At 32.2% G+C, this 66,401-nt stretch overlaps 4 protein-coding genes, 1 long non-coding RNA gene and 3 pseudogenes across 6 annotated transcripts; 4 read left to right on the plus strand and 4 right to left on the minus strand.

Moving 5' to 3' along the window:
• The first annotated feature begins 11,651 nt into the window (after window positions 1-11,651).
• On the plus strand, window positions 11,652-13,901 carry LOC115979847 (universal stress protein A-like protein). The gene is made up of 4 exons (XM_031101917.1): window positions 11,652-12,077; window positions 12,161-12,270; window positions 12,851-12,969; window positions 13,446-13,901. Exons 1-4 carry the CDS (start codon window positions 11,900-11,902, stop codon window positions 13,540-13,542), a joined length of 504 nt encoding a protein of 167 aa, XP_030957777.1. The 5' UTR covers window positions 11,652-11,899; the 3' UTR covers window positions 13,543-13,901.
• Window positions 13,902-16,712: 2,811 nt separating this feature from the next.
• Window positions 16,713-20,605, minus strand: LOC115979850. Its single transcript, XR_004089205.1, has 3 exons — window positions 20,454-20,605; window positions 18,783-18,914; window positions 16,713-17,189 (listed from the first exon to the last, which is right to left on the minus strand). It is a non-coding gene; the product is annotated as an uncharacterized LOC115979850 (long non-coding RNA).
• On the minus strand, window positions 17,636-17,755 carry LOC115983033 (annotated as a pseudogene).
• On the minus strand, window positions 18,110-18,229 carry LOC115983031 (annotated as a pseudogene).
• A 3,497-nt stretch (window positions 20,606-24,102) lies between the features above and the next one.
• Window positions 24,103-26,693, plus strand: LOC115979849 (annotated as a pseudogene).
• A 6,912-nt stretch (window positions 26,694-33,605) lies between these two features.
• LOC115979848 (universal stress protein PHOS32-like) lies at window positions 33,606-35,534 on the plus strand. Its single transcript, XM_031101918.1, has 4 exons — window positions 33,606-34,038; window positions 34,128-34,234; window positions 34,722-34,840; window positions 35,328-35,534. Exons 1-4 carry the CDS (start codon window positions 33,861-33,863, stop codon window positions 35,422-35,424), a joined length of 501 nt encoding a protein of 166 aa, XP_030957778.1. The 5' UTR covers window positions 33,606-33,860; the 3' UTR covers window positions 35,425-35,534.
• Window positions 35,535-48,124: 12,590 nt separating this feature from the next.
• LOC115980479 lies at window positions 48,125-49,345 on the minus strand. Its single transcript, XM_031102720.1, has 2 exons — window positions 48,845-49,345; window positions 48,125-48,541 (listed from the first exon to the last, which is right to left on the minus strand). Exons 1-2 carry the CDS (start codon window positions 49,343-49,345, stop codon window positions 48,125-48,127), a joined length of 918 nt encoding a protein of 305 aa, XP_030958580.1.
• Window positions 49,346-58,556: 9,211 nt separating this feature from the next.
• On the plus strand, window positions 58,557-65,484 carry LOC115980061 (histidine kinase CKI1-like). Of its 2 annotated transcripts, none has more exons than XM_031102265.1 (8): window positions 58,557-58,865; window positions 59,654-59,751; window positions 59,904-60,125; window positions 60,348-61,007; window positions 61,972-62,347; window positions 62,848-63,422; window positions 63,714-64,820; window positions 65,133-65,484. In XM_031102265.1, the coding sequence occupies exons 2-8, from the start codon at window positions 59,677-59,679 to the stop codon at window positions 65,343-65,345; spliced, it is 3,228 nt and encodes a 1,075-aa protein (XP_030958125.1). In that variant the 5' UTR covers window positions 58,557-58,865; window positions 59,654-59,676; the 3' UTR covers window positions 65,346-65,484. The 2 variants fall into 2 exon arrangements, with proteins under 2 accessions (XP_030958125.1, XP_030958126.1); XM_031102266.1 differs by having other exon boundaries at window positions 58,557-58,732.
• The last annotated feature ends 917 nt before the right edge of the window (window positions 65,485-66,401 follow it).

The following is a 66,401-nucleotide window of genomic DNA, read 5'->3' on the forward strand; positions in this document are numbered from 1 at the left end:
AAAAGTAAAGGGAATGAAACAAAAATGGGTGAAGGTAAATAATTAGAAGTGTTTTCAAGATTTGTCGGAATGTCAACTCTTTTTGGAATTTCCATTCAACAATTTTTTTTTCAACTCTTCTTCTTCAAAGTAGTATTCCTTCCTTCCATTTCACTTCTCAAAATTTGATAAGAACCTTTTTTATTTTCTTCTTTTTGACACTTTTCCTTTTTTTTTTTTTTGAATTCTTTTTTTTTCAATTTTTTTTTCCAATTTTTTTTTTCTTTCTTTTTTGAATTCTCGCACAAATCACCACATTGAAACAAACTGATCAAATTCCATCTTGAAACACTATGGATAAGGGCTTTAAGAAAGAAAGGCTAATTAAAAGGCTCAACGGGGTGACTAGCGATAATGTATCAAAAAAGAAAAAGACATATATGGCTCAAAGTAGACAAAAATGGCCTAATCTCATCTCTCAAAGACTAGTATAGTTCATTCAACATCAATGACTTCAAAAGATTCAAGTGTGGCATAAAATCATATTTTTTTTTCTTGGCCAAAAGAAAAAACAATGAGACTATAACAAGAGAAATATGTTACGCACTTCCAAATGAATTTTAAGATTAGAAACAATAAATAACCCTCCAAAAATAATGATTGGCTCAAAACTCACAAGGGTTACAGTCTCCACATTGTTATCATCAAGATTTTCTAATCATTTTTATCCTTCAACAATAAGTTGTGTCTAAGTGGCTACGTGCATGTGTAATGAATTGGGCATGAAAGCAATGAAATTATTTAAGCAAGAGTAGTATAATGAACTCAAAACTTAAACCTCAAGCTAGGCAAAAGAATTTTTTTTTTTAACACCACTAAACAAACATTGTCCTCAATGTTAAAAATGATACTCTCAAATATATGTCTTGAATGAAAAGAGAGCAAAATATGAATATGCAACATGAGAAAATCAAGTAGAAACAAGTAAGGTAAGGAGAAGGAAGAGACGTACCTTGATCAAGCTGATTGTTATAAATTTTAATTTCTGTCAAATATCAACTAGAACAAAAGAAAATAAAATGAAAAAAGAAACTAAACACAAAGATTAATTTAAAATCAGAAAATAAACTAGAATTTTTTTTTTTTTTCAAAAAGATTTAACACAACTGGAGATCAATCTTGATAAACAAGACCATCCAAACCTCAACAACACCATGGAGATAAATAATGCATATTATGAATGGACTAGTCCAATGAGATTGTAACTTACCTGGGTTAAAAAAATGTTGGGAGGCTTTAGCAATCTCTTCCAAGTGAATTCTATGCATAACCACAAAGGGACTAATATCCTTAATATCAGCAATTTTCCAACCTATAGCTTCCTTATGCTCTTGAAGTATACTTATCAATTGGTGTTTCCAAAAGTCATCCAACTTTAGTGGTTCTACAATAGATGGGAATGGGGATGAAGAAAGTGGGAAACGGACCACTTTTGGCTGCTAGCTATCAATACTTAAGAGAGGAACAGAATTCAACAATGCATTGACCTCCTCAATTGATTTTTCAGTATCCAAATTGCAATCAAAACGGGTTAAGCAAGCCTTTGGGGGATCCTTACAACTTGATTGTAGGAAAGTATCATGGACTAGGCTCCCAATCATGTTAACCTCACATATATCCTCATTGTCTAGTACTTGCTTACTTATGTCAAAAATATTAAGCTCAACAGTCATATTCCCAAAAGAAATCTTCATCACACCACTCCGATAATTGATCAAAGCATGGATGTGGCTAAGAAAAGGCGACCCAAAATGACATTAATTTGTGTACTAGCAATTAGGGCAGGCTTAGTGTCTAACACAACAAAATCAACAGGAAAATAGAATGCATCCACCTTAATTAGCACATCCTCAACAATACCTCTAGGGATTTTCACAGACCTATCAACTAATTGAAGTGTCATGGTTGTGGGTTTCAACTCCCCCAAACCTAGCTATAAGTATACTGAATATGGCATTAGGTTCACACTTGCCCCTAAATCTAGCAAAGCTCGTTCAATGAGACGATCCCAAATCCTGCATGAAATTGTAGGAGATCCAGGGTTCTTACATTTCACTGGATATTTATTCTGAATGATTGAACTAACTTGCTCTATCAAAAATGTCTTTTTAGGGACATTTGTCTTTCTCTTCATTGTCACAAGATCTTTCAAAAACTTGGCATAAGCAGGAACTTGCTGAATTGCATCAAGAAATGGAATGTTTATTTGCACTTGCTTAAAAACCTCTAAAATATCTCCAAATTGTGCACTTTTTTGAGGATTGATTAAACTTTGAGGAAATGGAGCTTTAGGAACAAACTTCTTATCAAGAGGGGAAGAGCTAAGATCCTGAATTGGACTTGAGGTTAAGTTGCCCTTCTTTTCTTTATGATCATCCTGTGAACTGTGAACTCCTTTTTCCTCTAACACAATGTTTTCATTATCCTCCACTTCTGGCATTTTCACTTGATTATCAACTTGCTTACCAGACCTAAGGGTAGTAATAGATTGAACAGATTCATGTGCATGAGTAGAACTAGAAGAACCATTAATTGCATACTGCCCTTTTGGGTTAGGTATAGGTTGACTAGGAAACTTTCCTTTTTCTCTCTCTCCAACTTGGGTTGCTAACTGGCCAACTTGATTTTCCAACTTTGAAATAGCTTGAGTATTCAGATGGGTGGAACTTTTTATCTCTTGAATGGCTTGGCTAGTTGATTGCATGAAAGTTTTGAGAGACTCCTCCAAAGATGATTGTTGTCTTGGTGGTGCTACAAACTAAGGTGTTGATTGAGGAATGGGAGGATATGCTTGAGTAGGTGGACGAAATTGACTTTGTTGTTGCACTTGTTGTCCACCTACATTTATGGGGGAATGGTTCTGCCTCCAAGAGAAATTAGGATGATTTTGCCAATTTGGGTTGTATGTCTCTGAAAATGGACTAGCAAGTGGTTTTCCATAATTATTTAGTGCATTTGCTTGCTCAGTATAAAAATCAGGGTAACCAAGAATCAAGCATATAAAGCTGAGGCAATGTCAATTGAACCTAATTAAGTACTAGGTCTCAGAATCTAAAAATGAGCTAATTTATTCACTAGATCATATCAAATATGATATATTTTTTTGAAATCCACATCAAGTTCAACTAATTTTTAAAATTCCGAAAATGACATGTTAGTACTTAGTTTATAAAATGGTAAATTTCAAACTTTTAGTAGAGGGATTAAGAATTTAAACTTTTGTGTAATTGTCAAAAGCATAATATCAAATTTTGTGCTTGTCTTAATAACTTTCACAAAGCATAAACAATATTTTAATATATAAGAGCAATTGCATCAGTCCGGCCAAATTTTTCTGTCTATTTTACAACAATAACTAGGGGTGTCCACGGGTTGGTCTAGGTCGGGTTTGTGCCTAACTCAGAACCGACCCGATTCTATCGGGTGGCAAATTGGTGGACTCGCCGTCGACCAATTCTACCTACGAGTCGGATAGAGTCAGATTTTCCCTAGGTCAAGTTGTTTCGCTCAAAACCGAGAGAACAGTGGTAAATGATTGACCACCATCGAATTTGGATGGAGATCATGAGATCACCACCAGATTTGGACATAGAACTCGATATCTCCACCTGATCTCGGTAGAAATCGTGAGATCTACATCGGATCTGGGTGAAGAACTTAAGATCTCCACTCGATTTGGACAAAGATCTCGAGATCTCCATCGGATCTAGGTGAAGAACTCGAGATCTCCACTAGATCTGGGCAAATAAAGGGAGATCTCCACTAAAACTGGGCTGATCTGAGAGAGAAAAAGAGAAAGGGAGGAAAATCAAACAAATCTACCTATTCTTCGATCAGGTCGGCTCCGACGGGTTGAGAGAAGTGAAATTGAAACTCAAGTTGACGAGGGTCGGGTTTTGTTGGACAAAACTGTCACTGACCACGGTGGTGCTTGGGTCGGTCAGCCTTCGGTTTTGGTGGCCACGAGTCAAGTGATTTTGGTGGGTCGAACGGGTCCTGGACACCCCTACCAACAACTGACTTTTTTATTATTTTACAAGACCACTTTTATAAAACATTCACGTCAAAATATTTATTATACACTCTAATTTATTTAAATAATATTTTTTATTATTATTTTTTTAATACATATCTCTTTCATTAATCTATATATATATATAACCGAAACTTTTAAAACTCTCACAATTTTTCACGTCATCATTACTAAAAAGAAAAAAAAAAGAAAAAAATTGCAAACGAAAATAGAGGATAAAAAACTATTAAAAAAAAAAAAAAACTAAAACCCTTAACTATTTCTCCCTAAAACAAACCCGATTAAAGTTACTGTCTCCAACTCCTAAACAAAACGCCATACAAAAACCTATTTCTCAGTCTCTGACTCTTTGTCTCTCCTTCAAACACTGCAAGACCTATACACAAGAACCCAAAAACGGAAAACCTAGACGCAGAGCTTTCTCTCTTCCCTGGCGACGGTAAGCTTCAATTGAAGAAAGTGAAAGTAAACCTAACATCAGACTGCTGGAATGACAACAGGTAAAATCTTTTATCTTAACTTACGGTTTAGTTCAGTTTTGTTTCAAAACACCTTTTAAGTTTTAACTATAAATAACACAAAAAGCTCTCAAACCGATTTTTTTTTTTTTTTTTAATAAGCTCTCAAACAGATTCTATTCTACAAAAAACCACAGAACCGCCGCATAAAAAAAAGAAACACAGAACCGCGAAATGCCAAGACAGAGATAGCAATTTGATTTTGAGGGTCCGTCACCATTCTCTTTGATTTTCAGGTTGTGGCCTACTTCCTCTCAAAAGGTAATCTCCTCCGCCCATAAACACCACCGTTGATGGGTTCCTACTCTTTCTCTGATAAAAAAACCTTCCTCCACCCATAAACAACACCTCCGATGGGTTCCCATTCTTTCTCTGATTTTTTTGAAAAAAAAAAAAAATCTAAAAGGTAAATTAGATTTGTTATACGTTTTCAAATTTTACAATTTCAGTTAGCTTTGGTTCTAGATTTAAATTCAGAAATTAGGGCTTAGAAAATAGGATTCTGATGTGACTTATTAAATGTTTTCGTTTATATATATATATAAATATATATATATATATATTTAATTCGTCTCTTTGGATTTAAATCATTTAGTTTCTTTGTAGAGATGAAGTGGAATTTTTCACAATGTAGAGACTCTTATTTCACCAAAGCAAAGGTATTAATTTCTTTTTTTAATATTCTCTTCAATTATGGTTTGTTGTCAATTTAGGAATTTTAGTTCATACCCCTTTTCCTCTCTATTTATTGATATGAGGGAAAACCCCTAGAAGATGAAATCCTATCTAAGTATTAATGGTTAGTGATCTTTTAAACTTAATCATGTCACTTTAATTTTCAAGTTTTGTTTTCCCACTTATCTATTCTGTTATTCGTAAAGGGGAGTGGAATTGGGGAATTCTGTTGGTTTGATCTACTTTTGGTTTTTTGGATTGCTATGGTTGAATGGTCGGCCTTTGGTTCAACGCCTTTAAAAGGGGGTTTTTAGCAAATTTTTAATTGTGTAGTTTCGGTATTTGATGTCCTCCACCATAAGAATTCTTAGTTTATGCTCTATTTGTATTAATATGAGACCTTTATTATTATTATTTTTTTTAATTAAAGTTTCTAGGTTATCTCAAGCTTTGGTTTCATGTTTAGTCTCTATTTATTTTGTATTTTAGTTTGATCCGAATCTTCTTTAAGAGTAGCATCTAGATTTTTGAGGGGTTTTGTTTGATTCTTTGTTTGGTTGCAGACCCCAGCTTCTTTTCCAATGTCCTCCTTCAGTAACCCACGGGATTAGTTTATGCTTTCTGTTATGCACAACGAAAGACCAAATCTATATAGTTTAGAAGCTGTCTGCAAATTCCAGCAATAGCAAAGTGAAAAGGTAGAGCTGTGTTTTTCCTTCTTCTATATCTATTTTTGAAGCATATTTCCTAAGACTTTATTGTCATCCAAGATGATATATTGATTGTTGAATCTAATGGGCAAATTGTGGGTTATGTTTCATTGCTATGTTGCCATAACATAGAACAACGGGGTCTTTTGGGATTAAGTGAAGCGCTTATTATTTAGCTTTTTGTTTTATTCTATTTCCGGGCTTGAGAATACTAGATACTTTGAAGAAGCTTTCTTGTCAGGGTTTTCAGATTTTAGTTCTGCTGACTTCAATTTTGTTTTCATGGTAAGAGGAGTTCATCTTGGTGATTAATTTTCCTTGCTATTTAGTCGGATTCTTCTTGGGGTGGGGGAAGGACATTATGGGTAGTTGGTTTTGATGCCTTGCTATTTTGCATGGCCTTACTTATAGTAAGGCCAGATTGTAGATTGTCCCAAAATGCTATTTTACAAAATATTTTGATGTCAAATATATTTTCACCATTAACAATTAAAAAAAAAGTGAAGCACTTATTATTTTAGACTCTAACGTGTCTTTTAAACTTCTCAAGTTGCATAGTTCTTCTTCTTCCCCCAACCCCCCCAGCCCCCCAAGAAAAAAAAAAAACCATTTATTTCTTCTCCCTCTCTTTCTATTTGTTCTCCTCCCTCTCACTACCTCTCTGTACTTTATTTCCAAAGGTTAGATCTCTTCTCTCATTTTATAATTTATTAATCAAATTATACCCATCTTTGACACAATCCAAAAGGTACAATGAACGGCCAAAATTGATTTAAACTTCTTAACCTCTTGCAATTGCCGCAACAATTGTTTTTATTCTTCTTACACACATATAAGGATATCGGAGAGTAAGCGGTGGATGAGCAAGAGTCAGAGTTGTTGTTCTTTCCGTCTCCTTAATACTCAGTCTCCACTCCCATTTGAGCCAACTCCTCCAAGGTCACTCTCTCTCTCTCCAACTAAATCCATTTTAGTACGAATAGCATTAGATATTCTTGAATCGTTTTAACTTTTATTTAGTTTTACTAATTGGTTTATATTTGAATTGCTTTTAGTTTGAGTATTGTTGGTTTCAAAAGTCGATTTGGATTATAATAGTCTAATCACACCTTAGAATTTGTTCAATTAATTGGGTTTGTTCGTTTGTTTCCATCTCATTAATTTTTTAATATAATTTCTTATTATGATTTTGTAGCCAATAAAGGTAATTGTAAATGTGCACACAGAGATGGATGGAGAGAGATTAAGAGAGGAATTCTAGGACTGTCAAACTACTACCATGTGAAATCATCACCCACCTTTAACCCTGCCTCTTGACACCTTCATATACTGCAAGAACCACTACCGGTACAGGTATTTTTAACAACAAAAATTTGTGTTAAATATTATTTAGGTTTTGTTATTTGTTAGTTTTTCTTTTAGATTTAATTTTGTGAAAAATAATTATTAATATAACTCATATTTGTAGTCGAATTATTGTGTTGATGGTTTAATTGGGCCGACAACTGTTCACAGCTGCTTATGCTTCACTGTCATCATTCTTTTGAACCCTTGGAAGGGTGAGCTTCAGTAATTTGAAATAAAATGATTTAGAAAGAAGATAAAGTTTTTCACTTACCAAAAAAAAGGAAAGAAGATAAGGTTTTAGTCAATAGGCTTTCTATGTTGCTCCTATGGTCATAAGGCTAATTTTCATTTTCCAATATTCAAACTAACATTATTGCTGTTGTGTGCTACGATACTAAGGCCTGGTGCTGCTGTTTGTGAAATTTTTTTGTTGTTGTTGTACATTATAATATGCATTATGCTTCTATTGTACTTAGTGTTAGCTGTATTGTGATAATTGGAAATTGTTGGCATTGTACTAGGAATTGATGCAAAGTCCAGGATGTTTTGGTAGTTATTGGCAGATTCTTAAAAAAGCATTTAGTGAGAAATATTAACATAGGTTGTGTTTGTTTGCTTCATGTTAATAGAAGGTTGCAAGGAAATTCAAATGTTAATAAAAAGTTGGCCTCTTAAGAGTGTGCCACCTCAACTTTGGAGTCTTCACAATTTTACACCTCAACAATATTTTTAATTTTTATTTTTAGCATGGTATTTTAGTTAAATATTTTACTTAGTTTGAACTTAGAACTACTTTGAACCCGATAATGCACTCCCCCCCTCTCTATCTCTGTAACCTCAATAGGCTATGGCTGCTATCGTGATTTTAAATATCTCTAATAGCAACCTCTGAGGACAACCATCCAAAGGCAAGATGGAATGTGGGGTACTGCTACAAGTGTTGCCTTGAAAAGAAAAGACTATAGTTGATTCAAATGCTCCAGCTACTACTTGTAGTGCACACAAGACTGAGACAGGGCTGATGAATAACTTTATATGTAATAACATTATAACCTTATTTCACAAAGTTCAAGGTCCTTAATGTTTTTCTTTTAATATGTTTTTTTATTTATTTAAATGGATGTAGTTTATTTAAAGATATGTAAAGCATTCTTGTGTTTGCATGTTGTGCTCCCTTTCTACTGTTTATTAATTGCACCATATATGACTTTTCAAATGATACTCCTAAATGTGATTTTTAAAGCACATTGATGATGACAAGAACAAAGAATAAACAACTAGGATTACCAAGATTTTGCAAACAGACTGAATAATAGAAGGATTATGTTAAAAAAAATGATAGAGACCTTAAATTTCATGAAAGAAAGGATGCAATTGATAATAGATGTAGGATGCCTACCAGTAGTTTGAGGTTGTTAACTAAAGGTACAAATAAGTAATTCAAAGTTACATGTTGTTTTTAACTTATTTGTACTTTAGGTAGTATGCAATGGTAACAAGCTTTCTAGATACTAATTTAAAACGAATAATTAGTTTTGAATTGAGGAAATGTTTTATGGTAAACTTTTATATTTATTATAATATATATATATATATATATATATATATATACAAATATTACAACATACATACATACATATATATATTTATAAATATAAAAAATAGCGGTAAACCCGAAATGGTACACCGGTATTGACCGGTATCCGAAATATATCGTACCAGTGGCCAAACCGGTACGGCCTCCGGTACGGTATTGACATCCTTGGTACAAATAAGTAATTCAAAGTTACATGTTGTTTTTAACTTTGTACTTAGGTAGAACACAGCAATCGAATTTCTCATATTGGTGTAGTGTTTTAAGAGATTTGAACTTCGATAAATACTCATGTATTATTTAACAATCTTAAAAATAAATAAATAACACTATTTTGGAACTTAATTAATAATTTTCCTATGCATCGCACGGGTTAGCGACTAGTATATATTTATTTCCCATCCCAACCGTCTCTCTCTTAATTCTTCTCTGCCTCTATTTCTCTCTAAATTCTTTTCCTCACTCATATCTCAAACCTAGAATTTACACATGCAGAAGATTTGGCGGCGGCAACAAGGCAAATCCGGCAGCAGCAGCAAGGCAAAGCGGCGGTAGAGTAGCAAATCCGTGAGACTTTTTGTTGGGCTCCCTTTTTGTGAATTGTTCCGGATGCGGTTTGGTTATGGAGAACTAACATGGACGAATTTAACTTAATTTAAGCCACCATCAATTATTAAATCATGAATATGGATAAGATGTGATCTTAGAGTTCACTTACACTAAGTATACCATCAGTGGAAACTTTGCTTTCCGGTTTCACGTTTTCATTGGGATATATATATATATTATATAAACCCATGAACGAAGTCATATTAGATTAAATTGCTAGTAGCCAGTACACGATTTCACCAGGTTGCCTACAGTTAGTTTTTTTAGGGTGCCTACAGCTTGTATCCTAGAACAAGTCATGGATTACAAATATTAATATTTGTAATCCATGAATATGGCTTTCAAGTTTTTTTGGGGTTTTATATTAAATCCTAGGTCAATGATATTTTGACTAGTGCCTTTCCTCATGGCAATTTGAGTTTCAATTAATGCAAGGGAATATTTTTTGTTAGAATATCATTGGTTAGAGAAACTTAAATTTAGTGTTAAAAATGTTATTAATTCAGCAAAGTATAATTTTAGTGAGTTAGTTTGTGTAATTCAATAAGATTTATATTTTGTGGAGGATATTAAATAATTTTCATGGTTGATTATAGATCCTATTTAAGAGTGTTTTAAGACTATTTGGAGGGTGTATTAACTGGGCTTTCAGAGAAATTCAAATGATGTAAGTAATTATGCATAATATGCACAATTTTGTTCATTAGGTTCCTAGAAATTAAAGGTTTTCAAAAGTTATGTTTTTAAGCATACATTTTCTAAAGTTTATCAAAAGATTTTTATATCATTGATAGAGAAACTTCAAATTGTAAATAACGTTTTGAATGTCCAAATCTTATTTAAAAGATAATTTCTAAACTAAATTATTTTCCAAAAATAATTGAGTTTCAAAATAAGTTTTCTAAAAAGGTTCTTGATTTTTAAATTTGTCTAAAACCAAGTGATTTCAAATTCATATTCCTATTTTCCAAATGGTATTTAAAATTTTTCTTTTGACAAATTGAGTTTTTAGACTTATTCAAAAATTGTAAAATACTTACATAAACTCCTTAGTTCCTATTTATTCCTTAAGAGAGTCAAGCATCCTTTGATTTATGTATCAATTCAATATTGTGATATTCAATATGTCTTTATATTTGGAATAATTGTTAATATTAAGAAAATTATTTTGTTTTGTATAAACTTTGCTTTTGTGATATGTGACTCAAAATAAGTGTTTTTAGAATTGATCAGATATATGTGTAAGCTCGCTCATTGGTTTGTATGTGAGAATAAATGTTGATCCCTTATCAGTAAAGATTAGATGTTGGTATTCGTTCATAAGATTATATGTGAAAATATGTAATATGTGTATATATGACACTGTACTCTAATCAATTGTAAAAAATTTATTAAAAGCGTTGTTTATTTGAAATTTATTTAATTATGTTTAAATTAATTATATTATTGAGTTACGTAAGATGAGCAAATTAATCATGCATCAAAATTTATGTCCTATTAATTTGAGTAGTGACACTTTTTCTATTCTAGGGTCACGGGTGCGGATGCTCTAACACTTGCTAATGGGCCCCATCTTTTAAAAACAAAGATTATCTATTTGCAGTGGCATACTATTTTCACCATGCCTGAGCAGTAGGTATTGATATTTTTTTTTTTTTAATGAACAGTAGGTATTGATATTTGATACTCTGGTTTTCCCAAAAAAGAAGAAGATATTTATACTCTATCCAAACCTTGTTTTATGTATTTATTTATAATCTATATCCTAATGCCAAAACCAGATAATCTTAAAAACAAATAAAACCAAGGAGTCCACTGTGTTTGAAAACCACTCAAATGACGATAACCCACTAAAACCCGCCAACAGATTTGAACCCAACACATCATTTCCTCTCTGCCTATATAAATCTTTTAAAAACAAAGATTATCTATTTGCAGTGGCATACTATTTTCACCATGCCTGAGCAGTAGGTATTGATATTTTTTTTTTAATGAACAGTAGGTATTGATATTTGATACTCTGGTTTTCCCAAAAAAGAAGAAGATATTTATACTCTATCCAAACCTTGTTTTATGTATTTATTTATAATCATATCCTAATGCCAAAACCAGATAATCTTAAAAACAAATAAAACCAAGGAGTCCACTGTGTTTGAAAACCACAAATGACGTAACCCATAAAACCCGCCAACAGATTTGAACCCAACACATCATTTCCTCTCTGCCTATATAAATACTCAAAACTCTCAATCTCAAACATTCATCACCACCACTACCAAATTTTCATTCACAAAAAGAAAAAGGAAACAGTGTTTATTTTTATTTTTCATTTTTTTGTCATCAACAATTTTCAACCGTCCGATCAAAGAGCTGAATGGCTGACATGGCAGCAAAGGAACGGAAGATCCTCGTGGCCGTCGATGAAGGCGAGGAGAGCATGCACGCGCTCTCGTGGTGTCTCAAAAACGTGATTTCTAAAAATTCCAAAGATACCCTTGCCCTCCTCTACGTTAAGCCCCCTCGTGCAGTTTACACTGCCATTGACGGCACAGGTAATTTGTCTGTAATCTTCATGGGCATTTTAGGAATACGAAAGATTGAATGGTGCTGATTGTAATTTTGGTGTGTGATTCAGGAGGGTATTTGTTTTCTTCTGATATATTGGCGACAATGGATAAGTACAGTAATGACGTGGCTGAGTGCGTGGTTGATAAAGCTAAAAAGATGTGCAAAGATCTTCATGATGTGAGTTGTAATTTTTTGGTTTGTTAAAGGGTATAATTGTCATTTGATAATTTTCATTTTTTTTTTTGAATTTTTGAGAAAAATTGATTTTTTTTAAACCCTTTCATGATGATTATCTTCACCTATTATTAATCATGTAACTTATTATTTATAACAATTACAGTACTTTAAAAAAAAAAAATTGTTATTTGATAGTACTTTGTTTGATCATTTTATAATTTTTGGATTTTTTAAGAAAAGAAAATTTTTAACCCTTTTAATGATTTTTTTTAATCACGTAACACATTAATAATTAAAAAGGTATTTTTTTCATCTCCTCAAAAAAAAAAAAATAGGGTTTTTTTTTTTCATATATATATATAATTGGTTTGAAAAATAATTGTTAATCCCAAATATATAAAAAGAAATTAAAACAAAAAGTTTAATTTCTCATATATATAATATTTAGAAAGATTTTGACGGGCTAAAATTTTTAATTTCTTATATTATCTTTTTATTAGAAATAAATAAGGTTTTCAATTTGAAAAACCATATAATTTCTTAATTAGTTTTTGTCTTGACAAATTTGTCCCTCGTGAAGGTCAAGGTGGAGACAAGAATAGATCATGGTGATCCAAGGGATGTAATTTGCGAGATGACACAGAATTTGGGTGCTGATATGTTGGTCATGGGGAGCCATGGTTATGGCCCAATCAAAAGGTGGGTCTTACTTAAAAAAGGAAATTATAGGCCTAATTATGTTATTATTGTAATTTTATTTTGATGCATGATAAGTAAATAGGGTACTTCAAACACGTTGAAAACATGAGAAAATGCCACTTTTTTATTAATTCCATCTGGGGTGTATACATGTGAGTGATTTTTATTTTTATTTTTTTTTTTGAGCTAATGAATGATTTGAGTTAGTGTAACTTAGTTTTATATAATGTTGATTTTTTACCCTATTATTTGAAATCTGGTAAGCATAATAATACCATGTGAAAAAGCTTTTGGTTTTTTCTTTGTTGAAAAATGAATTTGTTACCATGAAATAAGATGGACAATTACCTTCATTTTCTAAAATCATATGAATAAAATAAATTCATGTTAATTGGGGTACACCCTTATATATTGTTTTTATGTTGTAATTATATTGTTTAATTTATTTACGAACACATTATTCTTGGGGCTAGCAGAGCTTTCCTTGGGAGTGTGAGCAATCATTGTGTACAGAACGTCCAGTGCCCAGTCTTGATTGTGAAGAAGCCAAAATCTACCGCAACAAACAATTAATTTTTTGTTTTTTTGGGTGGGGGTTTGTCTCTCTAGCTCTTCTTGTAGCTGTTATATAAAGTTTCTTGTATGCTCTTATAAATAAGTGTTTTTCTTTTTTTTCTTTTTTCTTTTTCTTGGTGATTCTGTCATTGTATTTTTATTAATCTTGTAAGTAATGCTTTTTCGGGAATTTGTTTAATATTATTATCATTGAGTGGAGAATTTCCGAAGTGGGAGCGAAAGCTTGGGAGGAATAAGGAAGCATGGTATCTTGGGGGAACAAGCAATGATTATTGTGTAATTAACACATAGGGAATAAGCTATCTCAATATAATAACAAAACTTATATTTTAAGAATAGAGAGTAGGAGATAGAGAATGGTCTTCATTTTCTTATACCATTGAAGTAATTGAGTTGATCGAATGTCTAAAACGAATTGGTCACAAAAATGCAAATGCACAATTTTTTATTCTTCTTTCTTACGCTGCATAGCTAAAATTATATGATTGCAGAAAATGTGCTTTGCTAAACAGGTTCGATATTCATCATAATTCGACCATCATTATCTATTTTCACACAACCAATCTTGCTTCAAGCTCTTCTTTTTGGGTGCACCACTTGGGGCTTGGCACCTATTTTACAGTGACAAGCTTCAAGGTTTATTTCCAAAAACTAATGGGTTTGTTTGGATAGAACATATTTTACTGAAATTGAAAATAATGTAGTAAAATAATTTTTAAATGTGTGAATAGTATTATAAATCTATTTTTAATGAAAAAATTGTTAAAAAATGAGATTTATGAATCTGTAAATGAAAAGTTGTTGAAAAGTTATGTAAAAGGTACTGAAAAATTAATTAAAATAATTTTTAAATGCTGAAAAGTTAATTAAAATAATTTTTAAATACTGAAAAGTTGATTAAAGTGCTGACAAGTTGTTGAAGTGTGCAATAAATTTGATACCAAAGTCAACAATCACGGCACAGTTGAGAAAGAAAAAAAAAAAAAAAGGCTGAAACGCGCGAAGTGTAAATGCAAACGTAAATAATCTGTATCCAAACCAACACAAAGTGAAGTGCCTTAGTGCGGCCGGAATGTTTCTTGATGCATAAATATTACCTCTTCATGCTATTAGAGTTCAAGCAATATTAGTGTGAAAAATTGTTCATGAACCAAGTTTTTAAAACTCACAATTTACATTGATGGTCTACCTTCACGAATTACTTAGCATCTTCTCCTTATGAGTTCCATGTTGATATCTTCTCCTTGTGGGCACCATGTTGATTTTATACTTCGTTACCTACTACTCAACATCTTTTGCATATTCCTTGGTTTTAGACTTCACAGGCTCATCTATGTCTTAACCACTCTGGAATGTGTCAAGCGTCAATTATATCTTGTGCGGGTAACTCCAATTTAGAATCCTTTTTTTTTTTTTTAATTATTATTATTATTATTATTTTTTTTTTTTTTTTATGTATTTGAGGTTGTAAGTTTTAGTGTCTTGAGTGTACTTGAGAAACTACATTGAAGACACAATAGAACACCTCAAGAATATGCTCAATAAAGTGAAGTTTTTCAGCTTCGATAGTTGCTTGAAGAATCAAGGTTATGTGAACCTCGACTGCAGGCTTGACCCTAGTCAACCAGTAGAGCTTCAAAACTCAAACTTTCCAACTTGTAGCCCATGATGACCAAATGGCCTAGGACCTTTTCTAATTATAAACTAGTATATCTGCATAACCCACCATTTGATTGAATGCCTTCCTTATAACAATCATGCTTACCAAATATCAAGGTAATTGGATATTAAAAACTCACTTATCTATGAAGAGCACACATTTTTAGTCTTAAATGAAGTTGGTTAAGTTCATGTATGGGCACTAGTAAATGAGCAATTTCAGCCATATCTTTAAGATGTTTCTAATATATTCTCCATAAGAAACATGGTTTTTCCCAAACAGGCCAGCTGAACCACATAAGCAATTGATGCAATTGCCTACGGCCCCCACTTGTAAAAAAAAATATATATATATATATCTATATTTATCTATATATTTTAATTACAAAAAAAATATATATATATATTTTAGGTACTTTTATTGGTCAATAAAATGTATTAAAAAAACCACATTGTATCTTAAAATGCAGAATGGTACACAATAACAGTGCACACAACTTGATAGAATAAGAGTGCACAATGCACATAGCATTGTGCAGTCTTGTCCACAAGCCCCAAAACATTACAAGGCCTAAGCTAAGCTGGCCCTCACACAACCCCACACTAATTAATAAGTTATCACTTTTTTTTTTTTTTTAATTCAAACTCTTACTTTATCAATTATTATACATTATCACACCAATTAATTATTTGATGTATATTATATCAACTCATTTGTATTATAGTGATACTAATTTATTGAACCATGTAATAAATTAATTTTTATTTGTACAAATTTAGACTTTAAAGTTAAAAAAAGAATCCACTTAAAATTTTCGCTTAAGCCCCAAAATTGTTGAGCCGCCCTGTTCACAAATGGTTGACCATATTGATGTGATGTTCACTACTCCTCTATGCCTTCTTAACCAGTTCTAAGTTGACTGATCTATTTGACTCTTATAAAGAGCTGGAGTGTATATATAATATAAATTTGCTTCCACGGTTCCTTCTTTGTTTTCTAATTTTCTATTCCGAATAATAATCCCTAAGTACTAGTAAGAACAAATAGCAGGCAAGGAAACATTTCATATATTTTGCCCAAGAGGGTGTGGAGTGTTAGTCAGGGGACCAACATCCCAGCTAGGATGCCCTGGTTCAACCATCCACAAAAGATTTATTACTTATCCGAAACATGCTGCTTTTGGGCAAATGAAAGTGTTTAGGGTTTACTCTCCAGGAGTGAATCAAAGGAAACTGCCTTTAAAAAAAAAAAAAATCCGAGTTGATACACAGAAATGTAATGATAAAACTTAATGGACTAATCTTGGAGACACCAACAGAAAGTTTTCTAGAATAATGTAACCATCATAAGGAATATGACAGAAATAGCTAAGCCATGGTGCTGAAAATTCCTTTAATTTTTTTTAATTTTTTATTTTTTTATATTGCAAAATATTAAGAAGAGGCAACTATGGAGTAGTTTCAAATTCCTAAAAAAAAACCTTTCTATTTTCTCGGAAAAAAAATCCTAAAAATAATAAGGCACATTTCAATTTCAATGAAGCAAAATTATTTATCAAAAAAGAAAAAAAAATCAACAAAGAAAAATCAGATTTCCAACCAGAAATTTGTTTTCCTTACAAAGTTGAGTTTTCTCTTCTAATTTGTGGATCTCTTTACTTGTCTTTGCAGCTTTAGCTGACACATTTGTAATTCAATCAGTTGCACCAACATTGTGTCGACCTCTTTCTGCAGATTCATACCTCCCTCTTTTAGTTTAGAAACTCTGATAATTACCTGAGTCTTCATTCTTTGGTGATTTGATCCAAAAGCTGTCATTGACCTTGTCATGTGCCTTTGCTCTAAGAAGATGAATCATGCTGTTACTTTAAAGGGCAAGTGACTTTGCTCTAACAAGATGAATCATGTGACTTTGCTCTATGGTATTACAGGTTTCTACATACGCTTAATTTTTCTTCTTCATTCAAGCTAGGGTGTGCCTACACCTTCAGAAAGATAGAAATGTATTTAGCAAAAAACATTAATTAACAAGGAAGATATAGGCATAATTTGAGCCTTTAAAAAAAAATCCTGCAGAATTGTGAACCAGCATGCAATGATGATCATAATTTGAAATATATTTCTCTTTGCTAGGCAATCAAGCAACATCTTGCCAAATTTCCAATACAGAATTTAAAGTTTGATTTAAAGATCACTATTTCTTTACATTTCCCAAATGGAAGCATTTTGACCCTCAACAATTAAAAGCATTCTGCTGGTTTTTAAAACTGACAAGAAAGGAGGTCTGATCAAGAAATAAAAATTAACATGCAAAGAAGTCACTGACTCACCAATGCAGTCGTGGAATTATGAAATGCCATATTTTAATGCAAGAGATCTACAATGTATATTTTGACGTAGACAGATTTGGTACAATGGCAAAGAGTATGAATTATGTATAGTGAGATACTATTAGCAGACATTCTAAACATTGAAGGTGCTATCAGTGAACTCCCACAATCAATGTCTGCCTCCTATGAGTCAGATAAACATGGAAATGTTTGTCTGGGATCATGAAGGCAGAACTATCATAACATTTAGGATTCTGCATGCAATAACATATTAACATAAGCAAAAACGTTTCTCAAAAAAAAAACATAAGCAAAAACAATTGCACAGAATGCTGATACCCAATCAGAAGAGCAAAGCTCAGGAATTTGTAAGAAGTATCTATTTCTCTCAGGTTTAAGAAAAGTTGACGAGAAACAAGGTCAGATCAAGAAAGAAAAAATTAGCATGTAAGAAGTCTCTAATCTACTAGTAAAAAAAAAAAAAAATGTGAAATTCCATATTTTAATGGAAGAGGTCCAAAATGTACATCATGATTCATGACCTAGATAGATTCGGTAAAATAATGCAGAGTGAATCATGTATGGTGAGATACTATTAGCAGACCTTCTAAAATCAAAAGTTGCTATCAGCGAATTCCCACAATCAATATTTGCCTCCCATGAATCAGATAAATACTGAAAGGTTTGCCTGGGATTATGAAGGTAGAACTATCCTAAGATCATTCTGCAGGCGATAACATAAGCAAAAACAATTGCAGAGGACGCTGGTATTCTATTAGGATAGCAAAACTCAGGAACATGGGACATGGATTGTCATCTAGCTAGTTGAAAAGGGGGGGGGGGGGGAGTTAATTCATATAAAGTACCAAAGTTTCTTATTTTCTTAGTATTTTGGTTAGACTTCAGCCAAATCAATTTAATTTGTTACAAGGGCTAATTATTCCATATCAAAATATTCGTTATTTCCAAATTTATGGCACATATGGTTACAACCCTAAGTTTATCACAATTCAAATCGGGGAAAATTCTGAATCTAGCTACCAAAAACTAGTCACAATCATTTAAACCACATTCCCTATTGTTCAACCTTGAATCACACAATTGACACACTATAAAAAAACAAGTATAAAAATTGCAAATACTCTCAAGAGTAACAAAAATATATATTATAATGACCATATCATCACATTCCATGAATCATTAACTAAACATTCTCATCAAAGATAATTGATAGATTGATCTATCTACCTTGGCGTAGTAGTCTTTCCACACTCTACAAGCTATTTGATGTCCTCCCAAATCAAAAGCCTTAAACTTGATTTTCCCAATACTCATCTCCTCTGATGCAGGGTACTGTGTTGGCTGGTGTTGAACTAATCTCTACAATATTCCATGACCAATACCCAGGAAAAAAAAAGGAATATCAAGCCAATGGCAATCAAACTAAAAAAAAAAACCCACCAATTGTTTGCTTAGAATCACAATTGAAAAAAAAATGCTGTTTCAATCTTAATTTTTGTGTTGTTATGGCTATTTTATTTTTTTCTTTTTTGATGACATGGAACCTTGCCAAGGCAAGGCCATTTGGATCCACCCCTAGGAAGAAAACTGTGGATACATGAGTAGAGCATATAGCTCTTCTCTTAGACTCAAGGAGACAGGCATTTGCTTCTGCCAGCTCTACCCCAAGGCCCTTTGTTGACATTGGTCAGGCCGAGGAGGGAACACAAGTCCTCCTCTGGCCAAGAAGAAGATCCAGCAAATGTTATGCAAAAGTTAAGGAATGGAACATTTGCAAAGGCCTCATCAAAGAGTAGAGCATACAACTCTTCTCTTAGCCCCAAAAATTGCTCGGTGATTAGATGAACAAAGATTGAAATGTATTTAGCAAAAATGCATTACTTAATAAGGAAGATAGCATGGTGGAGCAAAACACAATGACAAGCATAACTCAAAAATGGTCAGTCCACTTTGTTAGGCAATCAGGCAGGAATTTGCCAAACTCCCAATCCAGAATCTCAAGATATATTTAAGAATCACCCATTTTTTTCACTTTTCCCAAATGGTTTTTTATTTTTATTTTATTATTCGATAGTTATAACTAGGGAGAAGTGATTGAACCCTCAATGTATTCCATGGAAATACTAGGAGGTGCCAACAAATTGAGCTTTAAGGCTCTTGGCTTCTCAAATGGTATTTAAAACAACTAACAAGAAACAAGGGCTAAACAAGAAAGAATTATAAACATGTAAGAATGTTATAGTTAGCTATCTCAAGATCCTCTGCATTTAGATTCCATCCTAAATGTGAAGCTCTAAAACTCACTCCCCTCTGTTTTGCAGATGACTTGATGCTGTTTTCAAGTGCTAACATCCATTCTCTTACTATATTTCAAGATACTCAAAAGAATTTCAGGCCTTAGTGCAAATCCTACAAAGAGTGAAAATTTTCTTTTGGCTGTTCCTGCACATTTAAAGGACCAGATCCTAGAGTTCCTTCAGTTTAAAGAAGGGAAGCTGCCAGTTATCTATCTTGGAGTCCCTCTTTTGTCTAGTGTGTTGCAAGAGGGTAATTGGATTTGGGCACAAGCCAGATCCACTAACGCAGTCTCTATCCAAAGCAAATTGTGCTTAATTGATTTTGCTGAGGAAGAAAGACCAATTGTTAATATTATAGTCACAAATCAAAGTTCATCATGCTTTAAATCTGAATCTGGATTCTAGCAAAAACTACACACAACAATTGAATAAAAAAACAAAATTGACCCTACAGTCTCTACATTAACTAAAAGAGAATATATCAGATAAAATAGAGAAATTGAAATTACAATGACATTGACAATATCATCATATTGCACAAATCATTAACTGAAGGAATATTCTTATCAAAGAGACAATTTGATAGATTGAGAAAATCTACCTTGGCACAGTAGTAAAGTCTCTCCAAACTCTACGAGCTATCCAATTCCAACGTCCTCCTAAATCTTTTCTTTCAGCGGTCGGGCCAATTATAGGAAATATAATTGGGGAAAATAGATTTTTGCCCATACTTTTTAAACTATGCAGCAATTTGTATCCGTTTTCAAACTCTTCAGCAATTTGTATCCATTATCAAACTATTTAAGTGTATGTCTCTATTGTGGAATTTGATTTTCATACGTCCCTGTTTTGAAATTCGATTTTTTAAAAATTAAGTGTCCTTATAACTTGAGTTTTCTTATTACCCATTCAATTATTACCGATTGGTATTTTGAGTTTTCTTATTAGTGCTGATTAGTATTAATTGAGAAATTATTATTATCGATTGGTACTAATTGAAATCTGATTAATACCGATCAATATTAATTGGAACCTAAATAATACCAATCGATATTAATATGATTTCTTTTTATAAAATGTTCAAAAACACAGCAGTGACTTGAATCACACTTTTGGCCCTGCAAACATTGAAACTTGGTTTTTTCTATTTTTGGAAAATTTGTAGAGAATTAATTTCTTTTTAAAGGACTCAAATCAATTGGAACTATGAGCTGAAAATTATAGCCAAAACACTAGACAAGTGCAGAAGATATCTTAGAAATGGTAAAGTTGAGTTATAAGGAAAATTTGATTCCTTTAAAATCGAGTTTTAAAAGAGAGACATACTTTTATATATATATATATATTTATTTATTTATTGCTGTGGATTTTTTTTTTCCTTTTTTTTTTGGTGCTGATTTTGGTAAATCTAGTAGACAAAACAATACAAAAGGTCATATTGAGACGGGGACCAACCCATTTAACTCTTTAAAGAGAACCCCAAAGAAAGGAGAGGAAATAGGATGAGGCCAAGAAGAACAAAGGGCAGCCCACACTTGTCAAATTAATGGGCCAACAAATTGGCCTTTGGAAATGAAAAAATTCCACATTTGAAGGATCTTGCGTAAAAGCTATGGTGTTTTGAGAATCACCCTAAGAAATGACACAAACTATTATTATAATTGTAGCTGCTGTTTCAGTCCTTTTTTTTTGCTGAATGACTGTTTCAGTCCTTAACACGCTACCCATTGCATCTTTTAGTTGTCCACGTTTTAATATTTCATAAGGCTCACGCACCACTCTTATATACGTAGAAATCACAATCCAATAAAACCATTAAACTTTTTAAGTATGACAAAATCTATATCTTCAAATGTGGACAATAGGAAACCAACCCAAGGCTTATCCTGCTTTTTTGTTATGTTGGGATGTGTCTGTGAGTTGTGCAATTATTTAAATACTTTTATCAATTATTAATTTTTGTCTTTTTCAATAAATTATTACAATTCACGTAATATTCTTAAATTATATTTCATTTTGTATAAATGAATCAAAACTATTTCTTAAAATGCCAAAATTAATCAACTAATTAAAAAAATAAAGTTTTTTTTTAAGAAACAAAAAAAAAATAATAATGAAGATTATAAAATAAACTTATATATATAGTAAATTGAAAAAACTATTAACTCGAACTTGACCTAACTTAAGTCTTAAAATAAAATTTCAATCCAACCAAACTCACCAACCCGAAAAATTTGACACTTGGTTGGATTAAGTTAGTAAGTTTGATGCACATACCTATCTTTTAATATGCTTAGCCAATTTAAGTATGAATCTTGTTGGACTTCATGCTTTTTTTTCCTTCCTTCCCAAAAAATAGGTATGAGTGACCAATGAAGACCTTATTTAGCAGAATCTATTGCTTACTGAGTAACATTTAAGGGGCCTAGATGTGAATATGGGCCATAAGGCCCACACTTTTATAAGATTAGTTTTAGGATAACGCACTATTTCACAACTTTTTACTTCAATTTTGATGTGACAGACTGTAAGTGATTATTTATCACTTATACATAGACCTATCATTTTTTCTTCACCACTTAATTTCTTCCCCATCACAATTGCGTTAAAGAAGTTGTAAGATAAGTTGTGGTACTAGATTTTCTTCTCTTATAAGCTATTTTTTTGCTTTTTAGTTCTTATGTATAATTTTTTAAAATCTCAATTTTTTTTTTAAATTTTTTAAAATTTTCAATATTTTAACAAAAAGCTAAATAAAAAGTATGGTCATGATCGGTTAGGGGCATCAGCTAATGTTGGAAAAAGTAATTCCTTATAACTGAAGCAGTACAAAATTAATTTCTCCTTTTATTAGATGCTTTGTGCTCGATATGTTCTTGTGTGGTTCCCTTATCCTTAAGCTTGTTGTGCTGGTTACCTTAGACTAGCCAACACATCCTTTGATATGACCATTTGTCTTTTCAATGGAGAAGAATCTAGAGTTTTAAAACTGCATAATATCTTTAAGCTCTCTTTTCCCTTTTGTTGCAATATTCACATAATCCACTTATAGAATCAAGCATTTAAAGCTGAGGCAATGTCAATTGAACCTAATTAAGTACTAGGAAATAGTTAATGAACCCATGCTATCTCAGAATCTAAAAATGGGCTAATCTATTCACTAGATCATATCAAATATGATATATATCTTTGAAATCCACATCAAGTTCAACTATTTTTTAAAATTCCGAAAATGACATGTTAGTACTTAGTGCCATGGTTATAAAATGGTAAATTTGAAACTTTAGTAAAGAGATTAACAACATGATTCCAAAAACTGTTTGATTAGAGATTTATAGTATCGTTGTTTAAAATAATGTAAAAATTGTGATTTAAAAAGTGTTGTAGAAACACGTGTTTATAGCATTCATAAAACATAAAATGTGTTTGGTATTATGTTTCAAATAACATTGTTTAGTGTGTGAAAAAATATTATTGTGTGTTTGGTATGCGTATATTTTATTTTTTAAAAACTGACAAGCATAATACAATTTAATATTTTTTATTTGGGGAGAGAGAAGTCCGTTTATATTTTGTCACATTAAGTAGGCCCTATGATTTTTAACATATTTACAAAAATGTCATTGAGCAACATTATCTAAAAACTGAAAACTTATAAGAGAAGTTTTTTAAATTCAGTGTTTAAACACTTTAAAATGAGCTACATAACTTAAACACCCCCCGATAAACAATACCTTTACCAAACGCATTTTTTTTAACTTACCATTTTCAACATTTATACACCCTTGTCAAAAGCATAAACAAATCATAAACAATAACTTTCACATAGCATCAAATTTTGTGATCGTCTTAATATCTTTCACAAAGCATAAACAATACATGTTTTTAAAAACAAAATTATCTGTTTGCATGCATACTATTTTCACCATGCTTAAGGCCCTCAAATATTTTATGTATTATGGACCTACCCTTTATAATATATCCTAATGCCAAAACCAGATAATCTTTTAAAAAAAAAAAAAAAAACCAAGGAGCCCACTGTGTTTGAAAACCACAAATACAAAAACCTTAAGCCCAAAACCCACAAACCCGCCCACAGATTTGACCCAACACATAATTTTCCTTCTCTGCCTATAAATACCAAAAACCTAAAACATTCAAAACCGCTAAATAAATTTTCATTAAACCCAAAAAAGAAAAAGAAACAGTGATGTTTTTTCCTTCAATTTTTCATCTCAATTATAACCGCCTGATCAAAGATCCAATGGCTGACCTGGCAGCAAAGGAACGGAAGATCCTCGTGGCCGTCGATGAAGGTGAGGAGAGCTTGCCGCAATCTCGTGGTCCTCAAAAACCAACCGCCCGAAAATTCCAAAATACCTCGTCCTCAGCTAAAGTTAAACCCCCTCGTCCAGTTTTCTCTGCCCTTGATGGACAGGTAATTTTCTTCACTCTCCATGGGCATTTTAGGATACGAAAATTCCATGTTCCTGACTGTAATTTTCTGTGTTAAACAGGGTCGTTTGTTTTCGGCTGATATAATGGGGCTGGGATAAGTACAGTAATGACCTGGCTGAGTGTGTGGTCGAGAAATTAAAAAGATGTGCTGTATTTCATGATGTGGTTCAGGGTATTTGTTTTCGGCTGATATAAAAATTGTCATGGATAATACAGAATTTTTAAGAAAATAATTGTTTCGAGAATTTAAAAAGATGTACAAAGATTTCATGATGTGAGTTGTAAATTTTTTGTTTGTTAAAGGGTAAAATTGTCATTTGGTATTTTTGATTTTTTAAGAAAATAATTGTTTAAAACTATTTGATGATTATCTACGCCTATTTTTAATCGTGTAGCTTATATAACAATTATGGTAGTTTTTTTTTTTTGAACATATATTAATTGTTATTTGATAGTAATTTATTTGATCATTTTATAATTTTTGAATTTTTAAGAAAAGAAATTTTTTTAACCCTATTACTGATTATAATTTAAGCGTACTATTTTTAACCAATGTAACACATTTATTTAATAATTAACATGGGTTATTATTAGAATTTTAATTTATTTAACGATTATAGTGGATCATAATTTGAATCATCATCTAATGATGGTAACTCATGCCTCATGGTTTAAAATAGGTTTTTTTTTTTTTTTTTAGTTTGATTTCCCATATAAATTGTTTTTAAAGGTTTTGTCGGGCTGAAATTTTTAAAATTTAATTTCTGATTTTATATTTTTATTAGAAATAAATAAGGTTTTTTTTTATTATTGAAAATCATATAGTTTCTTATTTAATTTTTTATCTTGACAAATTTGTCCCTCGAGAAGGTCAAGGTGGAGACAAGAATAGAGCATGGTGATCCAAGGGATGTAATTTGCCAGATGACAGAGAGGTTGGGTGCTGATATGTTGGTCATGGGGAGCCATGGTTATGGCCTAGTCAAAAGGTGGGTCTTACTTTAAAAAGGAAATTATAGGCATAATAATGTTATTATCGTAATTTTCTTTTGATACATGATAAGTAAATAGGGAATTCAAACACGTTGAATACATGAGAAAATGCCATTTGATCTAAATGTTATTGACAGACTTTTTAGGCGTATGCATGTGAATGATTTGAGGGTATTTTTTTTTTTTGCTAGTGAATGATTTGAGTTAGTATAATTTAGATTTATTATTTTATATATTGTTGATTTTACACTCTCTTATTTGAAATTTGTTAAGCATAATAATACTATGTGAAAAAGCTTTTGGTTTGTTCATGGTTGAAAGATGAAAATTTGATACCATGAAATAGGGGTGTGCATGGGTCAGATTGGGTCGGGTTGAAGGGATTTTTTGACCCAACCCATCATGGTGGGTCAAAAAAAATTCAATGCAACCCAACCTATCACATAAGTCCAACCCAACCTAACCCAACCCACATGGGTCGGGTTGGGTCGAGTTAAACCCATGGGTTTGACAAATTTTTTTATTATTATTATTAAATTGGGTAGAAAAAAAATATTAATATTAATATATTAAAAAAACCTAAATATTAGTATCAATGTAACTCCTTAAAGACAAACAACACTAATGACTAAACAACAATAGTAATTTATTAGAATTTGTGTGAACTAATTGGATTTTATATAGGATAGGAAGAACTGGTTATTTAAAAAAATTTATTAATTATATAATATTTTATATATATATATATATATATATATATTAAATTAGTATTAGTAGGAGGAATCGAGAAAATGCTACTCTATAACTGGTTTTTTTTTTAATTATTAAATATATAATATATATTTAAATAAATATATATATATATATATATATATAAAAGTGCCCTACAGCTGGTTTTAAAAAAAATTATTAAATATATAATATATATTAAATATGGTGGGTCGGGTCGGGTTTGGTGGATTTGTAATTTTATGACCTAAGCCCAACCCGACCTGCTATAAGAAAAAATTTATAACCCAACCCAACCCATCAAGCCTTAAAAACCGACCCAATCCGGTGAGTCGGGTTGAGTTGGGTCGAGTTTGACGAGTCGGTGAGTTTTTTGCACACCCCTACCATAAAATAAGATGGACAATTACCTTCATTTTCTAAAATAGTATGAATAAAATAAATTCATATTTATTGGGGTACGCCCTAATACATTGTTTTTATGTTGTAATTATATTGTTTAATTTATTGCTAACACATTATTTGTGGGGGCTGGCAGGGCTTTACTTGGGAGTGTGAGCAATCATTGTGCACAGAACGTCAAGTGCCCAGTCTTAATTGTGAAGAAGCCAAAATCCACAGCAACAAACAATTAATTTTTGTTTTTGTTTTTTTTTTTTTTTTTTTTGGGGGGGGGGGGGGGTGTGGGGGGTGGTTTTGTTTCTCTAAATTTATAGCTCTTATTATGGCTGTTGTATGAAGTTTCTTGTATGCTATTGTAAATAAGTGTTTTTTTCTTCTTTTTGGTGATTCTGTCATAGTATATATATATATATATATATATATATATATTTTTTTTTTTTAATCTGGTAAGTAATGCTTTTTTGGGAATTTGTATAATATTATTATCATTGAGGGGAGAATTTCCAAAGTGGGAGTGAAAGGTTGGGATGACGATGGAAGCATGGTATCTTGGGGGAACAAGCAATGATTATTGTTTTTTTGTTTTTTTGTTTTTTTGGTGTACAAAAAATGGGAGCCTTTATGGTTGTATTTTGCCCCCGGACTGGGGTCAAGCTCAAGCTGTTCTGTCCAGTGTCCAGTCCGTGTGAGGGAGCTACCCTCACCAAGGTTGCCCACCAACAAGAGCCTGCTGGCAGCAGGAATTGAACCTGGGCTGGTTAGGCGGAGTGAACGAACCTTACCAGCTGAGTCAAGCCCTCGTTGGCTATTGTTTAATTAATACATAGGGAATAAACAATCTCAATATAATAACAAAACTTATATTTTAAGAACAGAGAGTAGGAGAAAGAGAATGGTCTTCATTCTTATACCATTGAAGTAATTGAGTTGATAGAATGTCTAAAACGACTTAATAAAAAAAAAATGCAAATGCACATTTTTTATTCTTTTTCTTATGCTACAGCTGAAATTGTATGATTGCAGAAATTGAATATTCAATGTCAAAAGGAAATGCGCTCTGCTAAATAGGTTCAATATTCATCATAATTTGACCCTCATTATCTATTTTCACAAAACCAATTAATCTTGCTTCAAGCTCTTCTTTTTGGATGCACTACTTGGGGCTTGGCATCTATTTTACAAGGACAAGTTTCAAGGTTTATTTCCAAGAACTACTAAAGTTAAGTGCCTTAGTGGTGCTGGAATGTTGCTTGATGCATAAATATTACCTCTTCATGCTCTTACAGTTCAAGAAATATTAGTGTGAAAAATTGTTCATGAACCTAGTTTTTAAAACTTGCAATTTACGTTGATGGTCTACTCTTAGGAATTACTTAGCATCTTCTCTTTGCAAGTAACATATTGAATTGACCCTAAAAAAAAAAATGTAATTGGATATTAAAAACTCACTTATCTATGAAGAGCACAAATTTTTAGTCTTAAATGAAGCTGGTTAAGTTCTTTGCTGAATAAATACTTTATTGATACGAAGAAACAAAAGATATACAATCCAAGGAGGGCCTGTGACCATCTCTATCTAAAGCCTTAACTAACATCAATTACAAGTTAGAGATGGGAACTGACCCACTTCAATTCAAAAGAGCAGCCCATTGGGCTAGAAGATGAGCGATAACATTGCCGTCTCTATATATAAAAGAAAATGATACATTATCAAAATATTTAATTAGAAACAAAATATCCTCTAGAACTGCTTTAATTCTCCAGTGAGAGACAACTGCTTTGTTCTTAAATGACTCAATGACATTCAGTGCATCTTCTTCAAGGACAATTCTTTTGAATCCTTTATCAGTTGCCTTTTTGATAGCTAACCAAGCTACTTTGGCTTCTCCTAATAAAGGCTCTGTCTGCTCCAACTGCTCTGTCCATGCTCCAATTAGCTTTTCCCTTTGGTCTCTTGCCACCACTACCACTGAAGCTTTATCTTCCCTAATTGCAACATCAAAATTCAGTTTTATCCAATTTAAAGGTGGGGGAGTCCAGGATGAGTCTTTTGGAGGTTTTGTTAATTGATTTCTCCATTCATTCTTGTGCTCTTCATATGTTTTATTCACCTACCTTGCCACCATTTTTGGGCTTGTTTTGATTCCTTCTAGTCTAGCTTTATTCCTTATCATCCAAATTTGATCACATAAAATTGCTGCATATAATTGGAAGTCTTTAGCTTCTTCTCCCTCTAAACCCAAACCATGCTTTGGGTTGATTATCATCTTCACCCAATCTGCCATAGATACATTGTGCATATGGCTCATATTTAGTGGCCAAGGACTTCAAATGAAGCTGGTTAAGTTCATGTATGGGCACCAGTAAATGAGCAATTTCAGCCATATCATTGAGATGCTTCTAATATATTCTCCAACAAGAAACATGGTTTTTCACAAAATCTACCTTGGTATGGTAGTATAGTCTCTCCACCCTCCACGAGCTATCCAATTCTAATGTCCTCCTCTATCTTTTCATTTCAATGGTCGGGCCAATTATAAAAAATATAATTGGGGGAAAATAGATTTTTGCCCTTACTTTTTAAACTATGCAGCCATTTGTCTCCGTTTTCAAACTATTTAAGTGTACATCTTTATTTTGGAACTCGGTTTGCTCTATTTTCAAACCATTTAGGTATATGTCCATGTTTTGGAACTCGATTTTCTAAAAATCGAGTACCCCTTATAACTTGAATTTTCTTATTATCAATCCAATTACTACCAATTGGTATTTCGAGTTTTTTTTATTAGTAACAATCGGTATTAATTAAGAAATTATTAGTACCGATCAGTACTAATTTAAATCTGATTAATATCAATTGGTATTAATTGGAACCTAAATAATATTGATAGGTATTAATATGATTTCTTTTTATAAAATATTCAAAAATCGTTACAATTTTCAACAGCAACTTGAATCACATTTTTGGCCTTGCAAACATTGAAATTTGGTATTCTCTATTTCTGGAAAATTTGTAGAGAAATAAATTTCCTTTTAAAAGACATGAATCTCAAATCAATTGGGATTATGAGCAGAAAGTTATAGCCAAAACACCAGACAGGTGCAAAAAATATCTTAGAAATAGTAAAGCTGAGTACTAAGGGGAACTTGACTTTTTAAAAATCAAACTCCAAAAGAGGGACACGCTGTTATATATATATATATATATATATATATATATATATATTGCTATGGATTTTTTTTTTCTTTGGTGCTGATTTTGGTAAATCTGGTAGACAAAACAATACAAAAAGTCACATGGGGACGGGGACCAGCCCATTTAACTCTTTAAAGAGAACCCCAAAGAAAAGAGAGGAAATAGGATGAGCCCCAAGAAGAACAAAGGGCAGCCCACAGTTGTCAAATTAATGGGCCAATAAATTGGCCTCCAAAAATTGGAATAGCAAAAATTCCACATTTGAAGGATCTTGCGTAAAAGCTAAATGGTGTTTGGAGAATCACCCTAAGAAATGACAGAAACCATTATTATGATTGTACCCATTACATCTTTTTGCTGTCCATGTTTTGATCCTTTCATATGGCTCACGCATCACTCTTATATACGTAGAAATCACAATCCAATAAAACCATTAAACTTTTTTAAGTATGAAAAAATCTATATCTTAAATTGTGAACAATAGAAAACCAACACAAGGCTTATCCTAATTTATTGTTATGTTGGGTTGTGTCTATGAGTTGTGTAATTATTTAAATACTTTTATCAATTATTAATTTTTTTTTCAATAAATTATTACAATTCACGTAATATTCTTACATTATATTTCAATTATATAAATGAATCAAAACTAATTCTTAAAATAACAAAATTAATCAACTAATTAAAAAAATAAAGTTTTTTTAGCAACAAAAAAATAATGAAGATTATAAAATAAACTTATATATATGATAGATTGGAAAAACTTTTAACTCGAACCTAACCTGACTTAAGTTTCAAAATAAATTTTCAATTCAACCAAACTCACAAACCCGCAAAATCTGACACTCGGTTGGATTGGGTTAGTAAGTTTGATGCATATACCTATCTTTTAATATGCTTAGCCAATTTAAGTATGAATCTTGTTGGACTTCATACTTTTTTTTTTCTTCCTTCCCAAAAAACAGGTATGAGTGACCAATGAAGACCTTATTTTAGATGTGATTTTAGCAGAATCTATATGCTTGCTGAGTAACATTTAAGGGGCCCAGATGTGAATATGGGTCACAAGGCCAACAACTTTATAAGATTAGTTTTAGGACTGCGTACTATTTTACAATTTTTTATCACAATTTTGATGTGGTAGACTGTAAGTGGTTGTCTATTACTTACACATAGACCTATCATTTTTTTTTTCCCATCATTCACATTCTTCCACAACATAATTATGGTAAAGAAGTTGTGAGATAAGTCGTAGTACTAGATTTTCTCATTTTATAAGCTAGTTTTTTGTTTTATTTTTATATATAACTTTTTAAATTTTTCTTTTTTCTTTTCTCACTATTTCAGTAAAAAGTTAAATAAATTATGGTCATGATCCGTTAGGGGGCATCAGCTAATGTTGGAAAAAGTAAATCCTTATAATTGAAGCAGTTTAAAAGTAATTGCCCCTTTTAGTTGCTTTGTGCTTGATATCTTCTGGAATGGTTCCCTTATCCCTAAGCTTGTTGTGCTGGTTACCTTAGACTAGCCAACACATCCTTTGATATGACCATTTGTCTTTTCAATGGAGAACAATCTAGAGTTTTAAAACTGCATATAATCTTTAAGCTCTCTTTTCCGAGGCTTTTGGTTAAATATTATTCAAAAAATAAGTTTATTTGTGATATATGTATTTTTCAAATTTATTTGATAAAACGAGGAGAGAAGTAAATTTTGGTAATACTATCACCGAAATTTTGACAAAAAAGAGAGAGAAGAGAGAAATGATTGAGAGAAAAAAAGAATTTTAATAATGTGGTTGTCGGGATAAAAAAAGAAGAAGAGGAAATTCAGCGAGAAAAAAAAAAAATGTAGAATTTCAGTAATAGAATTACCGAAATTCATTTGCCTTTGGCCCACAAAAACTGCTCATCCCGTTAGCTTCAGTACTATTTGTTTATTTATTTATTATTATTATTTTTTAAAATGGTTGGATGCCATCAGGAGTCAAACCCATAAGGCCAAGCTCTTCCCTTTAGAAGCTAACCAGTACACTGCCACATTACATCTTACTTTAATTGGAAACTAAATCTATTTATTATAAAACTAATAGGTATTTCAAGTAAAAAAGAAAAAGCATACATTTTTTTCTCAATACTTTCCAAAAATTTGTAGTTATAACAACTAGGATGGTGGATTTGAATATTAAACATCTTCTTTAGAGACATCAAAACGTGTAGCATAATTTAATAAAATTTAAAAATATATATTTTTAGAATTTTTATTACAATTATAATTAATATATTTATTTTTATTTATTGTAATTAGTCCACTCTAAATATTTAAGAAAATAAACTATTGAAAGATCTGTAAAACAAAAAAGTTCAAGGTTTTGATGTCTCTAAGAAGATGTTCAATGTTTGAATCCACCATCTTAGTTGTTATAACTATAAATTTTTGGAAAGTATTGGGAAAAAAAAATGTATGCTTTTTCTTTTTTACTTGAAATACCTACTAGTTTTAAAATAAATAAATTTAGTTTCTAGTTAAAGTAAGATTTAATGTGGCAGTGTACTAGTTAGCTTCTGAAGGGAAGAGCTTTGCCTTATGGGTTTGACTCGTGATAGCATCCAACCAATTTTTTTTATTTTTTTATTTTTTTTATAAATAAAAATAACAGTACTGAAGCTAACGGGTTGGGCAGTTTTTGTGGGTGGCAAATGAATTTCAGTAGTCTTATTACCAAAATTCTTCTTTTTTTTTTTCTCAATGAATTTCCTTTTTTTTTTCCTCTTATTTCGGCAACCACATCACCGAAATTCTTTTTTTTTTCTCTCACCTCCATCCCATCATTTCTCTCTCCTCTCTCCTCTTTTTGTCAGAATTTCGGTGATGATATTACTGAAATTTGCTTCTCTCCTCATTTTGCCAAATAAGTTTAAACAGTACCTATATCACAAATAAACTTATTTTTTTTGCAATATTTAGCCAAAAAACTCCTCTTTTCCCTTTTGTTGCAATATTCACATAATCCACTTATAGAATCAAGCATTTAAAGCTGAGGCAATGTCAATTGAACCTAATTAAGTACTAGGAAATAGTTAATGAACCCATGTTATCTCATAATCTAAAAATGAGCTAATCTATTCACTAGATTATATCAAATATGATATTTTTTTTTTGAAATCCATATCAAGTTCAACTAATTTTAAAAATTCCGAAAATGACATGTTAGTACTTAGTGCCATGGTTATAAAATGGTAAATTTGAAACTTTTAGTAGGAGATTAACAACATGATTCTGAAACTTGTTTGGTTGGAGATTTTTAGTATTGTTGTTCAAAATGATGTGAAAATTGTGATTTAAAAAATGTTGTAGAAACATATGTTTATAGTATTCATAAAGTAAAAAATGTGTTTGGTATCATGTTTCAAATAAAATGTTTCAATGTGTGAAAAATTATAATTGTGTGTTTGATATATGTGTTTTTTAAAGAACTAATAAGCATAATACAACTTAATATTTTTGATTTGAGGAGAGTGAGAAGTCAGTTTATAGTTTGTCACATCAAGTGGACCCTATAGTTTTTTAAGATATTTACAAAAATGTCATTGAGCAACGTTATTTAAAAACTTAATAAGATTAGTTTTTTAAATTTAATATTTAAACACCCTAAAATAAACAAAATCACTCAAACATTTTAGTAAAAAACACATTTACTAAAGGCTTTTTTGTTTTTTGTTTTTTAATTCCAAAAATTGTTATTCCAACACCCTTCTTGTCAAAAGCATAAACAATTTCACAAAGCATCAAATTTTGTGCTCGTCTTGATAACTTTCACAAAGCATAGACAATATTATAACATATAACACTTGCTAAATGGGCCCTATCTTTGATATTCTATCCAAAGATCTTTTTCACCCCCCAAATGTTTTATATGTATTTATTTATTTTCTGGACCTACCCTTATAGTTATAATCGTATCCTAATGCCAAAACCAGATAATCTTAAAAAAAAAAAAAAACCAAGGATTCCGCTGTGTTCGAAAACCACAAATGACAAAACCCTTAAGCCCAAAACCCACAAACCCGCCCACAGATTTGACCCAACACCTTCTCTGCCTATAAACTCTCAAACATTCGTCACCACTACCAAATTTTCATTAACACAGAAAGAAAGAAAGCAAGAAACAGTGAATTTTTTTTTTCAATTTTATCAACAACAATTTTCAACCGTCTCATCAAAGAGCCGATGGCTGATGTGGCAACAAAGGAACGAAAAATCCTCGTGGCCGTCGACCAAGGTGAGGAGAGCATGCACGCGCTTTCGTGGTGCCTCAAAAACGTGATTTCCGAAAATTCCAAAGACACCCTCGTCCTCCTCTACGTTAAACCCCCTCGTGCAGTTTTCTCTGCCCTTGATGGCACAGGTAATTTTCTTCACTCTCCATGGGCATTTTAGGAACACGTAGGGTTTAATTGTTCCTTTCGTTAATTTTGGTGTGTAACTCTGGCTCAGGGTATTTGTTTTCGGCTGATATGATGGTGGCTATGGATAAGTACAGTAATGACGTGGCTGAGTTCGTGGTCGAGAAAGCTAAAAAGATGTGCAAAGATCTTCATGATGTGAGTTCAGTTGTACATTTTTTTTGTTTGTTAAAGGGTAAAATTGTCATTTGGTAATTTTGATTTTTTAAGAAAATAATTGTTTATAAAACCATTTGATGATTATCTACACCTATTTTTAATCATGTAGCTTATATAAAAATTATAGTAGTTTTTTTTTTATACATATATTAATTTGTTATTTGATAGTAATTTATTTGATCATTTTATAATTTTAGATTTTTAAGAAAAGAAAAATTTTTAACCCTATTAATGATAATAATTTACGCGTATATTTTTTAACCAATGTAACACATTTATTTAATAATTAACATGGGTTATTATTAGAATAGTAATTTATTTAATGATTACAGTGGATCATAATTTGAATCATCACCTAATGATGGTACCTCATGCCTCATGTTTTAGAATAGGGTTTTTTTTTTGGTTGAAAATCATATAGTTTCTTATTTAATTTTTTATCTTGACAAATTTGTCCCTCGAGAAGGTCAAGGTGGAGACAAAAATAGAGCATGGTGATCCAAGGGATGTAATTTGCCAGATGACAGAGAAGTTGGGTGCTGCTGTGCTGGTCATGGGGAGCCATGGTTATGGCCTAATCAAAAGGTGGGTCTTACTTTAAAAAGGAAATTATAGGCATAATAATGTTATTATCGTAATTTTTTTTTTGATACATGATAAGTAAATAGGGGAATTCAAACAAGTTGAATACGTGAGAAAATGCCATTTGATTTAAATGTTATTGACAGACTTTTTAGGTGTATACATGTGAATGATTTGAGGGTTTTTTTTTTTTTTAGCTACTGAATGATTTGAGTTAGTATAATTTAGTTTTATATAATGTTGATTTTTTTACTCTCTTATTTGAAATTTGTTAAGCATAATAATACTATGTGAAAAAGCTTTTGGTTTGTTCATGATTGAAAGATGAAAATTTGGTACCATGAAATAAGATGGACAATTACCCTAATTTTCTAAAATAGTATGAATAAAATAAATTCATATTTATTGGGCTACGCCCTAATACATTGTTTTTATGTTGTAATTATATTGTTTAATTTATTGCTAAAACATTATTTGTGGGGGCTGGTAGGGCTTTACTTGGGAGTGTGAGTAATCATTGTGCACAGAACGTCAAGTGCCCAGTCTTGATTGTGAAGAAGCCAAAATCCACTGCAACAAACAATTAATTTTATTGTTTTATTGTTTTTTTTTGGACTTTCTCTAACTTTATAGCTCTTATTATGGCTGTTGTATAAAGTTTTTTGTATGCTTTTGTAAATAAGTGTTTTTTCTTCTTCTTTTTTGGTGATTCTGTCATTGTATTTTTATTTTTTTAATCTGGTAAGTAATGCTTTTTTGGGAATTTGTATAATTTTATTATCATTGAGTGGGGAATTTCCAAAGTGGGAGTGAAAGCGTTGGAGGAAGAAGGAAGCATGGTATCTTGGGGGAACAAGTAATGATTATTGTTTAATTAACACATAGGGAATAAGCTATCTTAATGAAATAGATTATCGAAAAAAAGCTATTTCAATATAATAACAAAACTTATATTTTAAGAACAGAGAGTAGGAGAAATAGAATGGTCTTCATTCTTACCGTTGAAGTAATTGAGTTGACAGAATGTCTAAAACTTGATAAAAAAAATGCAAATGCGCATTTTTTATTCTTTTCCTTATGCAGCAGCTGAAATTATATGATTGTAGAAATTGAATATTCAATGTCAAAAGGGAATGCGCTTTACTAAACAGGTTCAACATTCATCATACTTTAACCCTCATTATCTATTTTCACACATATGACATAACCAATCTTGCGTCAAGCTCTTCCTTTTGGGTGCACTACTGGGGGCTTGGCATTTATTTTACAGTGACAAGTTTCAAGGTTTATTTCCAAGAACTACCAAAGTGAAGTGCCTCAGTGGTGCCGGAATGTTTCTTGATGCATAAATATTAACTCTTCATGCTCTTAGAGTTCAAGCAATATTAGTGTGAATTGTGAAATACTGTTCATGAACCTAGTTTTTAAAACTTGCAATTTACATTGATGGTCTACCCTTAGGAATTACTTAGCATCTTCTCCTTGCAGGTACCATGTTGATTTTATACTTCAGTACTCATGACTACTTAGCATCTTTTGCACATTCCTTGGTTTTAGACTTCACAGATTCACCTATGTCTTAACCACTCTGGTGTCAATTATATCTTGTGTTGGCAACTCCATTGTAGAGAGGGAAAATTCCCGACTTATCACAAGCTGACACGTCACATTATCAAGTCCACAAAATACAACCAAGCACAACGTATTGCTGCTAGGTTTTGCTATTACTATTCAGAAACCAACAGAAATTTGCAAAGTGTCATGTAAAAACCAATCGCACATCAGCGCGTGTAAGCAATGACATGAGCAGTCTAGCACGTGTAAGCGATGACACAAACAGTCCAACACGTGTAAGCAATGATATAAGCGGACCAATCAGGCTGTGACATGTGTCACCAATCAGACTCTGCCACGTGTTGCTCACTCACCTCCAAACTCCTATAAATAGAAGTCTTCCTAAGACATTTAAGGGGACCAAGATTCAGTAGTGAAAAAGTTCTGCAAGAATCAAGCCTCAAAGCCTTCAAGAACTTCAACTCCAAAATTGGAGAACATTCGAAGCAGAATCATCCAAACCATTTGCCTAGATCCTAAAGTTTGCGGGAATCAAGGTCAAAATGTTCGAAAACATCAACAAATCACAAATCAGTGGAGCTCAACGGATTCAAGCTTCTAAAGCCCCGAAGAACTTCCACCACAAACCTTCAAAAACGAAGAACACACGAAGAATGTGAAGAACAAAGGATTTCTAACAAGCTTATAGCCAGAGATTCATTGTAATTCTGTTTCAGCAATCTTCGATCCATCCCTCAACCAAATCGAATGATATTTTGTGTTCAAGTCAAAACCACATTACCACAAATCCATTCAATAAGTCTTGCAAGGAGATCGAATCAGAGGATTACTCTTTTGTAATTTTAGAGAATTATACCACACAATCATCAATACAAATTCGCATTTGTGAAACTATTTTACTTGTTTGATTTATTTCAAACTAGAAATTTAGTCGCTTACATCCATTTCAAAAAATATTTTTTTTTTAATCTATTTGAATTTTAAGTTTTAGTGACTTGAGTGTGCTTGAAAAACTACATTGAAGTGACAAGAGAACATCTCAAAAATCTGCTCAATAAAGTGAAGTTTTGCCACTTCGACAGCTGCTTCCTTACTCAAGCTTAATCGAGGTTAAGTGAACCTTGACTCCAAGCTTCAAAATACAAACTTTCCATCTTGCGGCCCATGATGACCAAATGACCAAGGACCTTTTCTAATTATAAACTTGTATATTTTGCAAATGCCACCATTTGATTGAATGTCTCCTTATAACAATCATGCTTATCAAATATCCAGATAATTGGATATTAAAAACTAACTTATCTATGAAAGAGCACAAATTTATAGTTTTAAATGAAGATTGTTAAGTTCTTGTATGGGCACTGGTAAATGAGCAATTTCAGCCATATCTTTAAGATGCTTCTAATATATTCTACAACAAGAAACATGGTTTTTCACAAATGGTTGACCATATTTATGTGATGTTCACTACTACTCTATGCCTTTAATTAGTTCTAAGTTGACTGATTTATTTGGCTCTTATAAAGAGCTGGACTGTATACATAAATTTGCTTCTACGGTTACTTCTTTGTTTTCTAATTTTCTATTCCAAGTAATAATCACTAAGTACTAGTAAGAACAAATAGCAAGCAAGGAAACATTTCATAAATTTTGCCCAAGAGGGTGTAGAATGTTAGTCAGGGGACCAACATCCTAGCTAGGATGCCCTGGCTCAACCATCCACAAAAACCCCATTACTTACCTGAAACATGTTGCTTTTGGGCAAATGAAAGTGTTTAGGGTTTACTCTCCTGGAGTGAATCAAAGGACACTATCCTTAAAATTTTAAAAAATAAACAAATCCAAGCTGATACACAGAAATGTAATGATACAACTTAATGGACTAATCTTGGAGAAACCAACAGAAAGTTCTCTAGAATAATGTAACCATCATAAGGAATATGACAGAAATAGCTAAGCCATGGTGCTAAAATTCCTCTTTTTATATTGCAAAATATTAAGAAGAGGCAAATATGGAGTAGTTTCAAATTCCTAAAAAATAACCTTTCTATTTTCTTGGAAATAGAAAACCTAAACATAAGAAGGCACACTTCAATTTCAATGAAGCAAAATTATTTATCAAAAAAGAAAAATCAGATTTCCAACCAGAAAATTTTTTCCATACAAAGCTGAGTATTCTCTTCTAATTTGTGGATCTCTTTACTTGTCTTTGCAACTTTAGCTAACACATTTGTAATTCAATCAGTGGTAGCTTCATTGTCTCGACCTCTTTCTACGGATTCATCCCTCCCTCTTATATTGCGTGGTTTTTAATGGGAGATTTATTGAGGCTTAGTCCATGGAGCGGAGGCTTGGGTTGATAGGCCCAAGCTGGAGTGCTCATGGGTTCGGGAAAAAAAATTTGGCCCGTTTTTATATAGAAACCGACTTTGGTGATTAGGGTTTTAATTGTGAGTGGTGTTGCCGTTTTTATGAGAGAAAAAATTGTAGCCACACCTTGTATTTCTTTTTCCCTAATAATAGTGAAATCTCTGCAACTCCGTGGACGTAGGCAAATTGCCGAACTGCGTAAATATTGTCTTGTGCATTTGATTGCTTTCTTTGGCGTGTGTTTTCTCTCTATATATATTTTTTTATTTCTCACAGATTGGGATTTTGGTTAAATTCCATACAATAATTACTTGAGTTTGCATTCTTTGGTGATTTGATCCAAAAGCTGTCATTGACCTTGTCATGTGACTTTGCTCTAAGAAGATGAATCGTGCTGTTTTTTTAAAGGGCATGTGACTTCACTCTAAGAAGATGAATCGTGTGACTTTGCTCTATGGTATTTCAGGTTTCTACATGCACTTACTTTTTCTTCTTCATTCAAGCTAGGGTGTGCCTACATGATTGGTCTCAAAATAATGGTTATTTGCAACTTAAATTTAATAGCTTCTATGACTGGTCAAAATGTGAGGTTACATGTTCTTAAAGTCACTTAATAAAATGCTACATCATTCAAATACAACACTGATTGTGTAGGACTAAGCTTTGAAATTTATTTAAGGAGACTTATAGCCACTACGCTTTAAAATGTCCAATAAAAAACACAAATATCATACCACAATAATTCTTTTAATCAAAGTAAATCCTTATTTTATGGTGTTGCAGGTCTCAGACTCTCAGGAGCTCAATTTTCAGATAATATAATCATCATTAGGAATGAAAAAAAAAAAATATCCATAGCTTAAGATACATGTCAATGGCTCTATAAGGGTTGTTATGACACTACAAATATTTTTGGTCCGGGTTTGCTTGAAAGAAAAAAACATGAGATTTCACCACCCTAATAAGTAATGACAATGCCCACACCATAACCACTTTCATTGTCTCCATAATTTGTTATGATTCTAGTGTCCCACATTGATTAAGTGTAAGTTTAATCATGTGTTTATAAGATTTTGGGCACCTTCCCTTTGCAAATTGGTTTTCAAGGGTGAGTTCTACCCATGAGTTCCTAACATTTGGTATAGAGAATTGGTTTGCAAATTGGAAGCAAATTTTTCTAGCATATTCTATAATTCAGAATTAATTTTCATCCTTAAAACCAACCTCGAGAAGGTGTAGAGAAAATTGCAAAAAACTAAAATTTCTGCCACGTGGAGCACATCAAACAAGCATTTAGCTGTAACTCTATAATTGGGGGTCTAGATGTTTGGGAGCCAAATTGTGAAGCCCAAAAGTGATTTTGGAAAGCCAATGAGCTCTTCATGAACATACAAACTCTGATCCCATCCCTTTACTTTTAATAGTTTGAATGACTTTACTAAATTGATCTATTCAAAGTAATGAACCATCCATCTTTAAAGCCATTATTTGCTAGAACATTCAAGCCCTATACAAAATCATCACTAAAACTAAGTTCTTTTGGATTTATGCAGGCCTTCCAAGAAATTGCTTTTGAGCATTTTCACAAGTTGTAACTCTGTAAAAATTACGAAGCTTAGAAAAGCCTTAGTTTTGGACATTAGATTTCCTTTTTCAAGATCATAACTTATTTGATATTTCCAAGGAATGAGCAGCACAATGTAATGGAGCAACATTGGTGTTAAATCAACCTTCCATCCATAACAAAATTCGACTGCTAAATCAAAAGTTTTGGGCCCACCTGGAAGATTGTCTAGTTAAATAATGGGGCTAGTGTCTATTTCACCAACTTGGGTTAAGGATGCAACTAGTGAGGTTGAATATCTTGAATGATTAGTATGTAAGAACTCATAGCCAAACCAAATTTAATTGGTATTAGGCTTAGTAAAGTTGATTTGAATATTAAGTAAGGGAAATCAAGATGGATAGTTAAGGTTTTTAAAATATTATTTTTCAGACTAGTTTAACAACTTCCAGGAGTTTAAGATACAAACAATATATAGCATGGTTTTGAATGCAACACCGGAGAATGAATGCATTCATCTGCCATGTTTGTTTTTTCTTTGGACTGAATATAGGACACCATATGGAAGCAAGCTATCTGCATTAGTCAATATTTGTAATGGAGATTCTGAGGGCTTGAAGTCGATTATGCATATGTCACATGAAGAAACATTGATTTTTCATCCTTTATTAAAAATATAGTAATTGAGTGCACCTTGCGCAAATAGTTATATATGGATGAAACTATAACTACAAGTACATCATTGACATTCCATATAAATGTATGCATAGAGAGAAGCGTGTCTGGAAAGAGAGCTAGGGAGGTGTTTTTTATCAGTCCGGATTTCTTCTTTCTAGAGCTTCAGCAACCAAGCTGACATTTGCCGGAAACATGACACATCAATTACGCTTCCCACCAGATATTGACCCACCATTTACTCCATCAAGATTTTTCCTTCCTACTGTAAGCATATCCTGTCCAAGGATGTCAAACTAATATGTCATTCTTTTTCTGAAGCTTCACTTGTATATTTCTCGTTGCTCTCACAAACCTGCACATACATATATAAACAAGTAGATAAGACTTATTCCTTATACATAGATTCAGGCATGTGATAGACATAGGCATTGTGCTGGCCTTCTTGCTGAGATTGTGTATTGTGTAATATTTGGTTTGAAGTGGTTATGTCATTAAGAAGGTCTGCTTCCTTTTTCCAGCTCCTGGCATTTAAAATATAGGTGAAAGGTGTGGATAGAATGAAGCCAACACCTTGATATTATATACGTGCTACAATCTCATCCACTTATAGAGAAACAATAAACCTCCTTTCTCCATTAATTAGCGTCACTCTTATATTGCATTAGAGAAAATCACTCAATCAATGAAAAAAAAAAAAAACTCTCATTGAAAGAAAGTTGGACTGGCTATTCGATAGTTTCAACTTTTGTTTATCTTATGTTAATAAATGGTAAGGACCAACCATAATGGGGGTATGATGCCCTTCTATAAATTGCATATAATCTACTGTACCAAGTTTGAAAAACCAAGAGAGCTTAGAATACGTTTAGGTCCAAAGAAGCATTGACCTTGGTTTAATCATATCGCTCGCAACAAACATTAAAGACACTTGACTGATAAAACACAGACAACCTTTAAACAAGTGCTTGTATGAATAATTCATTAATTCTTAAGCTTGATAGGAGAAAGGATCTCTAGCATGTTTAGAACAATCCCAGCAAATTCCACTGTTGCACCCTTCAAAAAGAGTAGAGGTTCTAATCAGTACACCAAGATGGGATTCTGTAGTTATCATTAGCAAATAAGAACTTTCAGCAAGAGGAAATCTATGCTGATCAAACAACCACCAATTTATATCAACGAGAGTACAATTCCCCACGAAAATGCTCGCTAACTTTGTGAGACCCCCCTTAGAGAACCCAAGATTCATCTATCACGTGCTCAAATCTCATATCTCAATTTCCATAGCCAATGACATATAAACATCTCATGCTGTTAATCCCAACACAGATTAGCATGCACCATCTTATAATGTAATATAAAGTAGAAAAATCAACATCCATATGCTAGAAGAACTCCATCCAAGATCCACAAAACCAAGAGGATAGAAGAATCTCTAAAACTCACTAGCATATATTTCACATTTGACAATAAATATAGGAGTAGCTAACAGAACACACCTGACAAAAGGCCTCCATGAGAGTGAGAGAAGAAGCCATAGGTTCCTGCCATGTGAAGAATGGTTGTGTGTGTGAAGGAAGTAAAGCTACTGTGAGAATTAAAGATTGCAAGCCTGACCCATTAAAGGCTACTTATAAATAAATAAATTGCAATAATAAAATCTCTTATTATTAATCATAAGGTGCACTAAAAGGGCTCAATATTAATTATTTGTGGTGATCACTATCCACTTGGGTCTAACAAATGCTTACTAAAATACACTCAAACTAAAACATGTTTTATTAAATAAATAAAACAATGAATATGCTAGCCCACAACATAAAAAATGCCAACACTATACAATCTCAACCTAATTCAAGTATTAGTGTAAAAAAAGGTTGCCAACAAAACACTTCCATTAAACTGATCTTTTATTTGTGAATATTTTGACATGTTGACAAAAAAATGCTACCACCCACCACCATAGAGCCCAAAGGACGACATTTCCTCAAACATCTTGTGTCCAATAGGTCACCAGGGTTTAAAAATAAAAATGCTAGACCAAATTGGATATCACTTCTTGAGAATTAAATGGCCCACATAATAGACCGCAGGCTATTTCACAAAAGTGAGGAAAAGGGTCCCGATTTAAATAAGTATAGCATCTTATAACATGTGTGCATGATTATGACACAATCTAAATACCAAGTCATTATAGAATGAACTAACATGAGAAGCTCTTCAACTCACCTCAATTATAGACTTTGGGTAACACAGAAAAAAATATTGTAGTTTAGAAATTCAAGGAAATGTGATCTTTTTTAATTTGAAATGAAGGTCTAAAGGTTGGTTGTAAAAAAAGGTGTATAGTAAAGTGTGCAAATATCATTCTTTTGCTAACATTAGCAAATAGCATAAGATTTCTAGTATTATATGTGTCAAACAACCATAATATCACTTTCGAAAGTGCTTACTAACAATGTAAATATATGCTTACTTCGTTCAATTTGACATTTTTACCAGATATAAAGCCAATCAATACTAGTAAGCTCATTAACTCCATTTTGGATGCTCTACAAGCCACTTAAAGCAGAAAAGGAACATACCTCTAATCAAGTTCATCACCTGCATCTTCAAAATGATTCTCTATTTTCTAGTCTTATTTGTTAGTATTTACAAACTTGAGTTGAACCTCCATTCTTAAGCTCTCTCTATTATTTATGATCACATGCCAAGTCTTCCTTTTTGGGTTGTCATTGTCATTTACAATGCCCTTGATTTCTACTAGTATTCAAGGACCATGCCATTCAATTTATTATTCACTACCATTGTGAAATTCTTCCCTGACAAGATTGAATTTGACATTGTGGGAATTCCACAAGATGATGACCAAACCAATTGTAAGATCCTACTAACAACACAATATTTGGGAAGTGTGTAGGCAAATGATGATCAATCAAAGATGTCATGGCAAATTTTCTAAATAAAGAAGAGGCTTGGAACTTGTTTGTGTAGAACTAATGCAAGAGATATAGTTTGAGCCAGAATATATTACTATTGTTACAAGAGCAATTGCTAAGAAATGTTGTGGTCTGCAATCGGCGATCAAGTCAATGGTTAAGTCCGTGAGGAACAAAATGATAAGTGAGCTGTGAATGAATTTTCTCAGCCAACTGCAGGGTCCTGTGCTCGTATAAATTGTGGGACTTCCTAAAGAAAAGAGAGAGGGAAAGAGTTTAGAACTTGAATTAGTTGATATTTTCTACAATGAATCATATACAATCCCACTGTAGCAGTTTTTAAGCACTCAATCTGTTACATCCAACTAATTATCCCTACTGCACTTTCACAAGCTTAATATAGCAATCACAATGAATGCTATTACTTATATCTCTACTAACCAACTTGTACTTAGACATGTGCTCAATTCCAATTAGTCACAAGGCTAATTCAAGTTGTTACAAGTATTACAACTAACAATCTGTTACATCCAACCAACTATCCCTGTTGCACTATTACATGCTTATAACAATTAAAATGAATGCTACTACAAGCTTATAACAAAATACAATGGATCATCCTTGTAGCAGTTGAGATGAACTGCTGCAGCTTAACCTCACTTACTTAGCAGCTAGGATCAATTTCCACAACTTTTTAGCAATGGCAGCAACTCTACAACAACTCCACAACAGCTCCTTGGCTAAGACAGCACTACATTGAACTCAATCCAGCTCCATGGTCTTAACACTTATCTTCTTCATTTTAGGAGCTATTTTGATGACCACAAATGCACCTCCATTTAAGAGGATTTCTCCATATTTAGGATGCATGAAAGTTGCTATTTTCGGTGTATTGGGTATTATTTAAGCAAAATTATAGATGTCTTTTAGAAGAAAAGTCCAAACTCATATTTTTACTAACAATTACTTCTAAGAAACTTCATATACCTTTAGAGAATTTGTTAGTTAGGTATAACTAATAATTATGATTGCAACATAATAAGAGGTATATTTATCACACACAAAAAAAGGAATTTTTAAGTTATGAGCCTTACCTGGTATGTATAATTGATGCAACTTGAGACTTGATGTTTATAAGACCCCTTTTTCAAATTGATAAAATACACCTTAAACTAAAATACCACACACAGCCCTATAATGGTCACATCGTCAATAGCTAGCAAATGTTCCAACTTCCAACCATTCATGCACCCACAACCCGCTCGAATGTTGTTCAAAACACCCAAATGCACCCACCAAAAGTAGATCAACTACAAACCATCAAAAATCCACCAAAAGGGGAAAAAAAAAGCAAAAAAACTAACACAAAGGAAATAAAAAATAAAAAATAGAGAGAGAGAAACACATCTTGGGTTGCTAAATTTGAAGTTGTTAATTAATTTCACTACTGAGGTTAGCAACTTGGTTGTCCATTAGTGAACTAAACTAGTGGACAGCCCTAATAACACATTACATTCAACAATTAAGAAACTAAGGCTCAACCAAAAGGAAAATATATGAAAATTAAAATTAAAACCACATTTGTCCTTTCTATCATAGTTTTCAGACCCGAACCGTTCAATGAACCGTAAAAGGGAAAGGTTCAAGGTTTTTAAGGTCGGACCGAGGTCGAACCATAATCGAACCGTGATGACGTCATAATTAATTTAATAATTAATTATAATATAAATAAATATATTAAATTAATAAAAATTGAAAAATTACCTAAAATAGTTCCAAATATATATATATATATATATTTGAAAAATAGTTCCAAATATTTGACTATTCAATCCAATAAACTTTTTTATTTTATTTTTATGGAACCCAATATAAAAGTTAATAGACTTTTCCCATAAAATTAATTGAAAAAAAAAAGTTAATAAACATTCCCCCATGAAATAGTCAAATAGTTCCAATTACCTAAAATAGTTCCAGTTCCGTTTGGTTACTAGTTTGTCTCCCAATAACCTTTGTTGAGAGACCCAAGGCTCCGGTACTTCACCCATTCCCCCATGAAATTTTAAAAATAAAATATAAACTAAAGCTCCCAATAACTTTTGTGAAAGACCCAAGGCTCTGATACTTTACCCATTCCCCCATAAAATTTTAAAATAAAATATAAACTAAAGCTAGAAGCCTAGAGGAGTGTGAAAGGAAAACATTGTTTTGTCCACCGGATTAAAATTGAAGCCCATGAATATAGCCTGTGGTTGACAGTCAGGTTGAGTAAATGAGAAGGCAAAAACAAGAAACAACAAGAGAAGAGAGGAAGACAGAGAAGGCAAAAACGCAGAAATAACAAGAGAGAAGAGAAAATGAAGAATACTGAGACAGAGAAAGAACAAGAGAGAGCGATATAGAGAAGAAGAATGAGAAGAAACTATGATGTGATCTCAAGTCTCAACGTCTAACAGCATGTTTGAAGTTACAATAATGAAGATCTACTTCTGTAAGCTTGTAGATAATGTTGTCGTTGTTGTTGTTTTTTTTTTTTAAAGTTCAGATGAAGTAGGGAACCGTGAGGAGCGGTCCGATCACGGTTCTCAAAACCGTGAGGTCCAACCGCGGTTCGCACGGGTCCCTGTTTTTTGCACATAGAACGGTTTTTGAAGCTAAAAGAACCGTAAAAATAAACGGTTCAAGGTTTTCCCGGTCGGACCGTACGGTCTGGTCCGGGTTTCAAAACCATGCTTTCTATAGTAGGCTAAAGGGAAAGTGTTAGTCATACTGCTTAAAATCATATACATGCTTAAGAAGATATTCAAACTCAATGTATGTCTACAATGAATTTTATAGAATAGGGTGCATGCTTTCATGGTTAATGTTTATAGAAGTGAATGTGTATGTGGATTTGTGCCACTGTGCATGACAACTACCTCCACACTACATACATCAAAGTGGCCACAAATGAGGGATGGTACCTAACAAGTAGATGTGTTTCTGAACTCATTGGAGGTCCTTTAAGATAAATTTATAAAACTGAAGGTAACCACATCAGTTCTAACATGGATTAAACTCAATTGATACAACTTTCCCAACTCAGATAGAGAAACAATCCTCAAACATCACATGCTTTCTAAAAGGATTGATTTGAAATGTAATAACTGAAATGTTAGTTAATTAAGAGCTGCAGTCTGTAACATTGCTTAGCATCTCATTAACAGGACCCCAATATCGGTACCAATTCCAACCTATACATGCTAAGGATTACCAAACAAAACATACTAGATTCCAGAAAGCTCCTGTGTAACATGGCAACATGTCACAATACACATATCTTGAGGAGAAATGCCAGTACCACCAATAAATAGTTCTTGATCTTAATCTATTGCCCATACAACAAAAGGATTCAATTTACAAGTACAGCTCCTAAAATGAAGTAATATATCTCTTCTATGCTTCTATGCTGCAACAACAGACTACTCCAAATCAAACAATCACTTGGAACAGTACTTAGCCTAACTATGAACTCTTTCAATAAAACATGAGAAAGAAACATCATAGGAAAAGCTTCAGGATATATATATATATATATATATATATATGGTCTTTTAAAAGACAAAATATAGGAGTAGATAAGGAAATACTAATCACAGAATCATTAGTAAAATAAAACATAAAATTACATAGGATCAAATCTAATTGGGAAGTTTAAAATGCATGAATGAATGACTGTTAAATTTAGAGTTTTTACTCCTAGAGCTACAGATTTTGACCATAGGATGATTGCAAAAATATATAAAACTAAACTAATGATGTAAGTGATGTCAAGAATAAAATGGAAAGATGACTTGTTTAGATAAAAATAGAAATTCACACTAACAATCTCAACATAATGTTATAAAAGGTGAAGGAGACCCATTTTTGACAGCCGTAATAATACATTCAATTCAGCAATAAATAATTAATGCTCAACTGAAAAGGAAAATATTAAAATTAAAATTAAAGACAGATTTTTCCTTTCTATGAACAATAATTGTGGATATAGAAATTACATGGGGCACATTAATTGATCAACTCTTTGCAAGGAAGACTACATTTGTGACATGAAGGGTGACTTTTAGTTTCCTTAATGAAAGAAAGGGGTTGTCGGTGACAATCAAATATTTAAGCGTTTCGTTACTTCCTATTTGGATATTTCCCGAGAATATATTCGGGATGTGCGGGATAAGTGCAATCTGCACAGTAGTAGAACCAATGGTTTGAGTTTCTTTCTTCTTCACAGATATTATAGTAATATTCACCAGAATCATCTTCAGCTGTATAACTAAGATTGAAGGGGTGCTCGTGTTGTTTGTACCTTGTGGTTTGTGGTAGTGTAGCACATTTAAAGTCAAGTGCAAATTCACAAGTGGTACAACGGAATACAAAGTAAATTTTAGAACCACAACTGCTACAACTCTGTTCATTGCCTGTGAAGGAGAGGAAAAGTTGGTGCTTATGACCTTCGTGGATAAGGATGTCTGAGAGCAAACTACATTGAACATCAAGTTCAACATGACATGTTTGGCAAGTGTAGAGAAAGCCATTGCAAGACTGATAACAGATATTACACAAAAATGGCTTACTACTACGAAGTGCCATTGGGATGAGGGTGAGTGGGTGTGGATCAAGCGGAAATTCCTTTTTCATTGGTAAATTAGCATAAGATTTATGAAGAAAGAAGCTACAATTGGCACAACTATATAAAGGGGGGAAAATAGCTCTTACACACCCATCGCATTTTTCTTCGTTATTGTGAACCTCCTCATCAGTAAGCTTTAAGTCATGCTCATGACTGAAGTGTTCAATTTATGTGGCTATTTTAGTTCCGTCCTCCCCCACTTTGATATTTTTGACTTTGTAAGCTGTTGCTGACTCAACACATTGATTGAGCTCTGCATCTTCATTCTCTCCATCTTTAATTTCCAACAAATTTATGTCCTCCCTATTTCTCCAGTCTAAAGTACAATTGAGGTGGGCAACGAAATCGCATTTGGAGCAATAGTAAAGCCCATAGCGTGTGTCCACTTTTTGAACACAGAGTAGACAAAATCGGGAGTTGGATTCATCAAGTTCAAGAGAAGAATGGGTGATGTGGAGAGGGTGCTTGTGACATACAACTTTGAGTCTACGTGGGAAATAAGCACACTTTCTATGAATCAATAAACCACATGGATTACACAGATAAGGCATACCTTTGTCTTCTTTTATGCCACAAAGGTCGCAAGTGAACGTTATCCACTTCCAAATGGGTGTCAATGGATGGTCATGGAATTCAGCTTCCAAGGTGGGTAGTAAAGAAGCACATCTGACGTGAAGGTTGAAGTTGCAACGGTAACAGCGATAAGTGTATTCCATGCGAGATTTATTACAGACTTCGCATTTGCTCTTTTCTTTCTCAAGAAAACTTGTGGCTTCGTCAAAGAGAATAAGAGGATGGATTGAGTGTAAGGGATGGTGCAACCCAAGGGGTAGTTCTGCACATGATTTATGATGCCAGTACTTGAAGTCAACGCATTTTACACAACTGTAGCTAGGACCAAATACTGGTTCCCGGCACCTAAAACAATTGATTCCACTTCTCTCGTTTTGATTAAAGACCAGGGGATGCTTCGGATGGCAAAAATGTTGAAGCGGCTCCATCAGATCTTGTATGACATGCACAGTCACAGACAAAATAACATCCAATTTGTTTAGAGAAAAAAGAAAAACGTGACTTATTAATACAACAAGGGCTGGTACACTGAATCAAAATGTATATCTTATAAAGAGGAAAAGAAACAGAGAGAGAGAGAGAGAATTAGAGTTTTATCAAAATCCAACAATACCAATTAGATTTAAAGAATATTGCACTTTTCCCGCAAAGCTTATAAATGATGATGATGATGCTTGCTAGTTGGGGTTGTTCAATTTAGACAGATTTTGAATGTTTAGTTGTAAGATTGATGAGTTGGGGATTCTAAGCAAAACAGGGGATGGATGCAGATGTAGAGTGTGTGTATTTTCAATTTGTGGGTGTGAGTGAGTAAAGAGTGACAAATACATCTAAACAAAATCTTGCACATCAGGTGTTTGAGTTTGTTTGGGTCTAACAAGTAAGGTGGCACAATTTTTTGGACTGAAAATTGGGAGAAATTATAAAGTCCTCATGGTGGACAAATGATGTGGTCCACCATTCCAGTAAAAGACTCCCACTTGTTTAAAATTGTAGAGTTTTAAATAAAAACTAAATACTGACTCAGCAATTTTAAATATGTGGGAGCCTTTTAGTGGAATGGTGGACAAATGACGTGGTCCACCATAAGGACTATATAATTTCTCAAAAATTGGAAAGTAATTTATGTTGGGTGATATATGGAGTTAGTGCTTCAATATACCTAAATTAATTATTATAAAATAATTAATTTTATAATAATTAATTTTGGTATACCACCACTTCTAGGCGAGTTGATACCCAGTTATGTAAGTAACCTATTACTTGGGGGTTCAAGCACCCGCATTTACCTAGCAAAAAAAAAATATATATATATATATATATATTATAAAAATATACTGTATCATTGGGGTTTTTTTTTTTTTTTTTTTTTTTAAATTAATTGAAAAGGAGGAAGCCAAGCCAAGATTAGAAAGTTAAAAATATTGAGATAGAAAGCAATTTTTTTTTTTTTTTCCTTACAAAAAATACTTGCGTAACTTTTGCGAAATAATGTAAACTTTCTATAGGATAAAATTAATGTTTGATAGGGATCTAGTTGTTCAAGTTAGATTTTGGGTAAGTTTTACAAAACTTTTTTTCTTCATAATAATGATTTGCTAAACCCACTATTGAATTATATTTCTTTTTTACAATCATCATGCTCAGTAAAATATTTAGATGATCTATCATTCTTCTCAAATATCAAGATAATTGGGCATTAAAAACTCACTCATTTATGAAGAGCTCTTATACTCTTTCTTCTTCTTTTTTTTGGGTATTCTAAAATATACTAAATGAATAACCTTATAGATTAACAATAAATAGAAACCCATTGTAGTGTAATTTTGTATATGATTAGTCCATAATAGATATTTGATACGATTGTTTGTAAAAAAAAATATAAATAAAAAGATTGATTAAATTTGTGAACTAATGCAAACTATCTCACCTTTAATATGAGACAAAATGAATATTTGACAGAGATTAGGTTCACGTTAGACTTTGGGTAGCTTTTACAAAAGTTCTATTGCTCAATACCTTCTTTTTTTTTGGATACATGAGAATGGTTTGCTAAAGCTACTGTTGGAAAAAAAAATTCCTTTCCAACCGTTATTATACTAACCAAATATTAAGGTGATCTATTATTCTTTTTTAATACCAATGTGATTGGGCATTAGCAACTCACTTACTCTTTAGCTTTTTGTTTTTGTGTTCTCAAATATACTAAAGGACTAACCTTATAGATTTAACATTGGGGAAAAACTTAGGTATAATACCCTAAGTACGATTCATTAGGTTCCCTAATTAAATTCAAGTACATGGCTGTATTAACCAATAAAATACAATCAATTATTATTATTTCCAACGACAATTAAATTCAATGCAGCGATGCATTTGAATTTAATTGAGGAATTTAATATACAACACCTAGGGTACTATATATAAGTTTTACTTTGAATAATAAATGACAATTGATTATTTTGAAATTTTGCGTGTAAGTAAACTATAATTGATATCAAAAAGGGAAATGCTAACGAATGCCCTTAGGACATGGGTTAATAATTCATTTAAAGAAAGTTTTTATGGGAAAAGGAAAAAAATTAATTAATATTTTGATAGCTTTTTTCATTTCCCATAAAAGTTATGTCAAAACTTTTCTAAAATGGATTGTTAACCAATGCCATAAGGGCACTCGTTAGCATAACCCATCAAATAAATATATGGATTAAAGAAAAAGTTGATTTATAAAAAGTAATTGAGTGATATAACTTTAATCAAACCTACAAAAAGTTTACATATACCGAACAATTTAGTAGTAATATATCTCAAAAGATATGATATTAATTTAAGTGCAATAAAAGTTTACTACATTTAACATCCATATGACAAATTTTAAGCAAGCAAAAAAACCTATTTATGAATAGCAATAGAAAAACACGTATATGAACAAATTTGTTGAAGCAATTAATGATACTTACAGCAAGAAGAATCCAATTTTGGCTTCAAAACACACCAAGGCAAGCCTCCAAGTTAGCCTCAAATTTCAATTGTGTTATAACAAAGTTAATGTGGAATTCATCTACAACTTCCACTATATATAGCATTGTTATCAATCGTACCAAATAAGAAATGCATTCTTTATCTCAAAAGAATCTCAAAAGAAAACAAAACAAGGAAATAACAAAATAAGGAAATAAGCAAGGTATTATTCTTGCTTGCCATAATTTCAAAAAAAAAAAAAAATTGAATATTCTAAACTTGAAATTTATCTTTCATGTGTCCAAATCTATTAAAAAAAATCTTCTATAAAAATTGTCAATCTTTATATGCTCAAACTTTACTAATAGACTAGTATGTAGTCCCATGCATATGCATGATTATAATTAAAAAAAAAATCATAATTATACAATTCAAATTAATTTTTTTTAGAAGAGGTTCAAATTATACAAGCTTACCCTTTTTTTTAAATCATACATTTCTAAAATATGTTATGGTTTCTCATTATATATATGATTTACAATTTAATTGGTTTTAGTTTTTGCTCCCAATAATTCACTTGCTACAAAAATTAAAATTTTAGATGGACCCGTGGCAAAAAATTGGACTTCAATTGAAATCCAATTTAGAAACTAATTGGATTTGGACTTTTCAATTTTTACACTCAATAATTCACTTAGTACTAAATTAAAAATTAAATGAAACACACGACACAAAATTGAGAATTGTGAATCATGCTTTGCCTACCTTCCATTTACATTGAGCCATCAAATCTTGACAAAACATGTAAATATATAATTTTAAGAATTTTCTTTTATCTCAGCGTATGATGCAATAGATAACATAACATAATTTTCATTCATTCTAATTATCTTGTGCCTTTAGTGCAAGATAACTTTCACTTGCTCTAAAGAGGCTGTTTAGTTCCTAGGGTTCACTAGTACACTAATGGCATCTTAATAAAAATCCGGTAATAATAAGATAGTAATTGAATGATCATAGATTAATGCTAATTGTGACATATTTTTAATGGATTTGGCTTACTTCCAGTACTTTTTTAACTGGACATGTCCTTTTATTTTAAATATATAATGGTAAGTGGTAGTAAATGTTAATCTACACATTTTATTTAGTTAGTGGTTGACGTGGCAGTCTCTTATTAAAATAAAAAGAGATTCCAATTAAAAAAGTATTGGAGATAAGCCACACCCATTTTTATCTATATTATTTAAATAATTATTCTGTCACTTAAGAGATATGACCTAATTAATTTACTTTAGTTTGAGTATATTTTAAGTTATTATTAGTTAATTTAACTTGTTTCTTTCAGAAAACTGTAGTTCCGTTTAACACTTTTGCTTCAATACATTTTAAGTTATTATTTACATTTATTTGAAGTTATAATTTAACTTGTCCTCCCCCCCCCCCCTTTTTCCTTCTTTCCATTTTCTTTCTTTTTGAAAAACTCAAGTATAAGACTGATGTGTTAAAAAAAAAAAAAAAACAGGATTACCTTCATTATTATGATGCTCTTTCATGAAATTAGAATACCACAATTATTCATTTATTTAAAAACACTAAAAAAAGAAAGGTAAAAGGGAAAAAGAAGAAGAAGAAGGAATCTATGTTCTATAAGAAATCTTATGATATTTCTTCAATTCTTAATATTCTTTTATAACAATCAAGAAAATAAGAAACAACATCAACACAAAGATACTTTAAAGAAATGGACTTCTTTTTCATTACATAAAATCAATTCAATCAAATTTAAATATTATGTGTACTTTGTTTTTTTTAAGAAGTATATTGTTCTTTCTTCTGTAAAGGGGTTTGCATAATTCATATGCCAAGCAGAGCATAAAGAGATTCAACGTACTTATCTGTAATAATAATTAATAAAGTATATTGTTTTCAAAGGATTGAGAAGGACACTACTTTTTCTTTATGTAGAATCAACTTAACCAAATTTAAAAATTATATGTATACTATGTTTGTTTGAAGATGTATATTGTTCTTTCTTTTGTAAAGGGGTTTGCATAATTCAAATGCCAAGCAAAGGATAAAGAGATTCAACGTCCTTATCTGTAATAATAAATTATTTTTTTTAAAGTATATTGTTTTTAAAGGATTGAGAAGAAGGGCAATTAGGTATTTTCACGTTATGCTATATTTTTTCATCTAAGTTAACGACAAACTTGATGTCAGGGTGCAAAGTGTAACAAGGATCCTTGTTTTGAGTGCAAAACATGCATTTGAAAAGTTTTGAGTGAAACGTGTAATAAAAATATATGGTTCAAGGTGGTAAAGTGTAATTTCCCCTTTAAAAAAAGTTGTTTAATGTCCATTGAATTGGCATACGCAACCTAAGAATCAATTGTAGTTAAGTGTCTGTAAGTGTGACTACTCAATCGATTTTTTTTTTTTTTTTTATAATTATACTTTGCTTGTTTTTTATTGTTCTTTTCTTTTGTAAGAGGGTTTGCATAATTCTAATGCCAAGCAAAACATAAAGATTTTTAATGTCCTTTTCTCAAAGGGGGAAAAAGCAATGAGAAGTGTATACATAGTTCAAGAACACGCTCATTCTTCAATTGCAGAGAGACTTTTGAGAATTGTTTTACAATTTGATTTAGCGTGAATGCTTCATGAAGGAGGAAATGATACCCAAAGGAAAAGTTCCATGTAATTCACCCATCTTAGTGAAACAAGTTGATACCAAGGATAAAGTTTAGGCTATAGACCATTATTGATATTGATTCAATAACTTAAGCGGCTAAACAGGGAGAACTAAGAAGAATCATGCAAATATTAAAGAAAGAGTTACATACTTACATTAGTTGCACATGGCATGCTTTCATGTCTTTTAGTCAAAATATTAAAGAGCAACTATGCTCAACTTTACTCAGCTAAACCTTACCAATTAAAATGGGGTAGCTCTAAAAATCTTAATCAACTAACCGAGGTTATATAACCAAATTCATTTATTTTAGATGAGATGAGTCAAGAAACACGAATCATCATAAGCCAATCAGATGCACACATTGATTGATTATCTACCAAGTATGCTAAGTAGGCAACACCGCTTAGAAGTTCAACCAGTTCTTAAATCACCAACTAGCTAAAAATCAAACCATCCAATTACATTGAGAGATTATCATACCAAACCCAGAAGATTAAGAAATATATGAGTCGTTTGTAAATCAAAATGGCTCTCCCTTCCCATCTTGATCCAAATTATAGAGATTAAACCTCTTATTTGGAGCATATCCTTTTTATCTATCATGTGTCTAAACAAACTCAGCTAAAACCCCATATATGTTTCCAAATTGCGCATGCATTTTGCCCCCAACAACAAAGCTTAGGATTTTCTTTTCGATCTCAATCCAACTCATACCTGTTTCTTTTTCCACCCCCTTCTCCCTCGTGCTCTTAATAGTCTTTTCTCTCTCAGCTTTCTTTGAGCAATATTAGAACCACAAGCAATCACACAACTTTTGCTACAACTCGCCACATGGCAAGTTATGAGTGGTGGAGGTATGGATCACATGGACGCCCCACTTTTTCTTCACTACTTACAACTTGTCACGTGATGAGTTGTGATAAAAGTTGTGTAATTGATTGTGATCCTAGCATTTTTCGCTTCAAGGTGCTACCAAAATCAACTGATCTATAGAATATTTTCTGATTTTGAATCACCGTTATTGCTACAAGAACCAAGCTATGCTTGCCAAACATCCATACCAAGGATTTCTGGTGATCCATCAATAAACCTCTTTGCTTCAGTAACCAAACATGGTAACGTTTTGTGTCATCAATAAAAATTTAGAGTATTACCTATCACATCAACTTACCCATTTAACAAGATCTTTATTTCTCCATTTAAAAAAAAAAAAAAAAAAGATCTTTATTTCTTGTTCTTCCTTTATTGATTACAATAGTCAAAAGACTCAAATATTACTTTACTAAAATGACAAAACTGAAAGGGAAAATTATTACTTACCCACCTTTAATTTGGCCGAAATATAAGTTGTTTACTTGCTGTTTTAAGAGCGAAGTCCAACAAGCCAATGATTCAATATTTTTTTTATTTTTTTGAGAGAGTTTCAACCTATGGCGTCCGCTTCTGATAATAGCTTTTTATCATCAGACCAAAACACTAATCGGTTTTTAGTATAGGCGGGGATTGAACCCTAGATCTCTTATTCAACCATCAAAGACTTTACCAGTTGAGTTAACTAGAACCCACGATTCAATATGGTTTTCGATGACGGTGCTATTATTTGAGAGTCCCTGTGCCAGTGCAAAGATTTAAACAAGCATTGTTCACCACCATTGTTATACACAAATAAAAAATAATCGAATATTTTTTTCAGCTTACGGAGCAACTACTAACACTCTTTTTTAAAAAATACAAATCAAGAAAAGAAAAAGAAAAAAAAAGAAAAAAAAAAGAGACATTACATATACATAGGCTAATGGAACTTTCAGCTTTTCATTGACTTCCTGATTGACTTAATGGATGAGTTGATGAAACTGTTACCATCAGCAAGATCTCTATCAAAATCATCATCACCATTTACCGAATAACATATGTTCATTCTGTAATTTCAATCTCATATCTCTCGATTAAATATGTAATTAACATAACTTGTTAGGCTACAGTCTCATGACCAATATCCAAAAGATATTAGATAAAAAAATAAACAAATAAAAGGGGACTTCAAGAATTATTTGCGGTGGCACTCTCAAATAATTCTTGAAGTTCAAAATATTTCCCGCAATCCTATTATATTGGAATTATTCAATTAATATTTAATATTTATTTGCCATATGGCTATATGGTTAGAAATTTCTGGTGTACGATGCACTGATCTATTGCTTGTTTGCCGAAATGGGAGGTTTGGCTATGGTGGGTGCTCTTTAGTAGATGAGTATAGTTTGCAAGTTATTGAAAATGGCAGTGTGCCCTTTATTTTCCTAAAATAAATTGGAAAGCAATAAATAAAGAAAGAGAGAATACTTGTATTAATTAGATAATAAAGTCGAAAACAATAACATTTAATGATTTTTTTTTTAATTGTTAAGGGTTCGTTTGGATATAACTGAAAATTGAAAACTAAAAAATACTGTAGCAAAATAATTTTTAAATGTGTGAATAGTACTGTGGGACTCATTTTTAATGAAAAAGTTGTTGAAAAGTGAAATTTGTGGGTCCGTGAACAGTACACGATGTGCACTGATTGGCTAAAAAAAGTGAGAAAAGTCAAACTTTGCGGCTACTGTTCATTGAACAGTGCATGAACAGTAGCCGTAAGTCTCACAAATGCGTGAAAAAAAAAAAGGAAAAACGCAGACGCAGACGTGGGTTTTCAACCCAATCCAAACATAATCTAAATCTCTTATAATTTATGGTGTAAAAAATATGTAACTTAATATATATATATATATATATATATGCCTATCCTTGTAAAAGAGGTTTAATTTGTTCCCCCAATTATACTATCTTTTTTCTAGAAACAAACACACACACAAGGCACACAACAAACTCAAATCTTCGTAAAAGAGGTTTAATTTGTTCCCCCAATTATACTATCTTTTTTTTAGAAACAAACACACACACAAGGCACACAGCAAACTCAATCATACAACCTAGTGACTATTGGTTTTTCATGTTAATTTTTATATCCAAAATAAAACAAATTAAATAATTTATCTATATGTTATTAATGTGACATCCGTCAATCTTATATGGTAAAATGGACAATAAATTTAACATTTTCATTTTGAAAAATATAGTTTTAAAAGAACATTACTGTCTTTCAAATAGAAACATCCAAAGTTTTTAAAATTAAGCTCTTTTATTTAAACTATATTGAAAGAAAAATATTTACTTTTTATATAAAAAATTATTAAGTTAGAAAAATTATCTAAACTTTTCATTGTTTTGAAATAGTATTATATTTTAGGACATCCTAAAAATATGGAATAGAAAAACCAATAATATGGGAGGGAGATTGTTTTTATAGATTTGGCTACTTAAATTTACGGTGGCAGAATGGAGAAGCTTTATAAGATCACCTTCTTTGTTTAATTCCTCTCTGTGGTGGGCCTCTCGTTTGCCAGTTGATTTGTAATTACTCTTGAGTCTTGACCCAATAGTTTCATTTTATGGGCTTGTTTTTGTTTCTCTATTTTTGGCCCACTTAGATTTTAAAATCTTTTTAGTATTAGTACTTCCCACCAAGATTTGCGGGATTTGATTTCTCACAATTATCTCACTAGTTGTTACTGACTGCTCGTTTATCTCTTGGTTTTACATTAAGTACTATTTATAATAGGATTTTTTTTATTTTTCATTCTTAGATTTCCTTTCAAACTCTTTTTTCACCAATTTGCTCTCTAATCTACGAAGAATACAGAAAAACAGAGAAACAGAATCTCTATCTGGTGAATTTGGAAGTACACGTTGTATTTGCATGCACTTAATATAACGTTTTTCCTTTCTCCTTGTTACACTGGATTTAAGCCCCACGGTTGCTGAACAATATTTGGTATTCTGTTTATAGCAGATTGCACAAGATTTTCTCTCTCTCTCTCTCTCTATCTCACTCTTCCATTTCTACTATGAACTTTGGTAATTTTCCACATTGCTAGATTGGTTGCTCTTGTTCAATTGCTTTCATAGTAAGTATACAACTAAGTCTTGTTGATAATGTCCTTTACAATGCCATGGTTGCACCATGTTTTATTACTACCTTTGGCATGTATTTTCATGGATTAGTTTTTCTTCATTTACATTCCAACTTCTCTTTTAATTATCATATACTTTTATTGAGACCTTTTTCAGTAGATTATTAAAAAAAAATTTACTAGTGATCGGTACTAATTAGCACTTTTTCCATTTATTCATTCTCTTGATCATTTTTAAAGAAATGTAACTATGCAGAAATGTATTTGGCATTTAATAGAATTTTAGCAAAGCTTCTATGAAAATAAGAAAATGTCTTTTTTTTTTTCTTTTTCACATTCAAAATTAAGAGCCAATAGATCATTGAAAACAACCCAAATAACAAAAAATTCTTATTTTTGAGACGCAAATTAATTATTTCAATCAGAACTTTTGGATTTGGATTCTGCTGTCATTGTCAGTCTATCAAAAATGGATTTTTTTTTTTTTTAAAATTTTATAATTGATCATTCTTCCCATCCTGCACTTGTTTGTATTGGCGGTAGATGTGACATTGTAAATAGTTAAATCAATATTGTCATATCTTTTCAATGAAAATAATTGTTACTCAATATGATTGTTCTGAAAAATTAGATATATAAATGAACTGATTCTGAAAAATTAGATATATAAATGAACTGAAGTGTAATACCATGACAATTATGGTTCAGCAACCAAAACTTGGTCATATATCCTGTTTTTTTGTTAACCATTATCTAATACTCACATTTGCCATGAAATGCAGATATTAAACCACAACTTTCAGCCATGAGAGTGAAGTCCTATCCAATGAACTTCTGCTCAACAATAATTTGGCGGCCAATTTGTTTTCTGGTCATTCTAGTAATTCCCTCCACAAACTTTAGCATTCTGGACGCACTTATATTGTTTTGAAATCTGAATTTTGCTCAAATAAGAAAAATATTTTCTTTTATATCAGTGCTTTTATTTGCAACAGTTTAAACTTACGCATTTTATTGTTAAAAACTTGGCAGGGATTTTCTGGATTCATGATATCAAGGTTGTGTGTCATGATCAAACTAACTGAAGAAAGTATAACAGCAGAATCACTTGAATCACGCAACAACTCGTCTTTAAGAATTGAAACAGCAGCTAAATTGCTAGTTCCTTTAAATTCATCAACAATGAATTTTGCAAGAGCTCTAAGTTTATCACTAAATGGAACTGAAATATCATATGGTGTCATCCAAGCAAAGGCCAGTGTTTTTATTGATGGCAGAGTTTGTGTTTTTACTTCTTAGTTTCCTTTTCCATTGAAATGTAAACAGATTCAAGGAAATGTGAAAGCTCTTTTGATAATCAAGCATTCGGAAACTTTCTAAAATTTGAAAATTTGCAATGCATAATGGTAATGTGTCTAGAAGATATGAACTAATGCTTTTTTTCATAATTTCTTGGCTTTTTAATTATATTTTCAGGTTGCACCAACATTATTTATAGCACTTTCAACAATTCCATATATATCACATGCTTCTTATATTGGACTAGATGGCTTACTGTTCTCACTTTACAAAGATGAGGATCAAATGCTAGCAGTATTTTCCAACACTTCATCTCCTTTAAACTGGTATGCTCAGCCAGTGGACCGGGACAATGGGAAGTTATATGGACAAGCAAAAACTGCAGACCCTATGGCCACTACAAATTCAAGTTGGATTCAACAGGCCTTAAATAGTACAAGTGGCTATTCTTGGTTAGGAAAAGCATGGAGCAAATCTCAAGATAGCGTATTTCTTAGTGCTGTGGCTGTGGATGGTAGAGGTGTGGTTTCCTTTGGTTTGCCTGCAAAAGTGGTTATCGACCATTTTTCAGCTTTGGACTTTCATGGTGGTAATTTTCACTTGGCTACAAAAGATGGGAAAGTGATTATACAAGCAAGCCTACCAAATGCACAGATAATGGTAAGCAATAATACAGTTTTGGTGCAAATGGTGAATTCAAATGGAGACCCTACAGATCAAGTAGCTAACTTCTCGTGTGAGTCTGATGATGGTGGGTCAAAACATTTTGATGGGAAAGTTTCAGGAATGAAATACACATTTTATTGCTCTACGCTTGAGATTGCTGGAGTTGAAACGGTATAATTTTTGCTACTTTTTTCAGGCAACTTCTTATTTATGTTTAAGAGATTTATGTGAATTTTAAAATGAAAAATGCTATAGAAATTAGATATTAGTATCAGAATAGGTTTTCAACTCAACATGGCTTATCTTGGATTTCAAAGAAGAATTATCGCTATTTGTTAGTTTTTGAGTTTTCCATTGTCACATTGATTGGTGTTTACACTAGTCAGCTAAGAGCACTATGTTTCATATAAAATAGTATTTTGTTTCTTAATCTTATGGGGTAAAAGATTTTGGCTACTTGCTTACACTATCAAAAGTGATATGACAAAGATCCAAAGAGTTTTGCAAATTATAAGACACATATTACATTTTTGGTTATTGTTGATATGGGGTGTAAACCCCTTCATTGTTTCAAATATCTCTCCTACAATTGGATTTAGATTTAATTCTGTTATGTTCCAGTCATTATCAGTACATTATCACTTCCTTTGATCCACTGTCAAATACTCAAATCAAGTTTATGACATTGTGCTGGTGCATCTAACTGCCCCATTGACTCTGTATTTACCAAGACAATTTTATACAAAGTAACCACCATTTGACTACATGCATGTTATATGATAAAGTAAGACTGCAACTCATCCTCACTCATACAATTTATCTGGAGTTCTATCTATACTCATTTCTATCAACACGAAAAGGAAAGGACATAATTTGCTCTATTCTTGACTAACAGCTAATGTTCCTTTTTATTTCCTTTAATTTGAAAATAACATCAAATTCATCTAAGACTTTATAATTAAAAATAATTTTATTCCACAACTTGACAAAAAAAAAAACAAAAAACAAAAAACATCTTATATTTTACATAATGAAGTTTACAAATGCATATAAGACATGAAGATTTGCCAACAATGACTAATAGTATAATTTGGCAACTATAGTTCATTTAGATGTGTACTTTTTTTTTTCCCAGGTATATGTCTTGGCTTATCCCACCAACAGATTAGTGAGCCTTGTCCATCAGAACAGCAAGCTTTCGTTCACACTTCTTTTGCTTCTGTTTGTTTTTATGGTTATCTCGCTGTCCATCTTCTTGTTCTTGATAGTTAGAGCTGCGAAACGAGAAATGTTCTTATGTGCTGCCCTCATTAAACAAATGGAATCGACTCAACAAGCAGAACGCAAGAGTATGAACAAAAGCCATGCCTTTGCTAGAGCAAGCCATGATGTACGTGCTTCTTTGGCGGCTATCACTGGTTTGATAGAGCTTTCTAATCAAGATGTCAGTCATGACTCAGTTTTAGCAACAAACTTAGCACAGATGAATGATTGCACAAAAGATCTCCTTGGTAACTATTATGCTCATTGTATTTACTTTTTGCCACCCTAATAAAGTATAAACCAAGGTTATCAACATAGATCAATTCCAAGGAGAAGTGTATATTTCACCACATGCTTCAGTACTCGTTTATAAATAATTTGGAACTTTAGGGATGTGTAGAACATTTAAATCATTTTTAAGCATATACAGTAACCTATACTTTATTTAATTCAAAGCATTAACATATATGCATGTTATTATATTAATGTTATCAATGATCCAAGTGTGTGTATCTGACATTTTCTTAAATCATCTATCAACTAAAATTTTAAGCATGTGGCAGAAAATTTTTTCTTCCTTAATTTTCCAATGGAAGTTACTTTGTCAATAATATAGTCATTAGCCAATCAGACTCAAGATTATTTGAATTATCAACCAGTTCTTAAAGTTTTAGCAATAGAAGATGAACTATTTAGCATGGAGAAACTGCTTATATTTACAATTATTTTATTTATGAAAATGGTTCAGGCTTATTGAATTCAGTTCTGGATACAAGTAAAATTGAAGCTGGAAAGATGCAGCTCCAAGAAGGAGAATTCAACTTGGCTCAACTCCTCGAGGATGTAGTGGATATGTTCTATCCCATGGCTATAAAGAAAGGCATTGACATTGTACTTGATCCTTGTGATGGCTCAATAGCTAAATCTTGTCATGTTAGAGGTGACCGTGGAAAGCTTAAACAGATCCTGTGCAACTTGCTTAGTAATGCTGTTAAGTATACAACTGAAGGGCACATCACAGTTCGTGCCATGGTCCAGGAAACAAGTTTTGAAAATGCCATAATTGCTTCTAATAGTCATCTTTTATTGGAGTACTTGTCACGGTTGTGTTACAAGAACAAAAAAGGTTTAAATGATTTGGTTGCCTTTCATACAGCTCAACAAGAACCCAATCTCACAGAATTTGTCATTGAGGTGGATGATACTGGCTTGGGAATTCCTAAAGACAAGCAAAAATCTGTTTTTGAATACTACAATCAGGTTACAGAAACAGCTTCTGGTCAAGAAGGATCTGGTTTGGGCCTTGGTATTGTTCAATCTTTGGTAAGCAATTCAAGTAATACCTAGTTAATGCACTGAAGTTTTTCCTCCTTTTGGACGTGGATGTTGCTTTTGGTTTGTTGTTGTCCAACCTATAATTAAGGTCTTTCTGTTTTATACTTTGTTTTCTTTTGAATGCAAAGTGGACCTATTTTTACTTCCAAAGACATATGAAGTACTTCTGGAATTAGCAAAAGGTTACCTCAATTTGTGAAATGATGGGCCGTATAATTGCTTTTAAGCTGACCCTTGCATTTGACTAAATGTTATTGTGTTTGTGGCTTTGTGCTCTAGGTGCGTCTAATGGGTGGAGATATAAGAATTGTTGACAAAGAGCCTGGTGAAAGAGGCACCTGCTTCAACCTCAATATCAAGCTTCCTACATATAAACCGGAGTCAGCAGACACTGAAGGAGAATTTCCTAGAGTGCACAGTGATCGCCATTCAAACGGATTTCAATCTTTTGCATCACTTCGGTCCCCTTCACCTAAACCAGAAGGATCTCATGTGGTACTTCTTATACAAGGCGATCAACGGAGGAAAATCTTGATGAATTACATAGAAAGCTTAAACATAAAAGTGTCATATGTAAAGCAAGGGAAAAATCTATTATCACATCTGGAGAAAATAAAGCACAGGTTGGACCTTTCCTATTTCAGTTTTTCAGAGAAAACCCAGATGGGTTTACTTGATTATATGGGCAAATCTGCATCTTTCAGTTCTGATTCAGGACCAATTGATGGGCCCTCATGCATCAAGGATGGAAGTGACCATGTTCCACTGCCTTACAGAAAGACCAACTCCAAAAGTTCACCAGGCATCATACTGATTGTGATTGATGCGAGTGCTGGTACTTTCTCTGAACTACGTTCAGCTGTGTTTAACTTCAGGAAGGACATTCAAAATTCACGGTGCAAGGTTGTATGGTTATATCATCCAACTGTGCATGGAACTCATTCAAGAGACCCTCCATGTGATCATATTGTATATGAACCATTTCACGGGTCACGCTTATATCAAGTACTAGGACTGATACCTGAACTAAGAAAATGCAACTTACCAAGGTTGATAGACCATAATTCCTCAAATGAACTTGACTGTGAAGATATGCAGTTGGGGATGCCTTCTTCTCATCACAGATCACTGAAGCAAATAGTGATCCATAAACCTGATGAGAAAAGCAGTGATATACCTTTGAATGGAAAGAAAACTCTGGTTGTTGAAGATAATGCAGTGTTACGCATGGTGACTATAAAAAAACTTTGTAGTCTTGGTGCAGAGGTAGAGGTATGTGTGAATGGAAAAGAGGCCTTTGATCACATCTGCAAAGTCTTAACTGATCATAGAAAGGGAGGACACTCCAATTCTCTCCCTTATGACTATATTTTCATGGATTGTGAGGTAATTTTACAAAACTCATCTCAATTTCATTTTCATTTAAAAAAAGAAAATTTCCATCTTTGGTAATTCATATTTATGGAGAGTTTTGGAATAAAAGCTATAGACCTTGTATCTGCTATGATCTGACCAAACTGAATGATTTCCCAGGACTAACAAATACTGTATGTCTGTGTGGTAACTACCCTAGTATCTCAAATTTCAAGCTTTAACAAGTTCTGTCGATGTGTTTAAAGATTTCTCAAATAATATTTTGCAGATCCACAATGCCTTTCATTTCTACATGACAGAATTGGTATATTGTTCTTATTGCAGATGCCAGTAATGAATGGATTGGAAGCTACAAAACTGATAAGGGTGGAGGAACAACACTATGGCATCCATCTACCTATTGTTGCTTTGACAGCCTATGGAGAGTCAGAACAAATAAGCAAGATGCTTGATGCAGGGGTGGATATCCATTTAATTAAGCCATTAAAAGAGGACAAGTTGTTGGAAGCAATCAGATTTATCAACAATAAACAATAAACGTTTAAACTATTCTTGACATTAGTTATTCTTTTGGATCAGATCATAGTCACTAGCCATCATTTTTTGTTCAATTTGTAAAAATAAAAGTGTTTGGGTTCCATATTTCTTCGAATAAAAGTATATGTCTAGTTTTTTTATCAGGGCCTATTTTTCATTTGTGGGTATCACTCATTGTTAATGGATGATAATGGTTATGTGCTGATTGAATTCCCCAGAAACTGTCTTAGATGTGGTCTGCTTTATGTGATTACTAGAAAAAGTGTCACTAACACTTCCCTCGACGCACTAAAATTTGCTCTACTTCTGTGATTATTAGAAATTAGGTGTTCAGTAAAAATAGGGTAACCAATTTTCATGTAAACAAACAAAACAAGAACAATCAAGCTTATTCTATGGTGCCTCATCAACCAACATGCAAGATTATGGAATTTACAAATAAAACTTTTAAGAGTCTTCCTTAGAAGCTAACCATGCATACATCAAAGGAAACCAGATATAGTACTACTATATATTAAAGCTTCACCACGAGTTAACACTCACCAAGTTGGGACACTGAAGGCCCCATGATTCTCCAACTTCACCAATTCTTTTTAACAAACAAATTACACCGACTGTCAAATTGTTAAAGGACAAGTAGTTTGCTTTATTATATCACTGCCAATTGAGTCCAAATATTTTGTCCCACACTTTCTGCTCCACTATATATTCTACAAATAAAAACATGCCACATGTCCATCTAATTTATTAAATGCTAAATTTATGCCTTCTATTATTTCAATTTCCTAAAATAAATAATCCATCATATTTAAGTAATTAAAATAATAGAAGGCATAAATTTAACATTTAATAAATTAGATGGACATGTGACATATTTTTATTTGTGTAGTATATAGTGGAGCAGGAAGTGTGGGACAGAAGATTTGGACTCCTGCCAATTATGTAATTTGAAGAGCCAACACCATTTGTCTCACTCTTTCTGCTCCACTATATACTCTACAAATAAAAACATGTCACATGTCCATCTATTTTATTAAATGCTAAATTTATATCTTC

Source organism: Quercus lobata, chromosome 3, assembly GCF_001633185.2.
Source record: "Quercus lobata isolate SW786 chromosome 3, ValleyOak3.0 Primary Assembly, whole genome shotgun sequence".
NCBI classification, from domain to species: domain Eukaryota; kingdom Viridiplantae; phylum Streptophyta; class Magnoliopsida; order Fagales; family Fagaceae; genus Quercus; species Quercus lobata.

Coding starts and splice junctions, on each gene's coding strand:
- LOC115979847 (XM_031101917.1), top strand. CDS start 11,900: ATGGCTGACATGGCAGCAAAGGAACGGAAGATCCTCGTGGCCGTCGAT. Junction 12,078..12,160: donor CACTGCCATTGACGGCACAG/GTAATTTGTCTG, acceptor TGTGTGATTCAG/GAGGGTATTTGTTTTCTTCT. Junction 12,970..13,445: donor GGTTATGGCCCAATCAAAAG/GTGGGTCTTACT, acceptor TGGGGCTAGCAG/AGCTTTCCTTGGGAGTGTGA.
- LOC115979848 (XM_031101918.1), top strand. CDS start 33,861: ATGGCTGATGTGGCAACAAAGGAACGAAAAATCCTCGTGGCCGTCGAC. Junction 34,039..34,127: donor CTCTGCCCTTGATGGCACAG/GTAATTTTCTTC, acceptor ACTCTGGCTCAG/GGTATTTGTTTTCGGCTGAT. Junction 34,235..34,721: donor TGTGCAAAGATCTTCATGAT/GTGAGTTCAGTT, acceptor TCCCTCGAGAAG/GTCAAGGTGGAGACAAAAAT.
- LOC115980479 (XM_031102720.1), bottom strand. CDS start 49,345: ATGGAATACACTTATCGCTGTTACCGTTGCAACTTCAACCTTCACGTC. Junction 48,542..48,844: donor AGTCAGCAACAGCTTACAAA/GTCAAAAATATC, acceptor ATCTGTTATCAG/TCTTGCAATGGCTTTCTCTA.
- LOC115980061 (XM_031102265.1), top strand. CDS start 59,677: ATGAGAGTGAAGTCCTATCCAATGAACTTCTGCTCAACAATAATTTGG. Junction 60,126..60,347: donor ATGGTGTCATCCAAGCAAAG/GCCAGTGTTTTT, acceptor TTATATTTTCAG/GTTGCACCAACATTATTTAT. Junction 62,348..62,847: donor TTGCACAAAAGATCTCCTTG/GTAACTATTATG, acceptor AAAATGGTTCAG/GCTTATTGAATTCAGTTCTG.